The sequence below is a fragment of the Alexandromys fortis genome, unplaced genomic scaffold, assembly GCF_014885135.2.
Source record: "Alexandromys fortis isolate MF-2015 unplaced genomic scaffold, M_Fortis_MF-2015_v1.1 scaffold_0, whole genome shotgun sequence".
NCBI lineage: Eukaryota > Metazoa > Chordata > Mammalia > Rodentia > Cricetidae > Alexandromys > Alexandromys fortis.
Genome location: NW_026067949.1, coordinates 27,339,023 through 27,411,111, shown reverse-complemented (window position 1 = coordinate 27,411,111; position 72,089 = coordinate 27,339,023). Strand labels below are relative to the sequence as shown.

The following is a 72,089-nucleotide window of genomic DNA, read 5'->3' as shown; positions in this document are numbered from 1 at the left end:
CTCTCAGTTTTAGGGTCCTTAATTGGCCATTTCCTGTTACATAAGGCCTCTTTCTCTGTGTGGTAAAGGAGATATAAAAGTGTTTTTAGTCTGCTTTTCCTGTTGTTTATTTCAAATTACCCTCACAGTGCTTGGCTTTACTCAGTCATGGCCCTTAACCATTGCATCAGATATTGTGTGAGCTCTTGTTTAGGATCCTTATTCCCTGCAAGAATGTGAATGTCATGAAGGCGAGGTTCTATGTTTTGTTCTTTTAAGCTTTTAAGTCTGTGCCTGGAACATATATAGCTATTTCTTTAATATTATTAAATGAGTGAGTGTGTGAGTGAGTGAATGAATGTAGTCATTCCCTTCTCTTTGGGTTTTTAGCCTTTTGGTTAAATCCTGGAATCTTAAGTGCCTGTAGAAGTATAATTTATTCAAATGTCTTCATATTTCTTAAATCTTGGTTTGTGTCCCTGTCATCAGCTGAAATGTAAGCTCCAGTTACTAGTTAACCCCTGACTCTCCATTTTAGTCCAAATGGGACTGACTACTTTCTTTTTTTCCTTCAACTAACTCCAGACCTGCTTCTAAGATTGGCCACAGAGAACCCCAGGATCACTGCTTTGCTTTTGCTTTTCATGGAAACGCACATCTTTTCTCTGTCAGATTATATTCTAGGTGTTGCTGTTTTTCAAGCAAGGCTGCCTGTACTTTGTTGAATCTCTCAAGACTTCTTTATCCTCAAACCTTGAAGGACATAAAGTAATGTCAGTTTCCCAATTCCCCAGCCAATACTTTTCCTACAGAGTTCTCATCTCTGTGGCCTGTCTCCCACTTGTCCTCTGTTCTTTTTACTCTTTTTGTCTCTGTGCATGCTCCAAACCATGTTAATGTCTGCCTGTGGGATAAGACTTCCTATAATTCATTTATACTTAAGTCTAAAATACTAAATAGATGTATACATTTTCTTCATGTAATTGTATTCTGAGGTGTCAGTTTACCAGTGAATTGGTTTTACGGACAAACAGTAAGAAAGACTCTCCCTGTTTCCTAAATTCACAATGCTATAGCAGGTGTACCTTAGCCAGAATTCTTCATGCCTGCCTGACTGCAGATGGATGTCTGATGTGGGATTCCCCTCTGTATGCTGTGAATACCATTGGTTAATAAAGAAACTGTCTTAAGCCTATACAGAGCAGAATATAGGTAGGTGGGGAAAACTAAACTGAATGCTGGGAGAAAAGGAGGTGGAGTCAGGGAGAAGCCATGTAGCCTCACTGGAGATAGATGCTGGAACTTTACCCAGTATGCCATATCTATGTGGAGATATAAAGATTGTTAGAAATGGGTTAAATTAAGACATAAAAGTTACCAAGTAAGAAGCTAGAGCTACTTGGGCCAAACAGTGATTTAAATAATATAGTTTCTGTGTGATTATTTTGGGAGTCTCGACATCTGAGAAACCAACAAGTGGCCTCATACAACAGATGTCACTCCTGGAGGTTGCTTATACATAAGATAGTGTACTCAGCTAGGCTTGAGCAAAGCCTACAAGCCCATTTCCTTGAACTATAGACAGACAGGTATGACTTCATCTTTATTTTCATTTCAAGTTTGAGTCCTTCCATAGAATATATTTTAATTAGGTGCCCGCTGTATGCAAACATTTGCTTCTGATGGAAGAGTATCATCTTTCCTCATTTTCTGTTTTTCTGAAAACTCACGTTGATTTTTCTACTATGCTTGTAGGAAGCTGAGTCAGATCTTTGGAGAGTCAGATCTTTGGAGGAGAGCATCTGCAGTTGAGAGTCTCTGCAGGTAATGAGAAAATGAGTGGAGTGGGTTACAATGTCCAAGATTAGAACACTGTTACAGTTTTCCATTTTGAATAACTTTAGAATCATGATTCTGCCATGTCTGGCAGTGGTTGTAACCCCTATGTGGCAAGTATTGGGTAGGAAGATGACAAATTCAGAGACTACTGTATAAATTTTGTGTCAGCCTTGCTACAGTGTGAATTCAAGTCTGCTGGAGCTGCTTGCACAGAGCTTTCCTTAGAATAAAAAGTAAAAAATTGGCTGAGGGTAAAGCACAGTTGTACAGTGTTTTCTTAGCAGTAATGTGCATGCACCTGCACGTGCACACACAGACACACACTGAAACACACACACGTCTCAGTCATTCACACTCACACACCAAATCAAACTTCCTTTTTTTTTTTTTTTTTTGAGGTTGGGGTTGGAAGTAATTAACCCCTCTGATAGAGATTTTGATTAACAATAAAACTCACTGGTATCATATTTTAAATGTGTGTGCTTATCAATGTTTATGTTAATGGGAATCAGTCCAGCTACAGGAAGAATAAGAAGCAGATGTGAGTTAAATTGACAAAATGTTTCCAAAATGTAACGTTTCAGGAAAAAATGTTTTCCCTGATAGACTAACCTCATAGCATTAAGCATACAAACAGTAGAATGCTGAAGAAGATGTGTGTGTTGTCAGCGAACACATACAAGAATATCAGCATTTGTTGTCAGTAGTACATACTTAGAAAACTACATTTTTCTTTTGGCTAGCTGAGACCACCTAGCGTTTTAGAATATGTCATCCATCATTTTAGTGTCAAGAGCGCCCCCTGGTGTGACTGTATAATCATATGTTTATGTGAAATCATGTTTTTTTAGTTCTCCTTTTACTATTAGATAGTGATGGACCTTTTTTTTATGCTAGGTTGATCAGCATATATATGGTGGGTAACTTTCCACAAACAGGCAGAGGAGTTTTTCTGATTCTTATCCCTGCTCATATTTGCATTAGTTTGGAAGCAGAATATGACAATATATTATTGCTAAAATTCGTTATATCATATTAATATGTCATTTAATAATTGTGCAATTATACAATTATTCATACAGATATTAATCATTGCAGAGGTATCTATGGTTTTCAGTGGTAATAACCTTGTTATAGTAAATTGCTGTAAATAAATCCTTCATAGTAAAGTCCTGAACACTTTAATAATGAAACAAAAAAACTCAGTTATATTTTATATTTCTTAAAAAATAGTCCATCATGTGAAAAAACACACAAATCTTGTGATTTTATTAGAATCCTGATATTCCCCTACAACTACTGCACTTGAAATATAAATATTCTTCGTTTCTGTGGCATGTCCAGGGGTCTTAGCTTTTCCCTGCCACCTAGGAAGAATGTGTTCCCAAATACTTCCAGTCATCACCAGCAGAGGACTTATTTTTCTTTTTTTTTTTTTTTATCTTTTAAAGTAATTAAATTAGCAGGGCTGTGGTGGCACAGCCTTTAATCCCAACACTCGGGAGGTAGAGGCAGTTGGATCTCTGTGAGTTCAAGGCCAGCCTGGTCTACAAGAGCTAGTTCCAGGACAACTAGGACTATTACACAGAGAGACCCTGTCTCAGAAACAAACAAACGGACAAAAGCAATTAAATCATCCACGTGAGGTTAAATTGCACATAATATTCCAAAAATACATGTCTGTAAATTTGACAGTGATAATTGCTTTCTCCTATTTTCTCTTTGCTAGACTAAGTGCTATTGATTATTTAAATAATTTTGTAGAGATTTTGTGTCCTTACTGTGATGATTGTGGGGACACTTTATGAAGTTGTCACTGTTTTATCTTCTTTTGCAGATTCCTGTCTCCTAGTTTTGAAGCCATCAGCCTGGTACAGTAGTTGCATTAATCCCTGCTTTGTTGAATAACTGTGTTTGAATCCTAGTCACGAAGTTTTGGCAGACCAGCGACTCTCAGACTCTATCTCATCCTTCAGGAAAAAACGCAGACCACTTCTCCCTGGACATTTTTAGCCTACACTTTATAATTCAGCCTCACTCTATGTCAGGTTTAGGTGGAGTGGGCATTTCTTTCCACAACACTTCTCTAAAGTAGGTTTTATTAGAGAACTCGTGGGTGGGGAAGTTCAGATCCTATTCAGCTCCTCCTAATAGGTAACGGACATACAACCATGAAGCTCCTATCATATTTCTTAAGGGGTATTTCCTGATTTTTAATCAGCATATTTTACCCTTTTATTGTTAGAGTAGCCAGTATGATGACTTTATTATTTCATTTATAATAGTATTGAAGGTTACCAAGTAACTCACCATGGAGACTGGATGTAAACAAGCCTGTTCTTTGTTCACCAGAATCTAGTGCTGTCTGTTTTTCCCTTTGTCCTTTAGATGCTCTGGCAGTTCAAAAACATATTGCTGATTGTTTTCTGTACTGTTGACAGTCCTTGTAGTTTATTATAATTACATTTTTTTCTGTTTGCTTTTGTTTATTGTGTATAGATGTTCCCTTTTTTTTTTTTAAAAATCATTGTCCATACCACTGTGATTCCTATCTCATTTGAGGGCATATATCCAAAGGACTAAAATTTGGCAACAAAATGATTCCTACAAGTTTAGTGTGACATTCTTCACATTAGGCAAGTTGTAGATCCGTGTAAGTGTACATCAGATAATCACTAAAGAGTAGTGTATGCAGGTCCTTGGCTTCTCTTTGGTAGGATGATTGTTTTGTTTGAGGTGTTTCAGGACCTGAATAAATGAAGAGTAAAAGCCATCGTACAAGTAGCTATGCATGTTATGTAGCATTGGGGTAAGACATTACATTACCCAATATGCACTATGTTGAATAAAGGAGTGAATGAAAAAACTAGGAGCTATGATAAATGTTTCTTCTCATTTCTGCCCCACAGCTGTGTGCAGGCTCCCTTTGTTTCCTGCTCAAGACACTTGGTTAATAAGCTTTTTAATTTTGAACTTGTTTAATATCTTTGAGATCAGCCTTTGCGTTTCCAAATCCTCTGGTACTGTTTTAGTTTATACCTTTATGTTAGACAAGTATAATAGAGTTTCTTCGTTGAATTCCCTGTCTTGAGATTTACCCTTTCTCAATACATTGTACCCACTGGAACTAGGCTAATTTCCCTGCGGTATGTAATTAATAACATTTAAAATGAGCCAGTGTCTTTTGCCTTTGTTCTTGCTTATTTTGCTCCTAGCTTATCTCGTTACCGTTGCCTTCACTCTTAAACTTAGTGTTGTCTTTCACTGAAACTTTTACAAATACCAGAATTTTTTCCTCTCACTTTCTCTATGCCTTCATATATAAATACCATTTTATATAGCTTCTTTTGGTGAGTCCTTTTCATCTTCACCTTCACCTTCTATGACATTCTTCTCCAGACATGCCCGGGCTTAGTACCTCTTCAGTGGCCACTTAAGAACTTTTATTTTATTTTGTAATTTAGTTTACAGAGTGTTCTAGCTAATATTAGGTCAACTTGACACAAGTCACAGTCACTAGACAGAAGGGAACCTTAGTTGAAAAAATATCTTTATAAGACTGGGATGTTGACAAACTTGTAGTGTATTTTCTTATTTATTGATTGATATGGTACCGTCCTACCCATTGTGGATGGGGCCACCCTGGGCAGGTGGTCCTGGGTTCTATAAGAAAGCAGGCTGAGCAAGCCATGAGGAACAAGCCAGTAAGCAGGTACTCTTCCATGGCTTTTGCAGCAGCTCCTTCCTCTAGGTTTTGCCCTTCTCCTTCCCTGACTTCCTTTCATGATGAGCAGTGATACAGCAGTAAGCCAAGTCAACCCTTTCCTCCCCAACTTGCTTTTGGTCTCAGTGTTTTATCACAGCAGTAGTAACTCTTAACTAGGACACAAAGTGTAACTCGAAAGACAAGTGTTATGTTACCAATTGAATCTCAGTGCCAGGGATAATATAGAAAGTGTTCAGGAAAAGCAGTATTTGTAAGTCTCCCCTCCCCCACCCAAATAATAAAAATTAGAGAGGTGTTATGCTAGGAATCCTCAAGAAACCCACACCTTCAGTCAGGATTGAAGCTGGTAGATGAAAGGCCTGCTTACACTAACTGCTACAGCTGGAGGCCTAAGCAGCCTTATGTACTCTGGCCCATTTATATCTGCTCTTCCAGTTATAGTTAGCTTGTAGTACTGTAGGCTACAAACAAACAAACCCACAAACCCTCAAACTCTCATCCTCTTTATTGTTGTGAGAGACATTTTATCATTTTTGTCCCGTGAGACATAATCTGAGAATCGCAATAGATTCTAAGAAAATCCTAGTTTGTTTGTATAACATTTCCCCTCATCTTTCTCCTGCCCTCTTATTCCTTCTTCATTCCTAGGAAGTACAGGCGATGAGAAACTAGAGCAGCTATGTGGCCTTGAGGGAAGAAAGGCCAGGGTTTGTTCAGACTTGAACACTGACGTTCTTGAACTTCTCGGCTAAAACCAGTAAATGCTTTTCCTTGTAAAATTGTTGTGTTGGGTTTAAACCCTTGTTTACAGGGTTTTCTGTTCTGTAGTCCCCTAATTGATAACATAAGAGTATATGTGTTTTAATTGCTCTCCTTATATAAATATTTTTAAATTCACAAGTCATATGTTAGGTCCTATTGCTGTGGTAACCTTGTTTTAGACAGTAAGGTTTAAATATCACTGCTATGCAGATGTCTTTTGATCTTATGAGGGCACAAAACGATAAAATGAATCACAATATGCGATGTCATGCGCGATAGCCTCACACACGACATGCACATGGAGGGAGTCTACAGACAAACAGACAAGGATGTATTCATTTGGCCTGGGAGTCTCTAAAAAAGAACATATGTTATAAAACCGGAAAACGAGCCTATCCTGTGTCTTAGGGGCAGAACCTCTTTGTTGAGCTTTTATGTGTCACCCACCATGAAGGTAGTCACTTATCTGTAAGTGTCAGTCTTTCTGCCTCTTAAAAGTCATGAACATGAGCACAGACTAGGAAACTAAAGATAAAATTCCCAGTTGGAGCCACTGACACGTTCTCTTTGGAAAGCCCAGTTGGCGAGAGCAATCTGCAGAAGGTGCAAAAGCTGACAAAGGAAGTTGCCAGGCATTCTATTTTTTTTAATTAATTTATTTATTTATTAAAGATTTCTGTCTCTTCCCCACCGCCGCCTCCCCTTTCCCTCCCCCTCCCCCAATCAAGTCCCCCTCCCTCGTCAGCCCAAAAAGCAATCAGGGTTCTCTGCCCTGTGGGAAGTCCAAGGACCACCCACCTCCATCCAGGTCTACATTGGAGCACCGGACTGAAATCTCAAGGTCCAAATCAGGAGCAGAAGGAGAGAGAGCACAAGCAAGGAACTTAGGACCGGGAGGGGTGCACCCATACACTGAGACAATGGGGATTGGGAACTCACCAAGGCCAGCTGGCCTGGGTCTGAAAAAGCCTGGGTCAAAACTGGTCTCGCTGAACATAGCGGACAAGGAGGACTACTGAGACCTCAAGAACAATGGCAACGGGTTTTTGATTTTACTGGACCTATTGGTTTCGTGGGAGCCTAGGCAGTTTCGTGGATGCCAGGCATTCTATTGACACACAGATTGAAGCAGTAAGCCAGAGCTGAAAGGAGGGAGGCAGTAAACAAGACACTGAAGCTCAGTTGTTGAAAGGCAAGAGTTAGTTAATGGACAGAGGCATCAAAACATCAGGCAGCCAACAGCCCGGAACAAACTACAGAGAGAGAGAGAACTAGGGAACAAGACTCCTCAAGAGACCACGAAAATAGGCCGCTCTACTCCAGGGCTTTTGGAAAAGTCTCTTTGAGGGAAGCCAGATGCAGACCATAATAAGGACCCTATTTATAAAACGAAAGAGGTTCAAAGGAGCGAAAATGAACTGACGATCTCAAGACATACAAATTATAATGTGTCAGTGTGCTGAAAACAACATTCAGTGCTCAAAGAACCCAATTCAAAAGAAGGTCCAGGGACATTGGCATTGATTTCAGCTCTTGATCTTGAGATGATTGTTTGTTGGTTGTTTGCTTTAGTGCAGACTTTGTACTGCAAAAGAATCACAGGAAAGGCAAAATCAATATCAAGAGGACATTCTGGAGTTGGGCTACCTGCTGTTTAGGATTTTGGGGACTTGTGGTTAACTGCAGAAAAAAATTTAAGCACATTATCATTTCTTCTGACATCCTGGGTATAACCAGAAGATGAATAAGAGGAAAGTTGCTAGTGGTTTAGGCTTGAATAAGTCCTTGGTATACAACAAAACTTTGCATTGGAAGAAGCTGTGAATACCAATAAAACATGTAGATATGCATTAATCACAACATAGTCTGTACTTCGATGCCACCTAGGATTAATGGACTAAATTATGCTTTAGTACATGGGTGCAAAGGTCTGATAGTTTTTGTGGTACAAAACCAATCTTGCTGAAAATTCAGAGAGATAGAGGATAATAGGTATTTTGGTTTTATGAACATATTTGAATGATAATATTATAAATAAAGGATGATAGTTTCTTCATTTGATGAAATTAACTGGGTTTTTCTGGAATAGCTTCATATAAATTATATTGTATTACATATATTAATGGAAATGTATTAGATTACATTATGTTTTAAATGAACTAAAGATATTCTGAATCATTATAATACTGTGTGTGTGTTTATGAGTGTGTGTGTGACACTTCAGTTGCTTTTTCTTAAGATTTGTCTTGTTTGTTTGTGGTGTGTGTGTGTGAGAAAGAGAGAGAGAGAGAGATGTTTAGTTCCCTAGAGGCCAGAGGAGATCATCAAATACCCTACAGATGGACTAATAGGTAGTCAAGCTCATGTCCTCTGCAAGAACAGTAACTGCATTTAGTGCTGAGCCACCTCTCAGCTTCTGTTCCTACTTTTTTTTTGCTGAACTAAATCTCACAGCTATTATAATTTTTGTTGTTGGTTTTAGAAGGAATTATTATCATAGGCAAAAATACAAACTACAAAATATTGAATTTACTAATTTTTAAACAAAATTATAAATTTAACTTTCTGCATGCAACAGTATGCATCAATGTTAGCATACTGGCAGTAAAAGCTCTATGTATCTGTAATATTGGTAGAGTTTTCAAGTTATACCTTATTTTGGTTATAGTAGTGTGTTTCTACCAACAGTGAAGAATATTGCCCATTTCTTAATGCTATCTTTATCACTACAGTGCATTATCAAATCTGTTTGGAAAATGGAGGACATCCTGAGTATACTCATGACTTATTTTATTACCACTGTGAATCTTTTCATGTTAGAATAATTTATATTTCCATTTTCCTAAACTATGTTTCACACATATTGCCCATTTTTATAATGAAAAACAAAAACACACAAAGGGACATATGCCATCCTATCTGCTGTATGAGTTAACAAGTGTGCTAGCCCTGCCATGCCAGAAGACAGCATTTCACAACTCTTTTTCCCATCTGCTAGCTCCTACATTCTTTCTTCCCTCATTTCTATGATGCTGTCTTCCCGAGTCTTGGTGGGGACAGGTTTGATATAGGTGTCCTGTATAGGTTTGAACATTCAGTTTTCCATTCTCAGCAATTAGACCAATCCATCTGCCCATTGAGTGCTGCCTACAGCAAAAAAGTTCCCTGGCCCAAGGTTGAGAGTATAAACATCTGCAGAAGACAGTTTGATAGCTTAGCCATTTAGCAAGTTAATAAGAGCAGGTTCTACACTAGGGCCTGTGTCATATATTTCTAAGCAGTCTCTCTATTTAATTCCATTTCTTCACTCAACTCATGCTACTGATTAATATTCCAAGCTTGCTTGTCATATACGATTACTTCTACTCAGATGTTATATAATGATATTAAACTTCTTAGTCTACAATCTGTCCTTCAATTTCATTTCATCATTATTTATAAGACTCCTCAGCTGTAATATTACACACACAGAAATATTTGCCACTCTTCATCGTCTATCTTCCCCTCTTTTTTGTTTGTTTAGTTTTTTTTTTTAATATTCATCTCTATATTTCAGAATGTCCAAATTCGCTAAATTTAGTTAATTTAGTTCTGGTGTTACTTCTACTCTTCCTCCATTCTTAATTCTTTTTAAATTGTTTTACTTAATTCGACTTTATGAGACAGGACCTTGCTCTGTGTCCCTGGCTGTCCAAGAATTCCTGCTATGTAGACCAGACCGATCTCAAACTGAAGGCAGACTTCCTGCCTACCTCTCAAATGCTAGAATTACAGCCACTGTGTTTAGTTTAATGTCAGCTTAACACAAGCTGAGCCTTTACAAGAGGGAACCTCAGTTGAGAAAATTCCACCACCAGATTGACTTGTAAACAAGCACTGAAACCTTTTCTTAATTCCCATCTGGGAATACCTAGATATTTGTGAGCAGTGCTCCCTCTAGGTAGTCGTTTTAAATTCTGTAAGAAACCTTTCTCCTCCATGGTGTCTGCCTCAGTTCCTGTCTTGAGTTCTGCCCTAACTTCCCAGGATGATGGTCTGTAAGCCATAAGAAGAAATAAGTCCTTTCCTTTCCAAATTGCGTTGGTAATTTTTATCACGACAGTAGAAATACAAAATAAGACATGTGCCACCATATCTGACTTTCTCTTCTTTAATGATAGTTTTTCCATTCTCTGAAGAAATGTCATTTATAATATATTGCTTTTCTTGGGGCTTCTAAGAATTACTTAAAAAAAAACAATTACTTCTTTCACTTCTTGAAATTGCAATATAATAATATTTTCATTTTCCCTTTCTTCCCTCTCAGACTTTATATTTTACACACACCACATCCACACACACACACACACACACACACACACACACACACACACACACACCTATACCTAAATACGTAGGTGTAATATGCTTACTCTATATAATGTTATTCATATGATTTTTAATGGGATGGTCATTTGATATTAGAGAAACAATTGATGTGCTCTTTCAGCATACCTTACTCTTAGATGTAGGAGTTGTTTTACATGTATTCATTGGTATTGGGTCCACAACACTGCATTTGCTATTGATATTTGGTAATAGTCTCTGCCATTTGAAAAAAAGAAGTTTCATTGATGATGGATGGGAATGACACTTAGCTGTGGAAATAAGAACAAATGCTTAGAATGTCGTTAGGTATTATGGTGGTTTAGTAAGGTGGCAATTGTAACTTTTCCAAGACTTTACTATCGTTGGGTAGATTTCTAGGTTTCTAGTGCCACACACATTCTTCCTTTTGTTGAGCAGGTCTTAAGTCCAAGTAGAGAGCTGTTGGTTCCCACTGATATGTTTGTGCCACCACTGCGCTCTCCCAGTTACTATGTCCTGTGGTCATCTCTGTGCTTTCTAGGCATGATACCTGGGTAGGACTGTTGCTCCTTCTGCTACCCTGAAATCTAGGAGGAGACTTTCAGGTCAGTTCCAGCTCAGGGGCCCTGGGCTCTGTATTTAAAGTGTATGATGCCTTCAGCAATAGATACTTAACCTTTTACCTCTGGGATCAGCTAAGGGCAATAGCAGTAGCCTGCAGTGTTTTGGGAATCTTATGGACAACTTTGAGCAACAATTTAAAACAAAGCTTCTCATGCCCAGTGTGGTTTTGTTTTTGTTACATTGTCTTTAGTTATTGGAGGCATCATTGTCAGCCCAAATGGGAAAATTTCATTTGAACTATATTTATTTATTTTTACACTGTCTTAGTTAGGGTTTCTATTGTTGTGAAGAGACACCATGACCATGGCAACTCTTATAAAGGAAAACATTTAATTAGATCTGACTTACAATTTAGAGGTTTAGTCCTTTATCTCATGTGTGAAGCAGACAGAAAAGGTGCTGGAGAAGGAGCTGAGAGTTCTACATCTGGATTGACAGGCACAAGGAGGACTGAGTGAGCCACTGGAACTGGCTTGAGCCACTGAAACCTCAAAACCCAGCTCTGGTGACATTAAAAAGATCATATCTACTCCAACAAGACCATGCCTCCTAATAGTGCCACTCACTATGGATCTATGGGGTTCATTTTCTTTCAAGCTACAACTGACTTATGGGTATTATAGGTAACTACAGATAAATAGTTAATAATTTGATTCCTCATCACTTTTTAAGATGTCTTTATGGTTACTTTACCCCTTCTATCTCTTCACTTCCTTATTAGAATCCCTAACCCATTTATACCATGTCCCCCATCATATCTCTTGTATCCTGCTATTCCACTGTCTTTTGTGCCCCATACCTCCTAGCAATGATCTCTTTTTACTTCCCTAGTTTGTGCAGTTATTTCATAATATACACAGTGTATCCACATCTCAATATTTGAAGCTACAAGCCTCTAATGAGAGAGAACCCGTGATGTTTTTCTTTCTGGGTTACCTGACTCATTATGATCTTGTCTTGTTCCACTATAGAACCATTAATGTATTATTTTTTGTCTCAGTCAAAGAGGTTCATGATGACATAATTATTACTATCACTATTTTATTGGAAAGATTGAACATGGGAAGAAATTTATCAGTTTGTTTTGTCAAAGTGGGTGAAAACTGAAGTAGAAATTAAATCTTCAGAAGTTTTTAAGTAGATTGTTCTGAGTCAGCAAGTGATGTAATTACATCACGGTCAACAACTGATGGTTATGAAATAAGAAAGATTATCTTTTCATTATATTCAACTGAACTGAACCATGATTCTTGACATACTTTTCTATTTAAAACAAGATGGATCTTGACAGTATGACACTTACCATGAAAAGGAAATTCTCTTTGGAGGGGAAAAAGTAATGATGCAATGAGGCTTTTAAGTTCCACAGGGAATACTGAACCCAATTTGATAGGCAAGAGATGCAGTCTGAAGCATATGCTGAGAGTGCTGCTGTGCTGGCCTCGGTTTGAATGAATGCTACATGGATAGGATATGGACAAGCTTATCAACGTGTTAAACAGGAGTCTACGTACTTGTAAATTTTATGTGCTGATCTCATCATATTTCTCATCACAACACTACTCCCCCTTTAATCTTTCTGCATTTTTTCAAATTAATTTCTCATCTCTATTGATAGTCTTCTCTACCAGTACTCAGAGATGAGACCTTCAGTTAAATATTTCTTGGAAAACTACTTAGTATTACTTTGTATATGCTCAAACATTTGTAATTTATAAAAAGCATGTTTATTTGTTATTCTTAATCAGTTTCTGTTTCAAGATTTTTGTGGCTTATTAGTTTTGCTTTACATGGACTTAATTCTTTTCTTTTGATTCCTGCATGTTGGAGAAGGGTTGCTTGTTGGTTCCCAGCTACTCAGCCATGAAATAATCAGACAGAAACTGTATAAATTTAATCACTGCTTGTCCCATTAACTCTAACTTCTTATTGGCTATTACATATGAATTTAACTCATTTCTATTAATCTGGTATCGCCACATGGCTGTGGCTTATTGGCTAATGTTCTGGCATCTGACTCCGGCAGGGCTACATATAGTCTCTCTGACTCTGCCCTCCTTCTCCCAGCATACAGCCTAGCTTTCCGTACCTAGTTCTGTTCTTCCCTGCCATAGGCTCAAAGCAGTTCTTTATTCATTAACCAATAGAAGCAACACATAGATGGAAGGACCTTCCACACCACCCAAATTGAATTCTATGTTCTGTATCTATTGCATCCTGTTATCTCCTATGATTGACACCTAGTATTATAATATTTTGTAGGCCTTATGCACATACAATTTTACCAAATACTTTTTGTGCATTTTTTGCTGGATTGTTGAGTCCATATTTTAGAAGTTTCACAGCTTAATTTTGCCATTATATATTCTAGTATAAGTTTTATCTAACTTTCTTAATTTCAGTTTTAAAAATAGTAAATTTGAAGTCTTATTCGTTAATAGTGAGAGTGAGACTTCTTTTTGCATGTGCGGCTTTTGTTCAGTCTTTCTGTTGAGTTTCCTATCTTTTGATGTTTTAAGGAATTTTTTGTTTAGTCTAGATTAGTATCTTCTTTGTTGGTTTAGAACATTGCAGATCTACCTTCTTGTTTTTAATCTCTCTGAACTTAGAGTTCTCTTCTTTGACCATAAATTCTTCTTTATAATTTAAGTTTATAATTTTTTGCTTGTTTTCTGAGGTAAATTTAATAAGATAAATTTCATTACATATAAGCATGGTAAGTATTTTTGATGAGTTTTAGCAGATACATATATCTATGTACTCACACATGCAATCAAAAGAGAAATTTTTTGATCTGCTAAAGTTTTCTTCCTAACCTTTTACAGTTCACAGTTCCTTTGTTCTCTATCCCCAGGTGACAAGTGTTTGTTTTGTGTCACAAACGATTATTTATGCTGCTTCTTGAATATCAGATAAATCGAGTCATCACTTTGTTTGCTTCATGCTTGGCTTCATTAACCTAGTAAATGAAATAAAGGAGTAAGCACATACATGTACAGCACACTAGGATGTACATTAAATATGTTGTACCTTCAACTTCCGGTACTCTTCCTTCATGTGATATCTAGGTTACTATTTGGTATCAATTTTCATTAGTACCCCAGTACCCCAGTTTTCTCTTAGCATTCCATTTAGTGTGGATGAACTACAAATCACTATTTTATAAAACAAACCGTAATTTTTGTGTGTGCAGGGGGGAGGGGCGGTAAGTGTTTTGCATGTATATGTGCGAATGCACTTACGTGTTTGTACCCTTGTGGAGGGAGGAGGCATTTTTATAGTGTTTTTCTCTGTCACCATATCTTGTATTTTTAAAACATGGTCTTTTGCTGAACATGGAGTTTTAACTATATTGGATGGGCAATAAGCCCTGGCCCAGTCTGCTTCCATAGCACTAGGATTATGGATAGACACATGCTTCTGTCACACTTGGATAATTTCTTATTACATGGATTCTAGGGACCTGAACTTAGGTCCTCAAGATCCTATAGTAAGTATCCTACCCTCCCAATAAGGGACCTCTCTAGTGCCACCAACTTTCCCTCAGAAGGAGTTATTTCACTTTGTGAAGCTTTCTTCCCTGAAAATGATTTCCTCCCCTACTTTGGACTTGACAATCTGATATCTTCCAACCTCTAATCATTCTTTTTTGATTCATACTTAGGATTTCCATGTTATACTGAAGTATCCATCTTATCTTATATTTTGTAGTTACAACCTTTTACATGACACTGTTCTTTTATCATTCTTATTTGATAATATTGATATCTATTTCTTATCTGAATCTGGTTCTGATTTGGTTTTTCTTATTTTTGTTTTATTACATGTCATGAGTTTGTACTGTTGAAAACCTGACCATTTTGTTTTTTAAATGCTTGGAGATCAATACAGTTTTGTTCTGCTGGGCTTGTGATATGGACTTGTGCTGCAGTCTATGTCTTCTTTATCCTGTTAACATTATGGTTATGGATGGTCAGGAGAACTGGTGATCTTTCTGATGTTTTGGTTAAGCCTGTCTTAGAACTTAGTTCTTCCTGCTGTGGCCTTTGTAATTTTCTTGCTCCTTTATCTAGGCAGTTACCAAATACTCTTGTCTCACTTGAAATAATGAAGTTATTTTCTTTTTGTTGTTTGCTTTTTTCTTCTCTTCTTTTATCTTAGCTTCCTTGTCTGTTTTTCAATTCCCGAACCTTTGATTTTTGTCAGCTTTAGCTTTTTAATGTAGACTTACTTAGAGAGTACATGATATAATTTTTTTGAGATGAGTATTTAATTGGTTTAAATTTCGTTACTCTGACTGTGGTGGCTTCTTCCAGTCCACTCACTCTACAATTTATTTGTTGCTGTCTTTCTGCTTAGCATTTTTCTGCAGGTCAGGAGTCCTGCTTTATAGGAGGAACTAGGAGAACGGTGGTGATGGGACCCATAAGCATTTTCTACCTTGCTGTTTTTTTATTCAACCAGCAACAGGGAGGAAGCCTTTCAGAATTTTTCTTGTCTTTATCAGAGACTTGGTAGCTTGCATGTAATCAAAACTTATGCAAGTGTAGATCCAGCTGTGTCTATTGCAAGGCCCTCAGAGACATCACACTTCCACACTTGCCAATAGCCATTAGTGTTGAAATAGGAGTGGCGGGGCTGTGTCCCCAGCACCCTGGCCGCCTGCTAGCTCATGCCCGAAATAACAACACACAAACTGTATTCATTTAAACACTGCTTGACCCACTTCTATCTAGCCTCTTCTCGGCTAACTCTCGCACCTGGACTAGCCCATTTCTAGTAATGTGTGTAAACACCCCAAGGTGCGCTTACCGGGAAGATTCTAGCCTCTGTCCATCCTGGGTCGGAGCTGCCTGGGAGAGCGGAGCTTGGCATCTTTGCTCCAAAGAGCAGGGCTGTCGAGTCTCCGGGAACAGAGCAGAGTCTGACCTCACTTCCTCTTCCTCCCAGAATTCTATTCTGTTTACTCCTCCCACCTATGCTTTAACTTATCAGGGCCAGCCAAGCAGTTTCTTTATTGCTCAATGACCTTCCTCCATCACATTAGGAATTTATTAAATATTTCTGATTATGTCCTATTCTAGATTATATGGCATATGGTACTTTATGTACAGTATAAAGACATTTGGGCCTGTTTTTTTCTGCAGACATCCTTTTATCTGTAGATTTAGACTTCTGTCTGTATTCAGACCTTAATTCTCTTTTGAATTTAAATAAATTGTTAATTTTCTTTTTATCTGTGTTTTTGGTTTTGTTATGTATGTAAGGTAAGTCTTCTTAAACTTATTCCACTTACAAACTGTTTTTGCCTGAAAAGTTTTTTTTTCAACCCTAGCTGTTTATAGAAAAACAAGTATTTAGAGAGTGGACATCCTTGTCTTGTTCCTGATTTTAGTGGGATGGCTTTGAGTTTTTCTCTGTTTAATTTAATGTTAGCTGTCGGCTTGCTGTAAATAGCTTTTATTATATTTAGGTATGACCCTTGTATCCCTAGTCTCTCCAAGACCTTTATCATAAAGGGGTGTTGAATTTTGTCGAATGCTTTTTCAGCATCTAATGAATGTTGGGGGAGAGAAATGGGAGGCGGCGGTGGGGAAGAGACAGAAATCTTTAAAAAATAAATAAATTAATTAAAAAATAAAAATAAAATAAGAAAAAAAAAAGAAAAAAAGAAAAGAAAAACAAGTATTTATTGATAGCAAATGTTACTTTCTTGTTTCAATGACAAAATACCTGGTTTTTAAAAAGCAACTAAAGGACAAAAGGATTTATTTTAGTTCATAATTTGAGTCTGTTGTTTATATTGGCTGGGACCTCATGGTGGCAGGCGCGTGAAGGAGCAGGTAACAGTGTATGGCTTGGATGCAGAGTGAGGAGATGATAGTACTCCAAAAGCTCTCTTCTTTTTCTTGAGTCTGGAATGGAATGGTGTTACCCACATTTAAGTTAAACCTTGCTGGAAACATCCTTATGTAAATCCAGTCTAGTTAATACTAAAGAATCATAAAGAAATTTATTTTCAGACAGTTCATTTGGCGTGCATATTATTTTACCATTTTCTAAAGATAAAAACAAATGGGCGATAACGTATTTTGCTTTTTTTTTTTCACAGAAAGAATTGAATATTTGGCCAGGGAGGTTGGTCAGTGTGTAAAGTGTGTGTTGTGTGAGCATGCGGATCTGAGTTCAGATCTTTGGCAGCCATATAAAAACTGGGAGATACATACCTGTACCTCAGTCTCCTGGGGTAGAGACAGTTGATCCCAAGGACTTCCTTGACAGTTTCACTGAAACAGCAGCTCAGGGCTCAGTAAATGACTCTCTGAGAAGGGCTCAGTAGGTTACTGTCTGAACAAATAAGTTCAGGAGTAGTAAGAAGGACACCCCAGCGTTGACCACTGCCCCCTCTTCATGCTCACACATAAGCAAACGCCCTCGTATAAGCATTTGCACACATAAATGTATATCTTTGATAGATATTTAATATCACAAGATGCAGAGCATCTTCAAATTTTTTTCAAGGTTGATTTCTGTCTTATTTTCTAATTGCTAGGAATGGCATCTCTCATTAATACCAACCATAAAATGGGAAGGCCAAATGTTGAAAATTAATTCTTAATTGCAAGGAAAAATTGATTGAACATTTTTATGAGACTTAAGCCTTATACTCCAATAGTAATTTTTAAAACATGCCAAGATAATCCAATCTAAAATTACACTTTTAAATTTTAATATGTGTATATATTTTTTTTATCCACATACATGTTCCCAGCACTGCCCGAAATACCTGACTCAGGTCTTTGATTTGAATTAATTTTTGCTCACTGTGTGTCTGGAAACACTCAGTGTTTTCAGACCTCTGCATTTGTTTAGATGGAGAATAGATAGAAGGAATGATTCTTTCTAGGCCTTTCCATCTCTGAACTTTTTGTTTTAACATATTACCGTATTCAGTTATAGTAATAATGTATGTCTGCATCCATGAATATTTTCCTTATTTTGTGTTAAAGTAGTGGAACAACTGTACCTCCAAATAAGTGGGGTAGTATCAGTTATTTTTCTGAGATAAACACCTGTCTTTGTAAACTTTCACATTTGTGAAACATATACATCTTTTAAACCCCAAGAGGGATTTTTTTTTGGGGGGGGCGGTTTGGAGCCTGTCCTAGAAACTAGGTTTTATAGACCAGGCTGGCCTCAAACTCAGAGATTTGCCTGCCTCTGCCTCCTGAGTGCTGGGATTAAAGGCATGCGCCACCACTGCCTGGCTGAGAGGTGATTTTTAAAACTAAGTTTTAATTAAGGTGCCATGAGCTTTTAAAAAGCCCGTCAATTCTCCCCTTTGTCTGTCCCTTTGACTATCATTTTTGTTTCAGTGATAGGCAAATATTCAGCAAGATAGAGAAAGGAGGAAAAACACAAATGGAAATTTCTCTTTTGCCTTGTGTTTTATTGTTTTCCCCCAATTTAACTCTCTGTATTGTCTTGTTTTCTCTCTTCCTTTTTCTTTTCTTATTTTTTTGTCCTGAGATTTTCTTGTAGTTTTATGCTCTATTCTAGTTTCTTTCCATTTGTTCTCCCACTTTGACTATGTAAAATATAATTAAACTTGGCCGTTCTTTTGGAAATGTAAGAGATATTTGACATGGCATGGCCTCCTAGAATTTCTTTCATGATATAGTTAATAGTCTGTTATAATGTTTAGTCCTTGACGTTGACAATGTGTGATTATGATTTGGCTTGTACATTTAACTAACACTTTAGAATCATATTGCTAATACTCTGTTCTATTTGAGGTTTCTTCCCACAGTCACAGTACTGAATATTAGGAAATGTGATACCCAGAGCCATAAAATGATTTTTTTAACATAAAAGAGATACTGGTACATTCTACCCTATTCGAAACTTTGTTTTTAAGTCTCTGTTGTGTATTAAATTGTGTACTAGTACTGTTACTTTAAGAATAGACTGTAAACACTCAATATAGGTAATGTTTTCTTTTGGGAGGGAGGATTTACCTGAAAGCTTGAAAGACTACTTTGCCAAGTTCAGTTCCTTGTGGAGTAGTGAATTCAGTTTAAGGGAAGGGTTTGTGCTATCCAACTGTGTGTGTGTGTGTGTGTGTGTGTGTGTGTGCGCGCGCATGTGTGTGTGTTTATCTAACTATTTCCTATGGAATTTATGACTCCGTGGAAAAGAAGAGACACCTAAAGAGTTGCTAAAACAAAGAGCACCGGTTTCCAACACTTCCATGCCTGAAGTGGTTATCTGTGTTGGAAACCAAAGTGTGATGGGCTTTCTGTTGTACATTTTATACAGTCGATTAATTATGTTTATGTCCATATCAGTGGACATTAATCAGAAGAGAGCACATTTCTATGTACTTAATTATTATTCTGTTACATTTAAATATATTTTAGGTCTAGGAGAAGAGCTGTCATGTTCATGTGTTCCTCACAGAGTTCACAGCCAAACCCTAGTAGTCCCCTCCTATAAAAGACCTTGGGAGAATGACCCATTCCATCTTCTACTAAATGTGTAAAGACAAGTAAGACAGCAGATTGGATAAAGGTCACTGAATGCATAGAGGAACATTGAATAATCAAAAAAAATTGGCACATAGTGTTTCTCTTTGCTCATTTGACTTGTTCAGCAGTTTTCAGTCCCTGTATTGTGCACATGCAGTGACTTGACCTTTGTCATCTGCATCCTAGAACTCACTAGAGGCCTCAACATGGTATTTTGAGAATAAATTTCTTTTGCAAGGTTGCATATTTCTGAAATTTAAATTGCTAATCAAATCAGTTTCTTTTTTGTATTATTCAGAGAAAAGTCAAGGACCAAAAATATATTCAAGTAATATATAGCATGTTCTGAAGCTGGGGGACACTTGTGCTTGAAGAGGGTCTGAGTTGAGTAACCCCTCATTGTTTTCAGTGTCAGACTTTGCTCTATGGAAAGATGTGAGAATTTGTCCTTCTTCCACCATCCCCAAATTGAGTTTTAAGCCCCATCTCCAGCCTTTTTCAGATTTCTTTGTCTATCTCCACAGTCAAAGTAAACGTCCTTGACCTGTATTTATTGTTACTTTATCATTTTTCTTCGAGAGGATAAAGTTTTCTTTTATAGAAAGTAGATTCCTCTCCCTCACATCCTGACTAGAGTTTCCCCTCCTCCCCTCCCATCCAGATTTACCCCATTTCTCTTCATATGCTAAAATTAAAGTGCATGATGGGGGAGGCATCTTAATGTACCTCTGCTTCAGAAAAAGATCTTAGTTGTATGTTTCGGGTAAGAAAGCTGGAAGGAATTGGAGATGTGATGTTTTGACATCAGACACGGAGATGCAGAGTTTGGGGTTTTCCAAGTTGGTTTTTAGTTTTGCTTTGGTCCAGTATTTCCTCATTTTTCTTTCTTCACTATGTTTTGGAACAATAATGTAAATCCTGTGCCATTATATATTGGAAGTATGTGATCTGTTTTTTTTTATTTTGATTTTAGAAGAGATTATAGTATAGAAATGATATGAATATCTAAAGAAACTTTGAACTTTAAAACATTGTTGAGACTGTGACAGACTACGTCGACTTTTGACATTAGACTAAATGCACATTGTGTTATGATATTGATATAAGTTTATGTGGGCCATGGAGTGGAATGTGGTGGTTTTAATATAATAGGCCCCATAAACTCATAGGGTGTGGCACTATTAGGAGTCATGGCTTTCTTAGAGGAAGAGTGTCACTGTGGAGGTGGGCTTTGAGGTTTCATATGGCTCAAGCCACTCCAGTGACCCAGTTCACTTTTTGTTGTCTGCTGATCAAGATAAAGGACTTTCAGCTCCTTCTCTAGCACCTTGTCTTCTATCATGCTCCATGTTCCACCATGATGATAATGGACTGAATCTCTGAAATTGTAATGAAAATTAAATTTTCTCTTTTTTAAGAGTTGCCATAATCATGGTGTCTCTTCACAGCAATAGGTACCCTAATTAAGATAGTAGGATATTAAGTTGCTGTGGGGTGGTCTTTACATTTGCTGTGAATGTGTTGCTTTATTGGTTGATAAATAAAGTTGCTTGGCCTAAGGCAAGGCAGGATTGAGCAAGGCAGGAAATCTGAGCAGAGATTCAGGAGAAGAAGGGTGGAGTCTAGAGGATATCAGCCAGTCTATATAAAAAAAGAAGTAACAAATCACAAACCATATGACAAAGCATAGATCGAAAAATATGGGTTAATTTAAAAATAGCTAGGTAATAATAAGCCTGAGCCATTGGCCAAACATTTATAAGTAATATTAAGCCTCCAAGTGGTTATTCAGGACCTGGCAGGTGGAAGAGAAACCTCCAGTTATAGTTGTACACCCACAAATAATTTTCTTTGCTGAAAATAGAATTTCAGGTAGTCATCATGGCCCTGCAGACCCTACCTAGAATCTTGTTGTCTTTTTTTATATATAGGACTAGTTCCAGTTAAAGCATGACCCAGGTTACAATCAGTAACATAAGTAATTTTATCATGAGACATTTAATGGGGAGATCTCCACATTCCTGTTCAATAAAGAAAGGACACTGAAGATAGATCAAAGTAATAGTCCACTAAAGTTCAACTTGGTGATTCAGTAGGGTTTATGTAGTTATAGAATAGACACTGGATGTCATGATGTATTTTGTTTAATTCTTGTGTATCCGGGATTATAACAAATAGTCATGATATCTTAACTGTATTATATAATTAAACCAAACACTTTGTTCATATTTATTTCATTGTCTTATGGATTGGAAGAAGCTGCTTGAGTGATGGATATAGGCAAAAGCACTTCACCCATTGCCATCAGATTGTTTTCAATAAGGTAAACTCAGAGTCTGAATTCACATAGAAAGTCTAAACATCAACAAATTCCACTTTGTGTTCATGAATAAAAGAGAAAAGAAATACCCTCTTATGGTTTGATACCTTTCCAAAAGAGAAGTATAAATATAATTAATGTTTTCACTAGTCAAACAATGTGTTACCTGCTAAAATAACTACTCTCTTAGAGACTCTTTAGGCATTAAATAAAGAAACTGGATGTTTACAGAGCATTGTAGCATTCTCTGCAGCCTTGATAAGAATCCTCTGCTCAAACAATACCATCAAAGATGCTTGTAATCTGAGATAACGAAAGGATTATGCGTTCCTCCATCCTGGGCAGGGAAGTAGGACTGATGGTGTCTCATAAACTTCTGATGTGCCATTTGAGTGATACCGAATCTGCATTTCTGCATCTCTATGGCAAAACAGGAATATTCTCTCTTATAATTTGTTCAGAGTTCTTTTATTAGCAGTTAAGCTAAACTCTGAAATTTTATTGGTCAAAACAGTGAAGAGGTATGGGCAAGCTAAACACAAGGTACACAAAATATAAACTATTGAGAAGGAGGGTAGGTGCTGCAGAGATGACTGAAGGGTTTAACAGCACTGTTTGATGCCCATGTCCACATGGCGGCTCCAATCATCTGTAACTTCAGTTCCATAGGGTCCATCACCGTTTCAGCCTTTGCTGGTCACAGGCTTGCATGTAGTGCTCAGACATATAAGAGGGCAAAACACTTTCACACATAAAGTATATTAAAATTTTAAAATAGAAAAGGAGTGTAATTATTAACAAGCAGAATTGTTAATTGTTACGTTACAGGTCATAAGAGCAGATATGACTCAAGAGTTCTGTCATTGATTCAGTGTGAATGTATGTTTCTTAGTTGACGATTATGACATTAAAGATACACTTAAAGAGATATGGGACATTTTTCCTTTACTTGCTGGTTATTGTGAATTAAACTTAGATAAGAAAGCAGGTTATTGCCTGAAGAAAATTATGCAGTGTGTAGCATGGCAACTGTAACATAGTGATGGGGCTAGTGAAAAGAAGCCAGAATTTCAGTAAAGATGAAAACAATTTTAATATAAATATAACTTTTTGCTGAAGACCATGCTCCAGAATGTAACATGATTTCATTTCCTGTGTTTTATAAGGTGTAATTATGATTTTTTGTTGTTGTTGTTTGCTTTGTACTGGGGTACTCTAAGGGATAGAGAATGAAGAAAGCTTCAGATTATTAATATATTAGTTTGGTAGCTTTGTTAAGATTGTTAGACTATCATAATCCATTGAATTACAAGATTCTATGTGACTATTGGAAAATTCCCTTAAGAGTAAAATGAGGATGTATCTTTTTTTAGAGCAAGACAAAGTTGTTTACCATAGATACTGGTTGTTAAGGAACTTTGTGGAATATCTTAAAGATCATATGCATTTAATTCATCCTATGCCTGTGGGATGAGAATGTGGGGCTTAGTCGGGTTCCTTTTAATTAAAAAACAGCCTATTCTAAAGCTTCCTGGGGACCCTCTGCCAGTGCACTCTCCTCACAGGTTCATAGCAGGAGCTCCTCAGCTCACCCATCCCTGGCCTGCCAGTAGCATCACTGTGGGGGGCAGTTATGAGGATGATTTAAGCAAGTCTTATAGCCTTCCATTGTCTCTTCCTCAGACTTCTCTTACTAAATAAACCCGAGCACGAAGCATGTGTGAACCTTGTTTTGTGCTTTATTCAGGAGCTTAGGAAAGCTGACTCATAAGAGGAATTCCTCCAGTAGACTGCAGCGGTGCCTGCCTCTTTTCCTCTGTCAAGTGAAACATGCATACACTGATGGATAATTATCTGATTCTGTTTAGAACCGTGTGCCAGAAGAAAAGCAGTGTTAATACCGTGGAATTCTTTGATATACACAATTTATCCAACATTCAGTTGATATTACAGGAAAGGCGCCATAGAACCTGCCTTCCTAAAAGTTCCTGCCATGCTGAGAGAGACTTCCAAAAGTGCTGAAAGAGATGGTACAAGAACCTACCTGACCTGAATTCCTTGTTTTGTCTTGCAAGTTCCCTCCCTCCAATGCATTCATCCTAAACCACAACATAGCTCCCAAGAGAGTCTTTTAGCTATACCTACTGGGTAAACATGTGCTTAGAATGCAAACCACCTATTTAAATGCATTTTAGAGGCACTGTTAGGTTGGATGGCACCTGTCAATTGAGGGATGGTCTTTGGCCTATTAACACCCTACGTGGAACTTACTGCTTGTTATTTGTGCCTTAAAAATGAAATGAAGTCTTAGGTAGTTGAAGCTAGCCTTGAAATCCTAATTGAACATCCACCTCAAAATTGTTAAAATTACAGGTTCGTGTCACCATGCTTAGTACACGTTCAGAACATGTTAAAGTTTGTACCAGTCCCTTGGTCATTGTCAAAATCTTCAATTCTTTGTTAAAAAGATGCATGGGAAACCAGTGGCAATAATAAAAGGCACTAAATTTGGACCCTTTTTAAGTACTCCTAGGCCTAAACTTTGATGACATCAAATCTCTCATGAAACCAGTTTCCTGCAGGCCAGGAGAGAGATGGCAGTGGATTAGATGAGGCCGTGGTTATTTGGACCACTACTTCATGTAGTTTACTTTTGCCTTTTAAGTCTACTTTAGCCATGACCACATACATACCACTTTGATTATGGAGTGTTCTTATGACTGCCAGTTTTATGGCTTGATAGGTTAGCAAATCCCCAGTTGATAACAGACAGTGGAGTTTGTATAGGAACACAGTTATTTGTGCATTGTAAAATATGCTATCTCTACTAAATTCTAACCGATGGTCCTTAAAGGAATATTTTGGCTTTGCCCCCAAATCTCAAAGTCCCATATTATGATTGACTTACATGCTGTTTGCATGGCCTCCCAAAAGCATTCTTATCAACCATTGCTATTTCAGACCTGGTGAATGTGCTTAGATACGTTTGAGACTTAGTGGTATCATCTGTAGCAGCTCAGAGCTGTTAGGTATGTGTCTCCTATTTAGATCGTCACTCTGAAATAGTAGTTTGGGGGAATCAATAAATAATTGAGTGAGATTATTATACCTATTTTGATGAAAATATTTCCCAGTATCTTAATTAAGCATCCTTTGAAATTTTCTTTAATGTTTATAGAACCAGCCACATTCAAAAATGTATTTTTAACCTTCGAAGGGAGTGATTATATAGATATAGAAGGCCACTAAATTTTAGTAGCATATATTTCTCAATAGCTGATATTCAAATATTAAGATATTCAAATAGGTAACTGGAATATTAACTGTCTAGAATCCTCTTTGTGTGTGTGTGTGTGTGTGTGTGTGTGAGAGAGAGAGAGAGAGAGAGAGAGAGAGAGAGAGAGAGAGAGAGAGAGAGAGCGAGCACTGGTTGCTTTTCCAGGAAACCTAGGTTTGATTTCTAACACCCACATGATAGCTCACAACCATTTGTTACTCCACTTTCATAGGATCTGTTACTCTCCTAAGACCTCTGAAGGCACCAGGAATATATGTGGAGCGTACACATAAATGTGATCAAATCTCTCATCAACATAAAGTAAAACATCCTCTTTGGCTCTAACTGTATCTGAGCTGTATCTTCTTTCAGTAGTATATGTCAAACCAAGATTAAAAATTTACTGAAAGAAGGCTGGTGAGTTGGGTCAGCAGGGAAAAATTGTTAGCCACAGGATAGAAGGAGATAACCATGTCCTTGTAATTGTCCTCTGACCTTCACACACCGTGATGGAGGATCAGTGCATGCACGTGCAATCACATAAATATCAGAAAAAAAAAAGAGAAAAAATCCATCTTTCCCTGTAGCATGTAGTGCCGACTTGAGAAACTGCAAGAGGCACTGAATCCAAACCAGAACACTTAGGGAAGAGGGTTAGCAGTGATAGACTCTGCTGCCTTTGGATTGATGGCAGGAAATGCTTGAATGGGAGTGCAGCTATTGGCTGTACGAGTTTGTTCTCCCAGAGAGAGTCCTAAGCAGATACTGCTCCCTTCATTGAGGAAACGTGAGAGGGGTGTTGCCCAGGAAGAAGACAGAAGTCTGGGCTTAGCTTCTCGCTATATTGAACTGAGTGTCAGAAAACTTACTCTCAACCCTTGATCATGGGATCCTCTAGTCCCTCTGCAACGGAGCCTTGGATCACAGCTCAGTAAATGAAAAGTACATCCAAGAAAATTCTAAAATTATTTATCAGAAAGTTGTTTGTAACGCAATGTTAATGAGATAAGTAAAAAAAAGTTAATACTAGTAAAATTCCCCTAAAAACTTAATGTAAAATCAATCACTTTTCTTCAAAATAGCATTACTTATATTAGAATTATAGGAAGTCATGTGCCTTTCCTGATATTGCTTCTAGTTAAAAATCTGGCTGAATGGTACAAAGAATTACAATTTCAGGAATAAGGCATAAAAACTTTTATGAGATGAATTGAAGTACACAATGGAATTTCTTATTTACTGGGTAAAGAGGAAGTGGAAAATGTGCCAATAGCCCTAGGATTTAACTCTTCATAAGAAAATTTTTGTTAAAAGTAATATTATTTACATTAGCTCATGATCATATTTTAAAATTTTGAGTTTGGCACCTACGTTGAAATGTCTGAATGCTACCAGAATAAACTTAATTTTATCTGTAAAGTCAATCGTCCCTTAAAGTATAACTCGGATTACTTTATAGCAACAGGCTCAGGGTTTCTGGAGGTGAAAGATCTAAAATATTTTTATTTTTAAAGTCCCTATCCTGAGCATTCTTCTTTTCTTGAAATCCAACATTTAAAGACTTAAGAATGAAACTTCCGTAGGGGATCCTTGTATGTCTGTCTCTCTCAGCTTCTTCCTTGAGTCCAGTTGTGGAAAGGGAGGAGTGATATTATGAGCACAGGGGTTAAGGCCATGATGTGGAAACCCACAGAAACAGCTGACCCCAGCTAGTGGAAGCTCGTTGACTCTGGACTAACAGCAGGGGAACCTGCATTACTGAACTAGGCCCTCTGAATGTGGATGACAGTTGTGTGGCCTAGGCAGTATGTGGCGCAACTAGCAATAGAACCAGTATTTATCCCTAGTGCATGACTTGCTTTTTGGAACCCATTCCCTATGGAAGGATACCTTATCAGCAACTGGATAAGCAAAATCTGTGAAATGTTACATCGACTAAAGGAAATAGACATAAACATGGAAAGGATGATGTAGTGGGGAGTCCATCTCCATTCAGCCTAGACTTCCTAAGGTCAGGCAGCAGGTGATGAGATGTATGTATATCAAGATCCTGTCAGACTACCTTTTGATTTCTCATCTCAAGTATTTTCTCCTTAGTAAAGTTCTGCATCCCACAGCCTACACACAGTGTTTAGGTAAGTTTTTGTTTTCAGTACTTATATTGTACTTTTACCTTCAAATTAAATTCAGCCAATACTCAGTGCTTACCACAAGCCACGAATTTTTGCTGAGGCTAGAAAGATACTTATAGATAAGGCATATAATAGATGTCCTTAGGTAGCATTGAGCTATAGTTAATGTCTTCAACTGTACTAATGAATCTGAAGCACTATTTCTCATAATCTCTAAATGAATGCAGCTAGTGCTATTGAACAACATTCTACAGTGATGCCAAGACTCATCATTCCTTCCGCTCCTTCCTTAGCAGAATGAGACATTGAAGTGCTGTGAAGCTGTAACAATAGCCCTCTCACCCCATCTTGTGATAACTGAACTGCCCCCTGCTCATTACTTCTGTGCATTTGAGTGTATTTACATTTCATACCTCTTTTCTTTTGAAATTTCTATTATCATAAGGAAGAGTGTTGATGGAAATATGGAGAAAGGGAACTCTGGTATATCGATGGCAAACTGTAGTTGGGTACAACAGTTGTAGAAAATAGCATGGAGTTACCTAGAGAATTTAAAAATAGAGTTTCCATATGATCCTGCAATTTCTTTTCTGCCCATTTACTCATGGGAAACGAAATCACCACCTTACTAAAAATATCCCCCCCCCCCCGCCTTGATTCATCACAGCATTCTCTGCAGTATCCAGGATAAGGAGATCATTTAAGTATCTGGTTGAAAGGATAAAGAAATTGTTCTGTCATGGAATTCTGAAAGCTTCCTTATTGTATCTGAATAGTGCTTACAGTATAGAAGGCTATCTTTTGACAAGAGAATTCCACTGAATTCCTAAGGTGAAGATTTTGCCTCGTTGGTTATTCTATTAGCTGCAATAACAGATGCTAAAAATACTAGCAGATACTTTAATGCTGATAGCACTAATTGATATATCAAATTATTCAGTAGATCATCAGCCGATGTGATTAAATATGCAAGGCATAAGCTATATTTAAAAATGTCTACTGCTTCTATATGCTTCATCTGGTACATTAGCATTAAATACTTATTTTTTAATTTGAGTAACATGGAGAAACTATTTAAGTAGGTCATTCATAATTGAATTTATGTACAGTGTTTATTTTACTTGGTCTATGAACATCTTGGTTGGATGGTTATAAAAATAATGAAACAGAAAATGTGCATAAATTTATGTATAGTTGCAGCATTTCTGGGAGAAAATACTGATAACATAAAGATTTGGAAGATAAACTGGTTTTTACAATGCATATTATTACTATATTTTGATTAAGGCAAACCAGTGGCTGTAATGAGATATTTGTGTAGCATTTCTCCATCTAGGAGAGATGTGAGCAGAGATGATGTTGTGAGATGCTACTGTTGTGGTCATATAGTCTTCAGGAAAGAATTCTGTCATTTCTGAAGTAACTGTTGCAAAATTTAACTTCAGTATTGATTGTTTTCTATACCCCTCCCTTTGCTACCAATCCTTGTTACAGAGAAATCCCCTTTGTCTTTGTCAAGAAAGAGAATATTTTATGCCAAAATGAAAGATGTGTTAAAATTAACTGGTGTTTGTAAGTAAAAGGTCACAATTAATAATTTATTTGTTTTTATTTTTATTATTTTTATTTTATATGTATATGTGTTTTGCCTGCCCAAGTGTCTGTTGCAGCACATGTGTACCTGGACCTTGCAGGATTCCTCTGGAATTAGAGTTTCAGATGATTGTGAATCTCTAGGTTAGGAGTAGGTACCAACCTGGATCCGAAGAGCAGCTAGTTCTCTCTGACTAAGCCATCTCTCTGACTCCACATTTGCTGAATTTTTATTATATGGCAGATAAAGCATAAGTACAGGAAAAAGAAAAAAAAAGTGGAAATAGAACTCACATATCTGGGGGCAAAAGTAGATACATCATTTAATATTCCTTTTTAACCTTTACTTGTAAATTCCTGTGACATGTCCATCTGTTAAGGAAGAAATGATGACACCAAGAAATTTGATAGTTGCCTGAAGTCACATGGCTATTTACACCTTGTCATGTATGGCTCTACCATAGTGCTCTTCTTTTCATTTCTTAGAAAAATTGGGTCTAGTCCCTTTTCCTCTAGGAGACTAGTGCTTCCATTTGATCCCAAGATTTCTCTATCTTTTGTGACGTTAGTGACCTCATACTGGTAATTTTCTGGTTTTCTTTTTCCTATTGGATAATTCCAAAATCAGAAAGGATATACATGGTATTATTTTTCTTTACGGACCAGTTCATATTCATTCTCCCTACTTCCCATCATTTTCCCTCTTCCTTCTTATCTTTTTTTCTCCCCCTACCCTCCCTTTCTTCCCTCCTGGGTAGTACCATTTCTTTTTTAAAAGTGTTCAAACATTTGTACTCCTTTTATTTTGGTCAAATGTCCCTTGTCCAGCTCTAAAGGTTTGTGTATTACTGTTAGTAAACCTAAAGCACATTCTTTAGCCAACTTAATTAGTCATTGTTTATAACTTTTCCTTGCAATTCCTTCTCTGTCTCCTAGTTGACTTTTCTAGTGCTTTTCTCTTTTACTGGTAGCCTCTTTTTTGATGCCTCCGGCAGGTTCTTATTTATTCATCATTTTTGTAATTGAGTGATATAGTATTTTTTTTTTTCATTTTTCTTTTTGTACTCACTTGTTTGATGAACTCCTCTGGTCCTGGGAATTTAAATGCAAATAAACAAATTGTATTATTTTTCTCATTCATTCCCTACATTCCTAAAACAGAATTGTGAATTCTCATTCTTACAGTATGCCTAGCTTTTCCTGTAGGTGCAATGGCCTTTTGTGCTCTGTTTCTGATTTGATCATATTATTTACTAGTTTTGGCTAATAAAATGTCAAGCAAGTATATTTATCCTGCTTCCTTCTACCTTTGCATTTATCTTTTTTTGCACTGAGTAGTCAGTGTAGAGTTTAGGTTCTAATTACTGGCCATGCCTCTGCTTATTACTTTCCAGTGATTTCTTACTAGGTTCTGTAGTCTATTTTTGTGGTTGTAACACAATATGTCCTTGTTTAATGATAACTCTGCCCTATTTTTACATAGAAGAAGAACAAAAGTCTTTAGGATTCCTTTTGTTAGAGTAACAGTCTCATTTGTATAGTACTTCTTGATTGATAACTTTTTTTCCCCAGAAGCGTATTGGGTACTAAGGTTTCAACTAAGATTTTGCAACATTAACATTCCGAAATTTGCTGCGCCTTGAACAAAATCCTTTATTACTATTCATTCTCTTTTACACCTTGTCTGTCTTCTCTAAATTCTACCTACACACCTTGTTCACTGTTCTTCCAGCTGCACTGGACTTTGTTTATGGGAAACATAGAGCCTTCTCTGCTCTAAACATTTTGTACTCTGCTTGAAGCCTTTTCTCTAGACAGCCAAGTGGTACATGCCCTGTATATTTCTTTCCATGTTTTCAGAGAGGCTTTTCTTAAACACTGCATTCCAAGCTATATAGACTTTTTTTTGTTTTGTTTTGTTTTGTTTTCGAGACAGGGTTTCTCTGTGTAGCTTTGGTGGCTGACCTGGAACTAACTCTTGTAGACTAGGCTGGCCTCGAACTCACAGAGATCTGCCTGCCTCTGCCTCCTGAGCACTGGGATTAAAGGTGTATGCCACCACTGCCATTAAAAAATGGGCTGGGGATCTAAGCAGAATTCTTAATGGAAGGATTAAAAATTGCTGAGAAACACCTCAAAAGTTGTTCATCACTTTTAGCAATTAGGGAAATGCAAATTAAAATGATTTTGAGATTTCCTTTACTCTGATCATAACGGACAAGATCAGTAAATCAACTGTCAGCAGATGCTGGTAAGGTAATGCTGGAAGAAGGACCATCATTCACTGTTGGTTGAAATGTAAATTATTTTTACTCCTCTGGAAACTAGTATTGGAGAAAAATCAAAAACTAAAAATAAATCCTGCATATGACCCAGCTATACCACCAGGATATACCATTTGTCATATGTCCAAAGAGTATGCTATCCTAACCCATGAATAATTTCTATGTAATGTTTATAGGTGTTGTATTTACAATAGTTGGGAAATGGAAACAACCTAAGTGTCCTTCAGTGGATTGATAATGTAAATGTGACACATATAATGGGATACTATTCAGCCATAAGGAAAAATGAAATCATGAAAATTTTAGGTAAATCAGTGGTGGAAAGTGGGAGAACAGGAGGAAGGAAGGGAGAGGAAACTGTGATTGGTAAAATAGAATGAGAAAATGTTGATTTTAAAAATAAAACAAAACAAACAAAACCCACAGAAGTTTCATACCCTACAGCTATAATATCATGCTGGGGTTTGTTCATTGCAGCATGGCCCACTTATATTCAAGAATCTAAACAGCATATTTATCATTAATTGTAAAACACTATACTAATAAAAGTAGTACATAGAATACATCAGGGAGATGTAAAGTAATGAAATCTAGACATGCTCTTTTCCACTGGGAAAGTCTCAGAGTCATCCTGAGGCATAATGATGCTCTGCATTTTCACTGGAAGCTTAAACTGCAGAGAGATGATTTTGTTTGCAGTGTGTGACTACTTCTTCAGATATATGAATTTTATAATATACTAGAGGTGATATTCTTACTTTTATTTGAAATAGTATTAAAGATTGTGACTAGAAAAACATCTACACTTGCTATTTATGTTAAAGCATTATCCTGTAGTACCTACAATGTCTGCAACTGAAGTAATTAGGTGAATTTAATTATTTTCTGACATTTAAGACTGCATTATGTGTTCTAAACTTAAAACACAGCAGCAGCAACAATAACAATAACAACATTAAAAGCTCACTTAAACTCACTGTATTTAATCTATAATTTGATTTGCATATGTTTCCTACAGGACATGGATATTTCCAATACTAACTGGAAGAGAAGCTAGTAGTAGACTATTCTGTGACTTAACACTGAATTTGGAGAGGGTGGTTTGATCACCTAGAACTTAAACAACCCTGAAGAAACCTAGAGCAATCTTGAGCTCATTGTTCTGTTCGGTGACCCATCTAGTTTTTTATCCTTCTCACCTGTGTAAATAGAGACTGTGCTTTCATTTCCCAGCCACCCAGACCCAAGTAATTACAAAGAAACTATATTAATTACAACATGGGCCAGTGGCTCAGGCATATTTCTTGCTAGCTCTTACATCCAAAATTAACCCATTCCTTTCAATCTGTGTATTGTCACAAGGCTGTGGCCTATTGGCAATACTCTGGTATCTTTCTCCTTTGGCAACTACATGGTGTCTACCTGACTCTGCCTTCTTTCTCCCTGCATTCAGTTTAGTTTTCCCTCCTACCTATATTTTGCTTTGCTGATGTGGGATTACCCTCTGTATGCTATGAATATGTTTTACTACCATTGGAATAAAAAAGCTGCTTCAGGCTATAGCAGGGAAGAATATAGCCAGGCTGGAAGATATATAGAGAGTAGGTGGAGTCANTTTTTTTTTGAGAGAGAGAGAGAGAGAGGAGGCAGAGTCAGAGAGATGCCATGTAGCTGCCAAAGGAGAAAGATGCCTGCTGGATCTTTACCAGAAAGCCACAGCCTCATGCCGATACACAGATTAATAGAAATGGGTTAATTTAAGATGTAAGAGTTAGTTAATAAGAAGCCTGAGCTAATAGGCCAAGTAGTGTTGTAATTAATATAGTTTCTGTGTGATAATTCGGAGCGGACCAGTCAGGAAACAAACAAGCATTCTTCAGTTACACACTGCCATAGGCCAAAGCAGCTTCTTTATTAACCAATGGTAACAAAACATATTCATAGCATACAGGAAGGAATCCTGAATCACACCTGCATTGAAATATAATTACCAAATGTAAATTACTTATACATAAAGTCTGTAACATGTTTTGATATATACATATACATAGAGACATCATAAACTAATTGGCATCATCAAATAATTAGCATATTCTTAGAGCCTTTACTATTCTCATTTGTATGTGATGGCTAAATTTAAGGTCTGTAATTAGAAATTTTTGTATATAATATAGTCCTATTACTTGGTTCTTATGCTGTATATTTGCACTCTGGAACCTAGCCTTCTTGACTAAAAATAATAGTTTTTAAGCCATCATCCCTTTCCTTACATCAAGGCCCTGGGAAAATGCTGTTACACTCTCTCTGCTTCTAAAGCTTTCATAATTATGAATATTATATTTATGAAAGATTATAAAACTTCATAACATTTGTCCTGTGTTTGGCTTTTTGAGCTTACCAGAGTATCCTTTAGTTTTGTGTTACAAATTTTCTTTGTTTCATGACTGAAACATACATTATTTTGGTGGTAGTGTTAGTAGTATGTGTATGTGTGTGTATGCGGGCAAACTCTCTATTTTAATGCCTTAAGTATTAATTTGAAAACAGATAAGTTAATTACTCTCTGGACATTGTGAAAAATGCTGCAGATTGACTACATATATGTCTTCAAGTTACTCATTTTACTTTATACCCATGCTGAGGTGCAGTTGCTGTTTCATATGACTTTTTTGCTGTTTTTAATGATTTCAGAACCTCTCATGTTTCTTACACCAATTTACATTTCTACTAACAATATGCAAATGTGTCCTTTTGATAATAACCATCCTAATGGGAATGTGGTTATATCTCGCTGTGATTTTGACTTAATTTCCTCTGAAATTTGTTACTTTTGAGCATTTTCAAAATATATTTTTTGATGTGGTAGTCCCCTCTGTGTGCTGTCATTACTATTAATGAATAAAGAAACTGAAGTAGCCTGTTGATAGGGCAGAACTTAGGTAAGCAGGGAAAATTAAACAGAATGCTGTGAGGAAGAATGCAGAGTCAAAAAGATGCCATGGAGCCACCAGAATCAGACATGCTGAATCTTTGCCGGTAAGCCACTGCCATGTAGCGATAAACAGATTAATAGAAATGGTCAAATTAATAGAAGAGTTAGCCAATAAGAAGCTAGAGCTAATGTGCCAAACAGTGTTTTAATTAATATAGTTTCTGGGTGGCCAGGATGAACAAGCAGCATCCTCCTACAAATTTTTGACCTTTATTTTGTAGATCTGCAGATTATACAAAGGATATGCCATGTATGCTTGGCTGTCAGCCTGTAATGCTGTTTGGAGATATTAGAACATCTTTAAGGAGATGAGTTCTTCGAGAGAGCTAAGTTATTAGGGCACGACTTAAAGGGGAGTTAGCGAACCAAGCCCTTCCTTCTATTTTCTGTTCTTCCATGCACCGTAAATGATTCGCTTTGTTATATTACAGATTCCCCTTTATTTGTTTCATCTTACTCTAGGCCCAACATGAATGGAACCAGTTGGTCACGGCCTAAGCCCTGAAACAGGTTACTTCATACCAATAAGCCTTTCTTCCTTTGTAAAGTTGATTTTTCTCAAGTGTTTTGTCACAGTAAAAAAAAAAAAAAAACAAAAACAAAAACAAAAAACCCAAAAAACCAAAAAAAAACAAAAAACAAAAACCTTATTTAATATTATAGGGGGAGGCTGCTTGTATGTTTCCCAGCTGCCCTGACTCCCCAAATAATTATAGAAATATGTATTGATTGCAATAATGTTTGGCCAATAGCTCATTCTTATATTTTAAATTATCCCATTTCTGTTAATCTGTGTATCATCGCGTGACTATGGCTTACTGGCAAAATTCTGGTGCAACTCTTCTGCAGGCGGCTATATTGCTTCTCTCTGTCACTGCCTACTCGCTCTCTATATTTCTTTCAGCTTGGCTTTACTCTGTTAAGCCATTGGCCAAAAGCAGCTTCTATTAACCAATGGCAATAAAACATATTCACAGCATATATAACCTCCCACATCGTAATGTCGCTATTTATGTGATGTCTTTAGAAGACATGACTTTTCAGGTCTTTTCGCATCTTTAACTGGGTAGTTGGAATTGTTCACTATTACTATTATTAATTATTGTTTACATCATAGCAGATCCTTACACACACACACATACATCATACATAGTTCGAAGATATTTTCTCTTGTCATTAACTTGTCCATATAATTAATTTTCTTTTTGTTATAAGGTGGTTTCTTATTTTCTGCAGTCTCTTTTATCTATATTTTGTTTACTTTTGTTTTTCTTTTTCTTTGTGCATTTGAGGTAATGTACAAAATATCATTGTTCAGACTAATGTTAAAATTTTATCCTAGTTATTTTCTCTATTTTTATAGTTTCAAGTTTTATATTTAAATCTTTAATCCATTATAAGTTGATTTTGTATATCAATTAAGGAAAAGCCAAAATTTCATTAATCTGTGTAAGATAATCAATTTTCCCAACATAATTTATTGTAGATAATATTCTATTCTTCAAATTTTTGTTTTTTTTGCTTTGTGCTTTGGACATTTTATTGAAGACAAGCTCTCTGTGTGCTTCCCAGGAGGTATATAGATAGGCCAGTGGGTTCTCGAATGTGATAAGATCTTCCAGCCTTGGTCGATTAAAGTTTCATCCCCTTATACCCTCCGCATTTTTTTCATTTTTTTTGTTAAAGATAATTTTCTACAAATTTGTAGATTCTCTTTTGTGTTCTCCTAGCCTATAGGTCTGTTTTTATGTCAATACCATGCTGTTTCAATCCCTAAATTTTTATGGTTACTTCTCAGTCTACAGCATGTATCTTCATAAACACAAGATATTTCCATATTTCCCATATATGCTTGTTCTCACAGCTACCTTTTGCTGATGTCTTATTGATATTATGCAGATATTTCACCTGCTTGGATAAGTGTATTCCTATGTGGGTTTTTTTTTGATACTTTTAAAAATGATGCTCTATTTAATTTTCTTGCAAGTTCATTCTTATAATAGACAGAAACAACTGATTGTTCTTTATATATGTATTTTTTTATATCTTGTCACTATGCTGAGTTTTTTATTTTCACGAATTTTTGGATATAGTCTACAGGGCTTTCTAAATATAAAATTGTGTCATCCTCAAACCAAAAGGTTTATCTCTTCCTTTTGATTAGTATATGTTTAAATTTTTTTTATCATGCCTAATTGTTCTGGCCACAACTTTCAAAATTCAGTGTGTGATCAGAATTGTTTTCCACTTTTCTTCTTTCTGTTCACAGTAAAGGCTTATAACTCTTTATCATTGAGTGCTTACCCATGGATTTACTCTTACGTGATCTTTATTTTCTTGACCAGCAACAATCTTCACATGCTTGATTTCATCAAAAAGTATTATTGCAACAGGACATTGAATTTTGTCAAATAGTTTTTCTGTATTTGTTAAGATCACTGCAGGATTCTAAACCTTCACTTTTAGTGTGATGCATCATAGAAAATTGATTTGCATATGTTAAGTCATATTTGCATTTAAGTGGCAAGCTAATCATGGTGTATAAACCTTTTAACATGCTGGTGAATTTAGTTGCTAGTATTTTGATGATACTTCCATCTATGTTCATCAGAGTTATTAGCTTATATTTTTTGCTATTATTTTTTTCTGTGACAACTTCATATCTGTCCATAATACATTATGCTTACTATTCTGACTTCTGCTATTTTTACCAGGCCTTGCTGGTCTCTCTTCTTTTGTAAAGATCTCTTTCCTATATTCATGACTATTGTTTTATGTTGACTTTTGTTTTGTACTAGGGCTACCAGAGTTGAATTTGGGCTTCCTGTGTGACTTTGAATTTTGAACCATTCATTGGAACCTTTATTTATTTTCTCACATTAAGTTTATAGTCACTGGCATAGTCTTCGAATAATTTTTCATATAATTTTCATAGTCCCAAATAATTTTCACCAAATTACAGTCCATCTGACTTCGACTATGTTTGACTTAACTGTATCATTTATTCTCTCAACACATATGCATTGACAACTTGACAATTCATTATGAGGAAAAGTCTTTATTCTCATTAAATTAGTTATTAGAAAGAAAATAGAATAAGCCTTATCAATTAGAGTATAGTTTATGATATGAGATAGATAAGAATCCCACTTCTCTCCACTGGGCACTACATCCTGTTATTACCTTTACCTGTTCTCATTAAGTCTTTCATGAGCCATTTGTTTTCAGATTAAAATAGGTAATAACTGATATTGCATGTATATGATGAAAATAAGGCAAGAAAAGATTCTACTCTGTTCTAGGTCAAGTAGTTACTTAAATTACACAACTTTGAATAGAATTTTCTAGGTCTTGCACTCAGGATGTTACTATCCATATGTTTATTTGTACTCTCACTACATGACTAAATTTAAAAAGACAGTCTGTTACAGAGGGGGACTGTGATAGAAATTAGTAAGGCAACTTAATGAGTAGTGGAGCTTTCATGTCTTTTTTTACTTCACTCAGTTCAACAACTTCTGACCTGTTGTTCGAATTTCTGATTTCTCCTGGGCTCTCTTGATTTTAATCTGCAGTACTTTGAAAGGTCTGAGAAGGGCATAACAAAAAGCAATTCATCATGTTGGCCAGCTGAGATCCATATTTCCCTAGAGCAAAGCAGTGAACCTTTGAGTTCCAGACAGCTTGGGGTATTGAGTCCAAACTTTCCCACTTTAGGCATAAAATAGTAAAAGGAACTAATAACCTGGAAAATGCATTTTCAGCCTAAAAAATCCATGTTGTATTTGCTATAACATGTACAGCAGCAGTTCATGCTTTCTAGTTCCCTTGGTCCCAGCTGAACACAGTAGGGATGACTGATCAATTAAAGCAGTATTATCTGTATGAAGGAAGAAGAGATAGTGTGTTTAGTAACGGCCATTTCTAATGTGCCCTAGGAAGCTGTGCCAGCTCTTTAAGGGATACCTTGGCTGCAAGAAACAGCAGGAGACTCTGCTGCAGTTGAGATGCTACGTTTATGTGGGCCCCTGCTATTGGTTTTGCTGACAAGGAGGTTGTACAGAGAGAACAGGGGTTATTTTTCAAGGAGGCTTGGCTTTTACAGGCATAGGAATGTTTTAAAAGGGTTTTTCACTCTTTTAAGAATGCTCTGATTAAGGAAGAGCTGAGGCACTGCTAAAGAGAGCATTTAGTTTACTGTTTAAGTAACTTAGCTGCCTTCCAAGTTTTCTTCGGTTTCATTTGCAGAGAGCTCAAGTGACCAAACAGTTAAAAATCCATAAGGTTTATATAGGCAAAGAGAGATGGGGAGGAGAAGGGAAGAAGTCCTCAAGAAACTAATTTGGAAATCATTACTTTTTTGTAATTTGCATTCATGTAAAGTCTCTAATGTATATGATTTCCCACCTAGGCATTTGTGTACATCAATGGCCCTTTAAATATTTTTCTTTGTTGAATTCTAATTTCCTCAAACTACTTTCTTATTCACTTATTTTTTCTTTAGCTTCAATTAATTGGCCATTAAACTATTCTTTGTCATTTTATCTCAGTTATAGTTTTTGAAATTGTTAGTTCCTCTTAAAGATTGTTTAAAGTTTCTCAACAGAGGCCATCACCACCAAGCACTACTTACTGGCTTTCCTTTCCATACCTCTCAGTAGAACATATGACGTAGATTTAGTTGCCATGGAAGCCTGGTTTAATAACTACTACTTCACTTTTGACAGAACAGTGTTCCTGGAAATGTTTATTGACTAAATGATTATAATAAAATCTTTTGCTATATGTGAAATGGAAATACCGCGTGAGGTCTGCAAATTTTTGTGTTGTTGAAATTTCCTGCTGTGTCTGACAGCAGCAACTCTCTAGCTCAGGATGGCCTACTCACACTGGGCTGTTGTTAAGTTTTTACCTTAGGACAAATATATTTTGAGCCTTCTGCTTAGAACTTGTATAATTAACTTGCAGTTGCAGCTATAATCAATCCTAATTCTGATACATAGATTTCTTCATCTGCCTGACACACTGTTTACATGAAAACTTGTGAACCACCAAACAGTGTAACTGGGAGTATTCTACGTTATGGTACAACTTTACGTCTGCTTTCAAGAGATCATTTTGCTACCAGTAGTTGAAGAGTAATATCGTGGGGTGATCAAGGAGAGTCAATGAAGAGGATTTGGTCTGTCATAGAAACAGATATAGGAAACTGAGCAGATCTGAGGTTTAGTAGAGATGCAGAATTAAAAGACTCTCATAGTGTAATTGACGATGTGAAGGAATTAAGGTGTCAAGAATAGTTTTTTTTTAACTTAAATTGTTCAAACTCTATGGACAGAAGTAATACTGAGATAAAGGGATATCATTGAAGATCAGTTTGATGGTAAATTTAAGTGTTGATTTTGTGGATACAATTGAGCTTTGTTGGAGTTTTATTACCCTTCCTCACCCCGCCATACAAGATGTGCTGGGGCAATGGTGACATGAAATTTGTGGGAGTGGCCAAACCAATGTTTGGTTTATCTTGAGGTCCACACCACAAGAGGGAGCCCATGACCTGTATTACCTGAATGGCCAGGAACTGGAGATGGAGTAGTTCAGAGATCACAAAATCAATGGCATGATTCCTAGTGATATTCTGCTTTACACATAAATCTGTGCCTTGCCCAGTCATCACCAGAGACTCTTCCTTCTGTAGCAGATGGGAGCTGGTGCAGAGACCCACAGCCAGACATTGTGCAGTCTAATTTTGAGGTCTTCATTGGGTCCCTCCCCTCTGAGATAGGAAACCTGGCAGAAGAGGAGCAGGAAAGATTATGGGAGTCAGAGGGGATGGAGGGCACTAGAAGAACATAGCTCACATAGATTCCCAGATAGTGAAGTGGCAAGCATGGGACCTGCATGGGTTTTCACCAGGTCCTCCATGTATATGTTATATATAGTTGTTGGCTTGGTGGTTTTGTTTAATTCCTAACAGTGGGAGTGTGGGTATCTCTGACTCTTGCCTGATCATGAGACCCCTTTCTTCCTATTGGGTTGCCTAATCCAGCCTCCATATGAGGGCTTTTGCCTTGTCTTATTGCATCTTGTTTTGTTTTGGTTAGCTGTTCTCTCTTGGAGGCCTAATCTTTTCTGAAGACAAAATGGAGGGGGAGTGAATCTGGGAGAGAGGAAACATTGGTCGGGGTGGGAGGAGAGGAAGAGGGGAAACTGTTGTCAGGATGTAGTGTATTAGAAAAGAATCTATTTTCAATAAAATGTCATGCACTATATCTTAATTCTGATTTCCCATTCCTCTACAGTTTCTCTCTACTTTCCCTCATATCCAGAATCCCCGTTTTTTTTCTCTTCTTAGAAAACAACAGGCATTTAAGAGACAATAATGAAATAAAATATAGTAAGATTGAACAAATAAGCCAGAAGGGAGAAAGACCAAGGAGTCAAAAGATAAAAGAAGCAGATTTAGATGCTAGACCCACTCATTTGCAAACTCAAGAATCCCATAAAAACAAAAAAAGCAGATGCTATATGCATATGTATGTGCAAACCTATAAGGCAAGAATAAAATAAATTTTAAATTTTTTCAAAATTAAATTTAAAAAGCTCTGACATGACATTATGATACAAGGACCTACCAAAGATACCATTGAATTTGTTTTCTGTTGGCTATCTTCTGCTGGACATGTGGCGTACTTTGAAGAAGAGTTATTTTTTCTATGAGACTCTTTTGGAGAAAATTAATTTTTCTTTTGTGAGTTATCAGTTGGAGATTGCTTATGGGTTAGGTGTGGGAAAATGTGTCTACTTCTTCTTTCACTTCTAAGGCCCAGTCTGGTGCAGTTCCATGCAAACCTTGTGACTGTTGTTTCCTTCTCTGTGCATTCTCCTGCTGTGTTTCTTGTTTCCTTTGTCCTTCATTCCCTCTGCCTCTTACACTCTTTTCATCTCGTCTGTGCCTTTCCCTGAGCCCTGGGATATGATGGAGACAATGCCATTTAGGGATGATTCACAGTCTCTAGCTCTCTGCATAGAGTGTCTGGCAGTGAGCTTCTCTATTTGTTTCTATTTGCTGCAGTAGGATGCTTCTTTGATGGCTGAGCAAGGCACTGATCTATGAGTGGAGCAGTCATTTCAAGTCATTTTATTGCTACATTCCTTGTGGAGAACTATTTGGTGTTCTCCTTGGTGCCTGAGCTATCTAGTCTCATGTTCTTGATCACTCAAGCAGGGTCAGATTTAGATTCATCTCATGGAGTGGGCTGTAAATAAATAAGGTATTAGTTAGTTGTATAAGCTTTGTGTCTTCATAGAAATACCATATCCTGCAGGCAGGATGCCATTTTAGATCAGTTAATTTGTAGCTGGGTTGGTGTTTACATTTATCCTTTGATATTGTTCAGAATACCTTCCAGTGCCAAGAAACTATCCAGTAGTAGTAAAAGCTCTAGGAAGGCATCAGCTCAATTTCTCCATTTTCAATGAGTTGTGTAGGTGTTATTTTCAGCAATAGGGCCTTCTATCAATTTGGACCACAGCCTGGGTTGTTTGGCAGTTTCTATGGGACCCCTTTGGCCAACAGCTTGATTAAATCCTGTTACTTAGGCTTCATTTGGTGATGAGAAATGGATAACTGTGCTCTGTCTTCTCCATTTTTTGGTGATTTAATTTTTATTGTCTTCATATATGTATATAATTTAGAAGATGCTACTATATTAGGTTTCCAAGTGACCCTTAATTTTAGTTGTCCCTTCCTGTATTCCCTCCCTCATTCCCCCTTCCCTCTCCTTACCTGTTTGATCCTCTCATTCCAGTCCTTGCCCAAGTTCATTGATGGCTATCTGTTCTATTTCTCCTTCCTAGAGAGAACTGCAGCTGACCCCTAGCCCCTTACTTTATACCTAACCTTTTAGTTCTAAGGATTGTAGCTTTCTTGTCTTTGACTTAAAACAGCTAACATCTACATACAAGAGAATATATACTGTATTTGTCTTTCTGGGTCTGGGTTTCCTCACCAAAGATGAATATTTTTAGTTCTGTCAATTTACCCTGAATTTAACTCCATTATGATTAAATTTCATTGTATGAATGCACCACAATTTCTTTATCAATTCATCCATTGCTGGGCCTCTAGGTCGTTTCTGGTTTTCAGATATTATGAGTAGAGCAGCCTTGAACATGGTTTAGTTAGTATCTCTTTAGTAGGATAAAGCATCCTTTAGGGATATGTCCCCAAGAGTGGTCCAGTTGCACCTTAGGTGGAATGATTTCCATCTTCCTGAGGAGCTACCACACTGATTCCCATAGTGACTATAGACGTTCATACTCTCTCCAACATGAATAAGTGTTCCCCTTATTCCCCATCCTCGCCAACATGAACTGTTATTTGTTTTATTTATCTCAGTCATCCTGACAGGTGTAAGATAAAATCTCAGACTAGTTTTGATTTGCATTTCCCTGTTGGCTAGGGATACTGAACATTTCTTTAAATGTTTTTAAGCCATGTGTGTTTCATATTTTCAGAATTCTCTGTCTATATTTGTAGCCCATTTTTTACTGGGTTATTTGATCTTTTGATATTGTTTCTTGAGTTCTCTCTAAATTTGTATATTAGTCCTTTATTGGATGTAGAGTAGCTAAAATCTTTTCTCATTCTGTAGGTCTTCACTTCATTTTAATAATGCTGTCCTTTGCTGTGTAGAAACTTCTCAGTTTAATGAGGACACGTTTGTTAAGTGTTGATCTTAGTGTCTGTTCTAAAGGCATTCTGTTCAGAGTTTTTTTCCTGTGCCAATGAGTTCGAGACTATTTCCCACTGTTTCTATCAGATTTAGTGTTTAGATATGATTTTATTTTGAGGTCTTTGATCCATTTGGATCACTTGATCCATTAGTCAGGGTGATATGTACGTACCTATTTTCATTCTTCTTCATGAAGTTGTCTAATTTGATTAGCACCGTATGCTAAAATAGTTGTATTTTTTTCCAATGAGTACTTTTGACCCTTAAAATAAAAAAAATAGGTGTAGATAGGTATGTGAATATGCATGTATTTTTAATTCATTTCCATTGATCATTGTGTCCACTTTTGTGCCGGCATCATGCTGTTTTTATTACTATAGCTCTATATTACAAAGTGAGTTTGAATATGGTGTTACCTCCAGCAGTTCGTTTATTATTAAAGATTATTTGAACTATAGTATTTTGTTTTTGTTTGTGTGTATGTTTCCATGTGAAGCTGGAAACTGTCCTTCCAACATCTGTGAAGAATTGTGTTGGAATTTTAATGGGAATTTCACTGAATCTGTAGATTATATTTGGTAGGATGGCCATTTGTACTTTGTTAATCTTAACCTATCCATGAGCATGTTATGATCTTTCCATCTTCTGATATATCTTCTCCAATTTTTTTCAGTTTCTTAACGTTTTTATTAAACAGGTATTACACTTTTTTGGTCAGAGTTACCCCTAGATATTTTATATTTTTGTTGCTATTTTATGAAATGTGGTGTTTCCATGATTTCTTTTTCAGTTCATTTGTCATTTGTATATAGAAAGACACTGTTTTGTGTGAGTTAAGTTTTTATTAAGCTTCTTTGCTGAAAGTGTTCATCAGCTGTAGGAGTTCCTTGGTGGAACTTTTTTAGGGTCACTTATGTATACTATTGTAACTGATGAAGATATTTTTACTTCTTCCTTTCCAAACTATATTCCCTTGTTATCCTCTGGTTGTTTGATTGCTTTATCTGTATTGAATAGGGGAGCAAGAATAGACAACCTTGTCTTGTTCCTGATTTTTGTGGAATTGCTTTGAGTTTCTCTCCATTTAAGTTCCTGTTTGCTATGGGGTTGCTGTAAACTGCCCTTATTATTTTGAGATATATCCTTTGTATTTCTAATCTCTCCAGGACTTTTATCATGATGGGGTATTGGATTTTGTCAAAACCTTTCTGGAAGGCATATATTGAGATGGTCATGTAGCTATTGCTTTACAGTTTGTTTATATAGTGGATTACATTTATTGATTTCTTTTTATTTTTGAACAATCCTTGAATCTCTTGGATGAAGACTACTTGATTATATTTAATAATCTCTCTGATGTGTTTTCAGATATTTATATATTTATAAATACAGTATGCATCTGTGTTTATATGGGAAATTGGTTGATAACTCCCTTTCTTTTCTGGTTTAGCTATGAGGATTACTGTGACCCCATTAAAAAAAACCTGGGTAATATTCCTTTTGTTTCTATTGTTTGAAATTTTCAGAGTGTTGGCATTAACTCTTTTTTGAAAGTCTAGTAGCATTTTACCATTTTACACTAAAATATCTAGCCTTGGGCTTTTTTTTTTTTTGGTAGACTTTAAGTCACTGCTTCTATTTCACTAAAGGTTATATAAGTTTGTTTAAATTGCTTATTAGATCTTGATTTAACTTTGGTATCTTTTGAGAGACTTACCCCTTTCTTTAGATTTTCGAATATTTTTGGAGTATAGCTTTTTAATGTATGTATTTCAAATTCTCAGAATTTTGTTGTCAGCTGTTATGCCCTCCCTTTCACCTTGAATTTGGCTAATTTGGATCTTCTCTTTCTACCTTTCAGTTAAGTCGGGTAAAGGTTTGCCAATCTTAATGATTTTCTCAAAGAACCAAGTCTTTGTTTTATAGATCACACGATTTTTTTTCTGCTTTTGTTCTTATTTGTTTGTATTTTATTGACTTTGATTATTTTTTTTTCCATCTACTCCTTCAATGTGATTTCTTCCTTATATAAAGCTTGAAGGTGTGTGGGCTTCATTGTTTTGCATAAGTTTGAGTATGTTGTGTATTTATTTTCATTGAATTCTAGAAAGCCTTTGATTTCTTTCATAATTTCTATCTTGACCCATTTTTGATTCAGTTGTGATTTCTTTAGTTTCCATGAATTTGCAAGCTTTCTATTGTTTTCTGTTATTGTTAATATTCAGCTTTAATCTGCTTTAATCGATGTTGGTCAGATAGGGTTGTAGGGTGTTATTTTATGTTGCTTACATCTGTTGAGACTTGATTTGTGTGCAATTATGTAGTTTTTTTTTTAAAGAAAATGTGTGTGGGGGTAAATATCTGTTATGTCCATTTAGTTTATGAAATCGGGTAGCCCTAGTATTTCTCTGTTTACTTTTCATCTGGATGATCTGTCTGTTTACAAGTATCCACTGATGAGGGTGTCCACAGCAGGGAGGAAAGTAGAATGTTCCTCTGGGAAGAATGTTTATCTGTGAACTGGGGCAGAGTAAGGAGAGGCCAAAGTGAAGAGAGGTCATCTCTTAGAGAGTTGGGGATAAGAATAGGGTATTGGAGTGGGGCTGCCCTGCAGTGTTGTTTGTACACCCAGAGACGTTCCGTTGGAGACAACCGCTGTTTCCTTTCACATATTCTCTGATGTTTAGGGGGGTGTTGTATGGATGCCCTTTGGCAAACAATTCAAGAAATTGTAGTCCATTTCTGGTAGAGGTCTTACTTGGTGGCATGAGATGTCTAGTTGGATCACTGTGTGCCCCATTATATGCTGACTCCATTTACATACTTTACATACATACATATGTGTGTGTGTGTATATCTGTGTCTCTGTGTGTAATTATTTTAGGGTATTTCTACAGTAGTAGGTTTCCATTCAGCTTTTTATTTTTATTTTTTTATCATTTTTTTTAAAATTTATNTCCAAGGACCACCCACCTCCATCCAGGTCTAGTAAGGTGAGCATCCAAACTGCCTAGGCTCCCACAAAGCCAGTACATGCAGTAAGACCCATTGCCATTGTTCTTGAGGTCTCAGTAGTCCTCATTGTCCACTATGTTCAGCGACTCCGGTTTTATCCCAGGCTTTTCCAGACCCAGGCCAGCTGGCCTTGGTGAGTTCCCGATAGAACATCCCCATTGTCTCAGTGTGTGGGTGCACCCCTCGCGGTCCTGAGTTCCTTGCTCGTGCTCTCTCTCCTTCTGCTCCTGATTTGGACCTTGAGATTTCAGTCCGGTGCTCCATTGTGGGTCTCTATCTCTGTCTCCTTTCATCACCTGATGAAGGTTTATATTCAGGAGGATGCCTATATGTTTTTCTTTGGCTTCCTTATTTAGCTTCTCTAGGATCACTAATTATAGGCTCAATGTCCTTTTATAGGCTAGAAATTGAATATGAGTGAGTACATTCAGCTTTTTTAAAAAAACCTTTTAATTAGTTTTCCCTCCCCATATTCCCACCATTACTGTATTATCCCAATCTCCCTCCCCATTTAATCCTGCTATTGTAGTTTACCCTTTATCTCTTCTTGATACTATATTCTATTCTACTCACCTTGACCTTAATAACTACCTAACTCTCTGTTCAGATTGAAACACCCATGTCTAAAGCATAAAAGCTAACATTTACCTATAAGAAAAAAAATGCATATTTGCCTTTTTTGTATGTGGGTTATCTCACTAAGGATAATTGTTTCTAACTATACATTTAACTATAACTTTCATAATTTCATTGTTCTTAACAACTAAATAGCATTCCGTTGTGTAAATCCATAATATTTTCATAAATTTATGACATCTAGGCCTTTCCCAGTTTCTGGGTATTATATAGAGCAATAAACATAGATAATTAAGTTTCTCTGTAGTAAGATACAGAGTCCTTTGAGAATATATACAAGAATGGAGTGCTGGGATTACAGGCGTGTGCCACCACTGCCTGACAATATCCTTAATTTTTAATAATTCTCTCATCTTCTACTCTGTGTTGTGTTGTTGTTTGAGAGCTGGTCCAAGTGCTTCACTTGTTCTCCATTTGCATATTTGTTTCTCTTTGTTCTTAGGTCTGCAAGATAAGATCTCTGATTCTCTTGTCAGTGAAAATGTCAAACCTGAGCCAAGCATGATGGCACAAATGGGAGCATCATGATTTAGAAACTAGATTAGCCCACATAGTGAGACCATATCTAAAAATAAACATACAAAAAGGAAGGAAAAGAAAGGAAAAGGAATAGGTCTGTCTAACATCGAGCCTCCATTATCTGCTTTGCTTCTCATCGAACTATGATTATTCAGTGATACTCTGTCCCCTCCAAAAAAAGAAAAATGCAACAAAAGGCAACTTAATCTTTAGATTTTTCAAATCTAACAATTGAATGACCTGAACACACTAAAATAGATTTTGTATACCAGAAGTCAGGACTGAGTGGTTTAAGCTATAATACATTTGTTTATGGAAAAATTATGGCATGTTTACATTGCAGCCTTTTTGTTTTAATAAAAATATGTTAATCTAATACCCTTTGAGCCTATGAAATTCTGACCTCTGTTGGATTAATGAAAGGGAAGCCAAAACTTCGAAATCTTTCTCAAACTAGAATTCTCATTTATTTTAAAATAAGAGTCTATGTTTTGTATTTGTGTTGCATACATTTTAGATTGGTGGACTCTTTATGGCTTGTTCTCTTCTTTAGAATCTCTCTCTTGGGAACTTAAAATACAAACGTAGACATTATCAGTTTACAAAAGTGAGCATTTTGCCTCAGGATTTCATCCTGTTGAACTGCTTTTCCTGAAGTGTGCACAAGGGGAAATTGGTTAACCCAAGTTGAACTGCTTTTCCTAAAGCATGCACAAGGGGAAATTGATTAACCCAAGTTGGACCCTCTGGCTAACTTCCCTCATTCTCAAATAATGAATCCAGAGTGGAAGAAGGAAAAGACATCTTACGAGTTTTGAAGACGTTCCCAAAATGTTAGGAAAATGGGAAGAGGGAGGGGAATTCCTATAAAGGACAACACGAGCCTGGTAAGCACCCTGCATAGCTCCCTTTCTCGCCGCTTCGGGCTTTGAACTGCTGTTTTGTCAAATGAAATTTCTGTGTAAATGCTCCCTCAGTTGTTCAGGTGATGTCAATAACAAAAGTGTAACACAAAGAGATGAAATTTATAGATAAATTTTGAGCAAATTTGGGAGAGCAAAAATACTGTAAACTGAAAATAATTCTGGAGATTTTAGAAAACAGTAAATAGTCATAATCTGAATTTGACATTTTATTAAAATCGATATCTAGATTGCACCCTTACTGCTCTGAATTCTAGTTAACAATTAAAATAATTATAATTCAAAATGTAGATTAGTAGGGGATTTTTATAAAATTAAAATGTCATTGTTACCTAATAGTTAAACGTCTTAATGCTAACTTTTAACTAAGTATATTACTGATAGATGATAAATGACTTCAAAAATTTCATTTCAATGAGCTTATTAATATAACTTCCCTAGCCTTGCAGTGTCGTACTTTTGTTCTATTCACAGGATATTTATTTTTAAAAAAGTGGGTATGGAAGCAAGAAAATCATGTACACAATTATTGAAACTTCATAATTCTCAACCATATAATGAAGAGCATATATATTATCTTCTATGGATGTTAATATGCTTACTTGGTTTACCACACTGCCTGTATTCCTTGAGTCATGTGTGGATTATGACGTGCCTTCTGGACCTAATAATCTTTGGAAAGGATACAGTGATATAACAGGATTGGGAAAGTAGAACCATCTTTTGGTATTTCCCTAAGCTATTCTAGAAAATCTATATCTATATCTATATCTATCTATCTATCTATCTATCTATCTATCTATCTATCTATCTATCTATCTATCTATCTATGCCATCCTTGTTAAGGAATCATTGCAGTACATTAACTATCATAGAAGTTTTTCAAGCTATCTTTTGCTTTTATATTTCCCTTAGTGTAGATGACCCCATAGTCATATTTTCAAGTAGCTCTTGCTCATATCTAATAGAACAAGTGAAATAGGTATATGCTATGGAAAAGTACTGAAATAAGTGTGCTTTCTGATTCTAATCAGTATCAAATTAGTAAAAGTAGAGTTAGGGTATGCATTTCAGTAACTGGAATGTAGTTAGAAGTTAGTGTAATCAACACTGCATCCCATCCAGTTAGAGTTCTGAGAGTTTCCTTGACATGAGGTGGATCCTGAGATAATTGAAATTTCCACATGTGTGCAAAAGAACTCTGGCCTTACTGTGCAAAGGTGAGGTCTGGTTGAAGAAAGAAGATGGCTGCACCAAGGGACTAACACATTTGAGACTCTTGCTGTTTCTTACTGCAAATTTTATGCTTTAGTTAGTTACAACAGGATTACCCATTTAGACTCTTTTAAACATATTACCAAACAAATATCAATTTTGAGGAAGTACTGGGACTTGATTGATATTTAGAATAACAAACAGACAAACAGCAAAAAACCAAAAAAACAAAAAACCAACCGATGAGGGGTGGGAGAGAAAACATACAAGAGTGCATATCTTGCAGCCCTCACCATCAGGCAAAATTTGCCTTAGAGAACATTAATTTAAAAGTTCTTTGTGCTCTCTGTTGTCCCTTCTTCCTAGAATATCAATTCATTGTGGTAATTTGCCTTTCTCTTTCTTCAGGTGGCATTCATTTATGTAGCATTTTAGACTTAATAAAGTGACATAAAATTTAGCCTTAAGAAAATGCATCAATTCAGTGAGTCCGGATATGATGCCATTACTTATAAAATATAGCCTTTTTTCAACATTTGCGCCAGTACCTTTCTTTCCTTGCAGGCTTCCCATATTTCTTGTTATGAAAAACGGGAAAACTTAAGTAGAAATGATGAGAGACACTTTGCACAGTGTACACTTAATCCCTCCTTGTGTTCTCTGACACATGCATAAATGGACTAAAGACACCACAGGTTATGTGCATTTTCATTTCAAGAAGATTGTCTTTTTATTGTTTGTTATTTTATATTGGTATTCTGAAGTCGTAAAAAAAAGAAGGCTAGAAATAAAAGCAGGTGGAAACGAAGGTGCCACAGTTGAATAATGTTGTCCAAGAGCTCAGCTTTGAAAATAATGCCATTTATTACATAGCAGGACATCAGCATTGGTAGTACTCTTAATGACTCTAAATGATGTCAAAAGTTTGTGTTGACTAACTTAATGCCAGGGTGTCTGTATAACCCCTCAGGGGACTCAGATACTCCTTTCTAGTTCACCACAGTGGTGATCTCAGTTGCAGCAGTATCTTTCTGAAAATGATTGTCTCCTTGGAAAGTTCAAGAGCACCTACAGCTGGATGCACACCGTAGTTGATGTTATTTTGTGCTCTGGAAGCATGTCTAATGGTAACAGCTCTCTAGAGAACTCAGAAATGCAGAGTCCTAGGCAGTTCCCCAGATACTCTCTTACACTTGTTATGGAACATAGGAATTTCCATTTTAAAACAAAGATTCCATAGACTCTTAGAAACTTGAAAGCGTGGGGGAAAACTGAATAAATTAAATATTATTTTATTTGTTAAGAGAAAACAGAAATTGGATAGATTTAAGTGAATCGTCAAGTTTATACTGAATTAGAATAGGATCAACTCCTAGTGAGTTTGCATCCCACAGTGGTATATGGAAGAATGCATTATCTTATAACTTAAGTTACCATTTGTGAAATAAAATGTTTGATTCTTGGTGACAGAAATGAAAAGGGCGACTGGAAATGTCCATGCAGCACAGTGATCGGGTGCTTACTAAGTATGCAGTGTTCTAGGCTCAATCGCTAACCCTATAAAAACAATACAGAAGCTAAAAAAACATCCATTTTCTTCCATATTCAACATTGGATAGCAATGGGATGGTTTTGTACATTTGGAATTGTCTAGAGATATTCATGCCATCCTTGCTGGAAGATGAAATTGCTGCTATTTAGTGGCTAAAGGCAGGGATGCTACAAAAATATTAAAATGTATAAGGTAGCTCCATGTCAGGCTGATGTCATTTGGAGTGAAGTGTCAGTTGAATATTATTAGGAAGACATGATATAACTTAATCCCATCACATGAAGCAACTCTGATGTCTTTGACAATGATAACTATAACATTTAAGAAACAAGATCCCATTTCCTGTCCTCTAAGAGAAATCTTTTTTTTTTTTTCAAATAATGCTGTCATTTGTTGGCCTGTATTAGGCTATCCAGATGACACATTCCCCTTGAGATTCTTTCAAGATCCTGTTCCCTTATAATCAAGTATCTAAACCCACACAATCATAGAGCTCCTCAGTCATATATAATCTTTTCTTTCTGTATTCTGTACCTATATCACCCAGACTCTGGTTCCACAGGTTCATCTAGAAGCTAGTATGGGTATCTGCTGAATTTAAACCAGGACGGACATTGTAGCTAAAACTTTTAACCTAGAAGCTAAGATATTAGAGTTTTCTCTTTAATTGCAACAATTGGTTAAATAAATTCATTGGATTTTATTTTCCTAGCATTCATTATTTATTTGTTCTTAGCTGTTGGTGATTCAAATCCTTATCACCTCTTTAAGAATCACTATTATAATTACTTCTCCAATGCTTAATGTGTTAATTTGTGTCTTTTGACTTTATAATTCTGGTAAGTGTGTGCTTGTCTCTGTATATGTTGCTGTCAATCATATATAAGGCCTCACATGTGCTAGGCAAGTTGCATCAGGTAACCTTCAATGAGTTACATTTCTAGATCCATTAAATCTGGTTTTGCCCCTAGATTTTATCTAGTGATCAATGATTTCTCCCCATGCACAGGACTGTTTCTCAATTATACATAAAATTATTTTAAAGGAGAATTGGGCATTTCTTGTTAGATATATCATCTTAAGTATTTTATTATAAAAATCATTTAGGTCACCATAAAAACCAAGCTATTCTCTTTATGTTTAAAGATTATTACAACTATAAACCAAACCGTATTTTCAGATTAGAATTAAAGACAGTACATCCAACAGAGAATGCTTAGACTTGCCATATTATTCAATAAAAAACTTAATCATTCTTCTGAAGCTAACATTGGTTACATTGATCATATTTTCCTTATTATAACATATATACAGTTATGACAGTAAGTTTTGTTGTAACTCAGTTCTCCTGATTAATTATTTTGCCTTTGGGGGAATAACATTTTATTCCTTATTTTTATTTCTTCTTCTTTCATAGAATACATACCGTTGACTTTATCCTCAGTTCCCTCTACTTCTCCCAGCCCTGCTCCCTTCCCCTCCTATCTCCAGATCCACTGCTCTTCCATTTCTCTTCCGAAAAGGGCAGGCCTCCCAGTGATACTAACTGAACACAGCATAACAAGATGCAGTGAGACTAGGCACAAGCCCCTCATATCAAGGCTGGATGAGGCAACCCAGTAAAGGAAAAGGGTCCCTAGGGCAGACAAAAGAATCAGAAGCACACCCACTCCCACTGTTCGGACTCCCACTCCAAGCTAAATAAGGACAGCACATATGCAGAGGTCCTAGTACAGACCCATGCAGGTTCTGTGATTGCTGCTCCTTCTCTCTGAGCCTCTATTAACCCTACTTAGTTTACTCTGTGGGCCGTGTTCTTCTGCAGTCCTCAACCCCTCTGGTTCCTAGAATCTTTCTTTTCTTCTTCTGCTGTGTCTTTTCTTCCTCTGCTTAATGTCTGGCTGTGGGTCTTTGCATCTGCTCTGAAGAAGCCTCTTTGAAAATGGGTGGGGTAGGCACTGATTTGACTGTTTTTTTTTTCTTTTTATTTGGTTAGTCATGTTTGGTTCTACCCTAGGTATTTGGACCAATAGACTTCCTGTTCCCTGTCATCCAGGCCGTGACTGACATGGGCTCCTACTCCTACTATGGGATTCAAATTAGACCAGTCACTGGTTGGTCACTCTCACAAACTCTGAGCCACCATCACCCCTGCACATCTTGTAGGCAGATCAAGTTGTAGGTTGAGGGTTTTATGCCTGAATTGGTGCTCTAGTTCCATGACTGGAAGCTTTGCCTGATTTCAGAAAATGGTTGGTTCAGGCTTCATGTTCTCCATTACTAAGAACCTTACAAGGGTCACCCTCAGGTTCCAGGAAGTTTCCACTGCACTAGGTTTCCACATCATGCCCTCGAATGTCCCCCAGTTCCAGTGGTCTCTCCCGATAATCTCTCTCCAGTGGGAGATTGGGGATAGTATTTTGGGGCACAGGGGAGAGGGAACACTGAGAGTTAGAGGAAGGCATGCAGGTGGGTAGCCGGTTGTGGTGCCATGTACTGGTAGGATTTGATGAAGGAGGCAGAGGCCGGAAAATCACGAGTTCAAGGTCAGCCTGGGCTACACATTTTTCGTGGGGCTGAAGAGATGGCTCAGTGTTTAAGAACACTGCCTGCTCTTCCAAAAGTCCTGAGTTCAATTCCCAACAACCACTTGGGAGCTCATAACCATCTGTAATGAGATCTAGCACCCCCTGAGGAAGAGACCTGGCCAGTTGCACTCATCACTTTAGCCCGTGAAACCCAAAATTGACTAGCTTTCTAGAACCACCATACACGGACTGCCCTTGCGTGCTTCAGCATTCCCAGGGCATACATTTATTCATTTCATTTTATTCATAATGCAGGTGGGCAGCCTGGTGTTCATGTGGCATCTGCTACTGCTGGGTGTCTCTACCCAAATTGAGGACTAGAATATGGTGTTTAGGAGGGAAGCAGCATTGTGTCATGGGGAGGGCACCAAGAGAGTGGGCGAGGTCCATGGGGGACATAGCCTATCTAGTCTTCTGGCAGGTGTGGCCTGTGTTTGCACAGATGGTGTCTTCTGGAATTGGAGGCTGAAGCACATCAACAAGGGGAGAAGGGACAACTATGAAATGTGTCTATTGAAAGCTAGAGAGGGGAACATGTTCCTGGGCAGCGGGTCTACCTGGTTTCTGACAGTTGTGGCCAATGCTTGGTCAGGGATTGGGGGTTGTCTGTCCAAGGAAACCAAGAGAGTAGGCTATTTTGCCTTATATATGAGCATATTTTTACAGTATAAACTCTATACATGTTCTTTTTAAATTTATTTATTTTTATTTTATGTGTGTGGGTGATTAGTCTCACTACATACTTGTCTGTACAACACATGCATGCATTGCCTGATGAGCCCAAAAGACGGTTACAGATGACCTGAAACTGAATAGACAATTGTCAGCTTCCCTGTGGGTGTTGGGAACCAAATTGGTTCTGCTGGAAGAGCAACAAGTGCTCTTAATCTCTGTAACCATCCCTTCAGCCCCTGAATACATTCTTTTTATCAACCCAAAACACATAGTTTTATATACTGGTACAGCTACAATATAAACAAAGACATAATATCTAGGTGTGATAGTATGTCATATTTTACATTATCACAAACATTAAAATGCAGAATGAAAGTACTCAGTATCAACGACCTAAAAATTCTTTTCTTAAAAGTAGGAACTACTGGAATATCAAATCCAAACTCCATAAGGGATATGAGTGGTTTTCATTGTGCTGATCCTCATCTCTGAGCTAAAGTGATTATGGAACAACTTCTGAAGTCACCACATTGACTTGTCTTCCTCTTATGTTAGACCCTGAGCTCGTACTTTTGCTGCTTCAGCTATGTTTCTCCCTTGTTTTTTTTTTTTTCTGTTTCTTAATGGTTATTAAAGATTGAATGTAAGTGTCATCTCATCTAGAACCATTCATAACCCCCACCCTAGATTGCACTGTTGCCTGAAATAACAATACCCTCTGCCACTCTCTTACTTCCACTTACTTCCTTAAATATGACTGTTCCTGCCTTCTGTGCACCATAAGCTTCTTGAAGATGTGTAGTGTTGCTTGCTCTGAGTTTGAGGGATAAACTCACAAGTCACTAAGTGAAAACAGTAAAATACACGGAACTATTTTTAATTAAAGTGTTATCTTTGGTAACCATAACTGCATGGTTTTGTTTGGTTGGTTTTATTTATTTGGTTAGGTATTTCAGTATTCAGTATTTAGTGTTGAATGGAGCCCATTCTCTATGGTGGGATGTCATGCTCACCCTTAATGCAGTGGGGAGGGGCTTGGTCCTGCCCGGACTTAATGTGCCAGACTTTGATAACTCTCCATGGGATCCCTTACTCATTTAGAGGGGTGGAGTGGGAGGGGGGAGTATTGTGGTTGGAATGTTAAATGATTTTTTTTTAAAAGAAGCCCTTTGGATTTAAAAGCAGAGAACTTGTGTTCATATTATGTCCTCTTACTTGTTTTTATTTAAAATGGACCACTCTTCCTATCTGTATTTACAGTTGTGAAAAACCTTGGCATGGTGTCTGGCTACAAGCATGATACTTTTCTTTCTTTATTGGTGCTTGGCTTACTTTTATGGCCCTTAGTGATGGTAAACTACTATTGGTACCACCGGAATTTCAAATCTATGTATCTTCCTCCTCGAATTAGATTTTAGTCTTGCAGTGGCTATTCTTCTCCCTGAACTTAATATAATCATTATTGTATAAAGTAGATTCCACAGTATTTCTGTTTTATCTTCAATAGAACACTGCATTTTATTTAGATAAAATTTATTCAGAACGTATTTATTTTATTGCTTCAAAGGTAGGAGGACCTTTCCTTTTTTCTTATTGCCAGAGAATTCCATCCTTTTGGTCCCTTTTCATCAGATGTATGCTGTGAGACGTGTTTCCTTTACTTTTGAGTATTATCCAATTTTGCATTATGTACTTCCATATGACTGTTGGAACCAGTACCTTTAGTTCTTTGGATAATGTTCCAAGAGGACATGATCACATACAATTTATTTTAGAATTGCCAAGTGGAATTTAGCAATGTGGAAAATGCTTTTAATTAGTGGGTTCTTTGTTTTCACATGTGCTTTATGAATCAAAGTACATACAAGGTAGATACTAGTGATAGCAGCAGGCAAGAGGAATGAGAAGATTACGGGGGTATTAGTTGCATTTCCTATCACTAGCAGAATACCTAACAGAACCAAGAATTTATCCTGGACTACAGTTCAGGGGATGTGATCCATCATCCTGAGGAAGGCATGGTTGCAGGACTGCATTCTAGCTATAGATGTGGAGAAAAAGCTAATAACTGGGTAGATGAGGACACAGAAGAGACAGGAAGATAAGGCAAGAACATGAAATAGAAAGCCTGAATCTTGCTATAAATCCCAAAGTCTATATTCTTGACATTTACTTCTTCTAACTAGGCTCCACTTCTTAAAGGTTCCAGAGCTTTCCAAACTATCCCCCACATACTAGGGTTCATGGGACCAAATATATAAAATCGTGAGGGATGTCTTATATTCAAATGTTCTAACATTAGATTTTATAGAATGTCCTAAAGAGGAATTTCTTTTTTCTTAAAAGAATTACTTTTTTAAAATTTATTTTACTTATTTATTAAAGATTTCTGCCTCCTCCCTTCTACCGCCTCCCATATCCCTCCCTCTCCCTCAATCAAGTCCCCCTCCCTCATCAGCCCGAAGAGCAGTCCGGGTTCCCTGCCTTGTGGGAAGTCCAAGGACCTCCCACTTCCTTCCAGGTTTAGTAAGGTGAGCATCCAAACTGCCTAGGTTCCTACAAAGCCAGTACGTGCAGTAGGATCAAAACCCAGTGTCCTTGTTCTTGACTTCTCAGCAGTCCTCATTGTCCGCTATATTCAGCAAGACCGGTTTTATCCCATGCTTTTTCAGACCCAGTCCAGCTGGCCTTGTTGAGCTCCCTATAGGTCATCCCCAATGTCTCAGTATGTGACAGTATCTGCTCCTGATTTGGACCTTGGGATTTCAGTCCAGTGTTCCAATTTGAGTCCCTGTCTCTGTCTGCTTTCATCGCCCGATGAAAGTTAATCTCCAGGAGGATGACTATATGTCTTTCTTTGGGTTCACCTTCTTCTTTAGCTTCTCTAGGATCACGAATTATAGGCTCACTGTCCTTTATTTATGGCTAGAAACCAAATATGAGTGAGTACATCCCATGTTCCTCTTTTTGGGTCTGGCTTACCTCACTCAGGATAGTGTTTTCTATTTCCATCCATTTGCATGCAAAATTCAAGAAGTCATTGTTTTTTACTGCTGAGTAGTACTCTAATATGTATATATTCCATACTTTCTTCATCCATTCTTCATTTGAAGGGCATCTAGGTTGTTTCCAGGTTCTGGCTATTACAAACAATGCTGCTATAAACATAGTTGAGCATATACTTTTGTTGTATGATAGGGCATCTCTTGGGTATATTCCCAAGAGTGGTACTGCTGGGTCCATGGGTAGGTTGATCCCGAATTTCCTGAAAAACCACCACACTGCTTTCCAAAGTGGTTGCACAAGTTTGCATTCCCACCAGCAATAGATGAGTGTACCCCTTACTCCACAACCTCTCCAGCAAAGGCTATCATTGGTGTTTTTGATTTTTGCCATTCTGACAGGTGTAAGATGGTATCTTAAAGTTGTCTTGATTTGCATTTCCCTGATCGCTAAGGAAGTTGAGCATGACCTTAGGTGTCTTTTGGCCATTTGAACTTCTTCTGTTGAGAGATCTCTGTTCAACTCAGTGCCCCATTTTATAATTGGGTTGATTAGCCTTTTACGGTCTAGTTTCTTGAGTTCTTTATATATTTTGGAGATCAGACCTTTGTCAGTTGCGGGGTTGGTGAAGATCTTCTCCCAGTCAGTGGGTTGCCTTTTTGTCTTAGTGACAGTGTCCTTTGCTTTACAGTAGCTTCTCAGTTTCAGGAGGTCCCATTTATTCAATGTTGCCCTTAGTGTCTGTGCTGCTGGGGTTCTACCTAGGAAGTGGTCTCCTGTGCCCATGTGTTGTAGAGTACTTCCCACTTTCTCTTCTATTTGGTTCAGTGTGTTCGGACTGATATTGAGGTCTTTAATCCATTTGTACTTGAGTTTTGTGCATGGTGATAGATATGGATCTATTTTCATTCTTCTACAGATTGACATCCAGTTATGCCAGCACACTTTGTTGAAGATGATCTCTTTTTTCCATTGTATATTTTTAACTCCTTTATTGAAAATCAGGTGTTTATAGGTTTTATCAACCCCAGTTCCTCCCCACTCCCCTTCTATTTCCCCCTGTATCTCACCATCTCCAGATCCCCATCCACTCCTCAGATAAAGTAAGGCCTTCCGTGGGGAGTCAACAGTGTCTAGCATACCAACTTGAGGCAGGACAAAGCCCCTCCCCTGCCCCGTATTAAGGCAGAACAAGGTATCACACCATAGGGATTGGGCTTCAAAAAGCCAGTTCCTGCATCTGGGATAGGTCCTTGTGTCACTGCCAGTGCTTCCCAACAGATAAAGCCACATAATTGTCACCCACATTTAGAAGTTCTAGTTGGGGCCCATGCATGTTCCCCAGCTCTCAGTCCATAGTCTGTGAGCTCCCACTAGCTTACTACAGCTGTCTCTGTGGTTTACTCCATCATATTCTTGACTCCCCTTGCTTTGTGGTTCTTCCTCCCTCTCTTCAGCTGCACAGCAGGAGCTGAGCCCAATTCTTGGCTATAGATCACTTCATCTGTTCCATCAATAAGTGGATGTAGGTTCTGTGATGACAATTAATGTCCTCTGTAATCTGATTAAAGGGGAAAGCTCTTTCATCAGTCCTCTCCACTATTGCTAGGAGTCTTAGGTGGATTCATCCTTGTGGGTTCCTGGAAATTTCCCTAGCACCAGGTTTCTTCCTAACCCCTTAATGGCTCCCTCTATCAAGATATCTCTTTTCTTGATTTTCCTCTTAGTCTCTCCCCCAACTCTGTCTTTATCCATGAAGAAGAATTTTTAAAGGGAAATTCTTAATCATAAAAAACAATTTAATTTTAAGAAAACTTAAGATAGATGAAAGAGCTTCATAGATAAAGGGATAGCTAAAGGACAAAATACATTATGAATGGTATGCAGCTAATGTCAGTGGAGGTAAAGTGTGGGTTGCAACTTTTCGATGTGGGGAGTAATGAAGTCAGTTTGTTATAAAGCTGAAGGTGTGAGACAGGGACATAGTTATCATGTTATTTTTTGATCCTGCTCTTTCCTAATGGCCATAGAGAAAAATAAAAGAACAGAAGAGAGAGATGATGCTGTTTCTGATGGAAACCTAGGATGTATAGTATATTTTAGAAAAGATATTCAACTAGTGTAATGTGCAGGGAATGGTCCTGTTAGCTGGCTTGGGCATGCTGGCTAAGTCTAGACTCTGCCCATAGAGAAACCTTTGCATGTTTTTGATGAGGAACAAAAATCTAAGCTGTCTACTTTGTTGTTCTTTGTGTTATTACATGCAGTCCTTACAGACTTCTATCTCAACTTGACATTGGAGGTGAAATAAAGGGACTTTCAGTAACGCTCCAATTTATGCAGGCTTAGCTGAAATTAGGGTCCAGACATCATGATCTGAAAGTCACGTTCCTGGGTTTGGAGAGACAGCTTATGGGGTAGAAGAATACTTACTGCGTGAGCACAAGGACCTGAGTCCAGATCCCTAGCAGTCATGGAAATATTGTAAGTGGCCATGTACATGTCTGATCTCAGCTGTGGGAGACAGACGGGAGATCCTGGACTCTCAGCCAGACAGTATAGATGGAACCACCAGGAGGTGCAATGAGAAACTTTTGCCTCACAAAATAAACTGGAAAAAGGTTGAAGTCTGTACTGGAAATTTGGAACCCCCATGGTACTTATTATTGTTCTTGGGACTCTAGGGGCATAGATGAAACATTCAGGAGGAACTGAAATCAGATCAAATGTCATTGCGTGTTATGTTTTGTCTTCTAGGTCACTAGAAATAGACCATTGCTGCAATCAATAGTAATCATATCACACGTCATGATGTTTCCCTTGGCCAGATATGCACTACCCCATCTCAAGATTCAAAGTATTCGGCAAGTTGTGGCAAGACAGGGCCACACAAAGCCCTCATCGGATTTTCATGACAAATACGGCAATATGATGCTAGTTAGTGGATCCACTTTCTGTCTTGTTGGATTTGTGTTTTACATAACACAGATGGGTGTAGAATGGAACCTGTCTCCTGTTGGTAGAGTTACCCCAAAAGAATGGAAGAATAAGTAATTATCTCACATACCATAACGCAGAGTTGTCTCAAAACAAACATGCCATGGAAATGCTTTGTTAATTAAATAGAGCATAACAAAAGAAATAAAATTCATTTGAAAGTTCTAACAAGTCATCAAAGCTGTCATTTATTTCCTGGAAGAATGCTAGCCTCTAGAGTGCACTAGCCGTGATGTAGACACCAGGGAGTGTGACTACTATGTATTTAAAAAGTAGAATTTTAAAACGTCAAGTTCTTCTGATTTAATGACTTATTCTAGGCTGCCCTTTCTCGTTCCCACTCTGGTCTGTACCACCACCATACTTTCATTCACATTGACACCTAAAATTCTTCATTTCTTTTCTGCTTTTCTGCGCATCGTCTCATCCCTTGACCTGATCCCTCTCTCCCTCATCATGATGCAGTTTTACAACAGTCAAGATAATCGTAAAGCTGTTATGATGTCACTCCCATCTTTTAAATCCAGAAACTCATTTGTCTCTGGAGTCCAAGGAAAATGGCTCTGGATGCTGCAATGGCATTTTACCTCCTGCATCTAGATGCTTTTGTTTCTTTCTTGTACAAGGGATGCACTTTTAATATTTGAATCACTTCTTCATAACGTCTTGATTTCGCTCACATGTCATGTTTTCAGAGTGTACTGCTTTCTCGACAGCAGCGGCACACACCTTTAATCCCTCAGGAGGCAGAGGCAGGCAAATCTCTGAATTCAAGCCAAGCACGCTCTACAGATTGAGTTCCAGGACAGACAGAACTACATAGAGAACCTTGTCTCAAAAAACAAACAAACAAAAAAAAACATCTTCTTCTGTTTTGGCCTTGCTTTCTGTCTCTCTCTTACTCCCCTAGCCTGTTTTCTGAATAGCTCTTTTCACTATCTGACTTTCAGGACAGTTTTTACCCTTCTTTATTATTTGTTTGCAAAACTCTGTAAGATCATAGGCTTCAAATGCTTTCTGTGATTTTTGTATTCAGAACAGGATCTGGTGGTAGATGAGGCTTTCAATTACATTGAAATGATGAATAAATGGGTGACTATAGGTAATCATAGCCCACATTCATTAAAAAATTAAAAATAGGAATTTGATTTCCACTGAGGGTTGTAATTAGATTATTGGAGACTATTTTAATTATGTTTCATTTTACAAATTACTCTGAAACTTTTTCCCATAAAGCATTTGCAAACTCACATTTTTTTGTCAATCAAGAATCAGAGGATGATGGGGATGGGGCTTTCTGGTGCAGGAGCTCATAGTTCTACAAAGCATTCAGAAAGAGCTGAATTCATCTCAGGGCAGGAGTAAGCACCCATTACAGATCCACTCACCTTACTGTTGACTACTCTCAAGACTTTGTAGGATATGGCTGGGTAGATCACATCTTAGTCATGTAGGAATCACCAAAGGTAAAATCATAATAAAATAGTAACATTCCTTGCTTTTTCTCTTGAATCTTTATTGCAGCCCATGATTATCACCCCTGTCATATATTCTGTTCAAAAGAAAGTCATTAAATCAAGCCAGTAGCTCAGTAGAAGGCATTAGACTAGTGCGAGGGTGTGATTATACCTTACAAATGAGATCTTTTGCATTCCTAGGGAGTCTGTGCCTTCTTGGATCTTTGATGGATGCAGAATTGGAATATTGTAGAGACTGTTTCTATTGTGTTCTGGGAATATTTCTAATTCTTCCTGTACGATGGTGAAAGTTGTCTAAAATTTTAATATCTGATCCATTGAAGATCTGAACAGTAGCTCATGCTTCAATCTGTTTTCCCCACCACCCCATTTTTTCTCTATTGTGTAAACTATCTGAGTTTTGTTTTTTCTTTTTATATGTTTGCCTTACTTATTGATAGAATTTGGGTAGTCTGTATACTGATTGGATCAGGTGGGCTTTACTCTGTTGAGCAGAAAAGGATTATGAATAATGTAGAATACAGAATTAATTATGGGAGTGAGGATGAATACAAATGTGGTAAGTGGTGGAGAAATCGCTACAAGAATTCTGTGTCTGTAGGTCTGACCGCTTTCTCAGTGAAGGAGAAATGATGCATGTGAAGTGGGAGAGAGCTAGGCCCAACTGGATTTGGTACACTTGTGCTGAAACCATGAATTTAAATTGGAATGTGCTCTTCTTAGTTACTAAGATATGTTGATGACCTATGGTGATAACTCACAATGGGCCTGCATACACCTGGCCCTAAACTTACCTTAACTCTTTTGACAGAAGCTGCTTGTTTGATTCCTGGCTCCTCAGATCGAAATAAAACACAGAAACCATGTTAATTTCAACACTGCTTGGCCAGTAGCTTGGGCTTCTTATTAACTAACTCTTACATCGTAAATTAACCCATTTCTATTGCTTTATATTTTACCACGAGGCTTGTGGTTTACCAGCAAGGTTCTGGGGTGTCTGTCTCCTATTCTGGAGCTATATGGAGTCTCTTTGACTCCGCTACTTTCTCTTTATGTCTCTGTTCAGATTTCCTGCCTGGCTTTATTCTGACCTGCCATAGGCCCAAAACAGTTTCTTTATTAACCAGTCATAATGAAACATATTCATAGCATACAGAGGGGAATCCCACATCACCTCCCCTTTTCTGTCTAAATTAAAAGGAAGATTTTAACTTTAACATAGTAAAATTACATATAACAGAATAGGAATCAAACAAGAATTGTAGTTAAAATATTCCATTTACATTAGACAAATTAAGGAAAATATTCTATCATCTGTCCTATCTTTATTAGTCTAAAGTTTTATATCTAATTTATCATAACTAAGGAAACTATAACTGTCTTTCTCCAACTCTTCAAAGACCCCATTAGGATAATTTACTTCATAACTGGAAGTGCATTGTGAGAGACTTCCACAACTCTAGAATTAACAGAGACATCTTGCTGCCTGGACAGTCTCCTAATATTCTCCTGTAACATTAGGGCATCCAACTTTAGCCTACAGACCCGTAATATCTAGCAGACTTCCATGAAGCAGGAAATTTCAAAGACAGTTCCACCTATATTGGCAGTTTGTCTGTCACTTTCTTCTCTGACCTATAGAATGTCTGGCAGACTCTCTCATGAAGCAGAAACCCTGAAGGACCATCTCACCTTCTTTAGGCAACTTCAGCAGTCTATTTTTCTGTGGGCCCTGCATGTTCAGTTTACATAGTATACATCAAACAGTCCAGGCAAGAGCACTTTCTTGCCCAGATGGTTAGTCTTGACACTTTGAAGACAAATTCCATAACGAGCTTCTTCAATGCCCCTCAATCTCGCTGAAGTAATTGATGCAGCCAGAAGCAGCCATGTCTCACTGTTGAGGAAATTCTGAGTTCTTAAAACATTTTAAATGCCATATTCTGTACATCTTTGAAAGATATGAAGAATACCTATCCACCTGAAATATATCTCTGTACCTCTAGGAAACATAACATGGCTACAAATTTGGCTATTATAAATGACTATCTATTAATCTATATTTCCTAACTATACATCATATTTTTAAATGAGCTGCATAAACACAATACCTTAATTGAACAGAAATTTACATATAACAAAATTGACCTGAAATTTGTATCAATAAACCAAGATCTATACCAATGCAAAGTATTAATCTCTATAGCATAACTCAAAGGAGAAAACCTAGTGGGAGTCTAGGTTTAGCTCTTTTTTTCTTGTCAGTGAAGCAAGCTGAAAGTTTAGGGGCAAGGAACACAGGTTACTACAGTACTCTACCCAATCTTTGAAGTTTAAAGTCGTTGGTTTTCCATGTTTTCTTCCCTTTTCTCTCAGGAATTTTTCCTTATTTAACTAGCCATTCCCTGAAGTTAAAGAAAAGGAAAGGTGCTGTGGCTTATATGTTGAATGTCACAACAAGGTCCATACATTAAAGGCTTTGTCCTTGAAACTGCTGGAAAGTGTACATGAGGCAGTCTTTTTCTTGTTTTATTCATGATATTTAGAAGGTCTTTTTTTCTCATAAAATTGTAGCCAAATACCTAGAGCAAAATAGCCATTCTTTTTCTCCAACTTCCTGTAAGGCTACATATACTTATATAAATACTCATGTGAACGAGTTCTGTACACCATATTACCACATACAATGAATATACACACTGGAAACTATTAATACATAAAATCCACATGTATTATCTATGGAATATTTCAGATAGTTCCTCTTCCTGTTAGGCTGAACCCAGAAGCATGCACCCTTTCAAGGACCCATAAGAAAACATCTCTCATTAACATAGAGCACCTTTTTCCCATTCACTGCTACCACCATGTTTGCAGAAAGGAAAATGTGACAGCACGGAAGTCTTTTCATTGTGAGACAGTGTGGGTTGTCAGTCTCTCTTGACTTCTGGTTTATTGATATGGTCTTTCCTCACACACTCTCTTCTACCATGACGTCTGAAATTTACTACATGTCTCTGAGAGATACCAGCCTTATGTGTGCACCCGACCATGTGTTGTAGGGAGAGAGGGCCAGCTTGTTTTCCTGGCTGCCCAGATAGCTTATACCCTAAATAACCACACAGAAACTAAATTCATTAAAACACTGCTTGGCCAATTAGCTCTAGTTTCTTTTTTTTTTTTTTTTTTTTTTTTTTTTTTTTTTTTTTTTTTTTTTTTTTTTTTNTGGTTTTCGAGACAGGGTTTCTCTGTGGCTTTGGAGCCTGTCCCAGAACTAGCTCTGTAGACCAGGCTGGTCTCGAACTCCCAGAGATCCGCCTGCCTCTGCCTCCCGAGTGCTGGGATTAAAGGCGTGCGCCACCATCACCTGGCTAGCTCTAGTTTCTTATTGGCTAATTCTTACAACTTCATTTAACCCATTTCTATTAATCTGTGTATCACCATGTGACTGTGACTTACCGGCAAGTTCCTAACCAGCGTCCATCTCAGGCAGAAGATCCATGCTTTCTCACTCTCTGCCCTTCTTCCCACCATTCAGTTCTGTCTTCTCCACCTACCTATGAGGCCCAAAGCAGTTTCTTTATTCATTAACCAATGAAAATGATACATCAACAGAAGAACCTTCTACACCAACCATGAATGCCCTTTCAAGTTCCCAAACTATGAGATGAAGAAAACATTTTATAGTTTTTAAGTAGTTTGTGACAGCAAAGTAAACTAAAAGCAGACTAAAATAACCAGAACAGTTAGTTACGTTATTAGTAAGGTCAACATCACATCTCTACACAGTTTTCCTAAACAAGTCAATATTGCAATAGCCAAGCACATTTCAACCTCCAAAGATTCAGCTTATCTTTACAAAACTAAAAACATATTCATTGTTCTCCCCAAAGAAGATGCTAAGTTCTGTAACATGAACGGTCAGGCTTGCTTGTTTTTTTTTGGGTTTTTGTCCCGCCCAGTACCCCAGTTGTTTAGTCCCAGAGAAAAATCACACATAGATCTCTATAAGTTATAAAGCTGAATGGCCTTATAGCTCTAGCCTCTCACTGGCTAACTCTCACATCTCGATTAACCCATTTTTCTGATCTATGTTAGCCATGTGGCTCAGTACCTTTTTTCAGTGGGGCAGGTCACATCCTGTTGCTTCGGTGGTCTGGGTAGGAGTGGGAAGAATCAACTTCCTCCTTCCCAGAATTCTTCTGTTCTCATTACATCATTTCTATTTCCTGTCTGGTATTCCCACCTATATTTCCTACCTGGCCACTCAGGTTATTTATAACATGATTGACAGAATATAGACAATTCTCCCACACCATTTCCTCCTTTTTTAAAAAAAAGGAAAATACCCATAGTCCATTTTTGGGGAATGTGGGTGTAGTATCCAGGCTACTTCCAGCTGGTTGGGGGCACTGATAATCTTATGGGGACCTAAAGAAAATTTAGAGTTATGATCAAGTCCTGACTGAAGTATCCTGTGAGTCTTGATCATCTCAGGCAGCAGTCTTGAATCTGTTCTGGATGAAGAACTCAGACATCTGAGCCATCTATTCCTGCTAGAGATTTCTCAGGTTGTCTTCCTTGATCAAATTGGATTTTTCTTAACTCTGAATAAATATACAGCCTCTCATTTTATGTGGAAACAAAAGCAAAATCTTTTCTCCAAACTAATATACCTTTTGACTTTAATTTAAAGCTGAGGGATTTTCAAAATACCTATCTTGGACTGTGATGTGGTAGCATATGCCTGGTAAATGCTTTCATCTTTAAGTTGCTTTTTTAGTAGCCTAGAACCATTTGCCCAGGGAATGGTGCCACTCATAGTGGGCTGTGGTCTTCTGCATCAGTTAACAGTCAAGATGGTATTATTTCAGGTTTCTACTCTAGTGATAAAATACCATAAACAAAAGCAACTGCAAAAATCACTACAAACTGGACAGTGGTGGTACACACGTTTAATCCCAGCACTTGGGAAGCAGCAGCAGACGGACCTCTGTGAGTTTGAGGCCAGCCTGGTATAAAGAGCTATTTCCAGAACTGCAAGGGCTGTTACACAGAGAAACCCTATCTCAAAAAAAAAAAAAAAAAAAAAAAAAAAAAAAAAAAAAAAAAAAAAAAAAAAAAAAAAAAAACAAAAAAACCAAAAACCAAAGCAAAACAAACACAAACCCAAAAACAAACACTACAATAGTAACCTGAAATAAGACCATCTTGATTGGTAATTAATGTAGAAGGGCTCAGCCCTCTATGGGTGGCACCATTCCCTGGGCAAATGGTTCTAGGCTACTAAAAAAGCAACTTAAAGATGAAAGCATTTACCAGGCATATGCTACCACATCACAGTCTATCATTAGATGGAAGTCAGTGCAGGAACTCAAGGCAGGATCCTGAAGGCAGGAGCTGAAGCGGAAGCTACAGAGAAAAGTTGCTTTCTGGCTTACTTTCCATGGCTTGCTCTGTCTGCAAGATAGGGTTATACCACCCAGGAGCCTGTGGTGCCATCCACCCCCCCCCCCAGGGGACTGGTATTTCAACAGCTATTGGCTGAAGGAGTGGAAGGCACTCCTACAGCTCACTGGGCTCGTACTTCAGCGACTATTGGCTGAAGGAGCGGAAGGTCCTCCCTCCTGCAACAAAGTTCTCTCAGGGTAACTTTCTTAACTTCCACCTTAATGATACCATTGCTATAATTTTTAGTAAAAGCCTGACTTTTACACCAATAAATCAGGCCTTAAAGACAGAAAAAAAATCTCACTAATGGATCCCTAAGGATAATGTGAAAGAAACCATTCCTATATTAACTTCTTGATTTGGAAGCCTCTAAATCCCAGCTCTACTAAAACAGGCTTATGAACTTGTTTCTTATTTACAATATACCCATTTGCCAGGAAAACATTTCTTTAGCCTTGTGTGGTATTCAACTTAGAACTAACACTTCACATGACAATTATGCAACTCCTATCAGTTAAAAAGCAATAAGGAAAAAGCCAGTGACTCTATAATATTTCTTGATTGAATTTTGGGATGAGTGCTATATGATAATGCTAAGTAATGTGCTTTCAATGCCGTGAAGAATTGGAGAAGGGAAATCCACACATCAGTATATATTCAAATAATAGCAAAGTATTTTGACTTTCCCATGATGTAGGTGATTCAGTGAAATCAATAGAGCACTGATGGCTGGAGGGATATTTTCTTTTTTCCTGTATATGGTACAACATGAAAGTACTTTTGGTTTTTCTGCTTGATAGTTTGGGTTGTCACCAATAATGTGTAGATAATTAGCAGACAAGGTTTGGTGAACTGAATTTTGTATTATATAGTCTACACAATCTCCATTCTTCTTGATTGGTCACTGTATTTCAGAGCCAATGTGGAAGCAGAAGATTGAGAAGAAGAAATAGATAACTATCAGACTGAAACATTTTATATCCCTTATTTTTAGAACATTCCTCTGCCAAGTCTCCAGCCAGAGTGCATTTAGGTAGGACACAAATGCCTCCCATTCTGCATTCATTTATAGAAATCTGTTCATGTAATCCTCCATCAGACATCCTGTTACCAATTTTCTAACAGTCCTCTAATTCCCTGACTATCCCGCCAAGGTATCAGCTATAACCATTGATCAGTATAGAGATAAGCCTCTGACCATATCTCCTTAGAAGAAAACAAGCAGTTGTGTACACTGTTGGATTACTTCACAACAACAACAAAATTGCCTATTTTTACATAGGTTACAGAAAATCAGCCTGTACTGCTGAAAATGTCCACTGTCACACACTGCAAAACAAATCTTGCAAAAGCTAATGTAATACTACTAGCTTGCAGACTGGCTATATGAAATGGACCAGAAGAACCTAGACTCAACTAACTCTACCCGTAGTTTTTAAGGGCCATGAAGCATCGTCAAACACAGCTGGTGACAATTAATCAGGATTGACTCTTAAGCTTCAGGGTTTCTTTCCTCCCAAGGCCAGTCATTCTAGAGCCTTCCTTTGGATGTGTGTCCAGAGATCTAGAGGAGAGCTGAAACCTGAGGAGAATCCTAGATTTTCTGTGAAAACAATGGGAACAAATAAACTAGAGTACTAGAAGGCAGGCATACAAAATAAATGTAGCATCACGTCAATATTTTAAAATGACACTCTTCTTACCTTTGCCCTGGAGGTTTTTTGTTTTAATTTGGAAGTAGCAATTTAGTCTATCTTTTGAGAGAAAGGGAGAGAGAGGGGGGGAGGGAGAGAGGAAAGGAGAGAGAAGGGGGAGAGAGAGAGAGAGAGAGAATGCACTTACATGTGTATGTACACAGAGGACAACATGTGAGAGACGTAATTCTCTCCTTTCGTCATGTGGGTACCAGGGATGTAACTCTGGTCTTCAGGCTTTAGGCAAATGCTTTTAGCTATGGAGCCATCTGTCTATTCTGGCACTGCTGATCTTTCCCTTTCTGGTGATGAAGGTAATGTGATCAATAAATGCTGTAGCTGACAGTTTGCTGTAGAATTTTTTTCTAAAGGCTCAAGTGGAGAACAAGACTAAATGGGTGATATACAGTTGGTTGGTCTGACTTACGTACAAACACATTCACAGGATTTGAATTTGAGGTCTCAAATTACCTTGCTATGTGACATAACTTTATCATTAGTAACAGTGAGACCTTATCCTTGAAATGTTATTGTTGACCTCAGATGGTAACAATCCATAAAGACTCGTCTCCACAATCTTCACTAATTTGACACATGTACTGTGTGGCATCTTACAAGTTGTGATGTAAGAAATGTTGTGATTATGAGCCAGTTATTAGTAAACATTATCAAAACATTTCACTGATAAAATGCCTCTGTTTGAAGAAGTGTGTCTTCTAATTTTATAATATTAAGTATTACAGCTCCTCATAATGACAAGTACAGAAAAATCATATGCATTTATATGTCATAAAATTATGCTTATAGCCGGGCTGTAGTGGCGCATGCCTTTAATCCCAGAACTCGGGAGGCAGAGGCAGGCGGATCTCTGGTAGTTCGAGGCCAGCCTGGTTTACAAGAGCTAGTTCTGGGAAGGGCACCAAAGCTACGGAGAAACCCTGTCTTGAAAAAAAAATTATGCTTATATAAAAATATGATTATATTGTCATAAAATCTTCTGTGCTTTGCAGTAGCAGCAGTTATTTTCCTGGGGGAGATGACATTAATTTGAACAGTATCTCTTATTTTCCAATAACCTTTTGCATTACAAAAAAATCTGCAACTTCATTTTCTTTCCCTATTTGGAAACCATAGAAACCAGTGTGAAATTATAGCTAAGAAGTTCGTCACTGGGCTATCTCAAGCTGATCTCCATGGAAACACCACATTTTCTTGAAATGAAAGATCTTACAATCAGACGTACACCCGTAACTGAGGAGTGTCTGACAAAAAGAACATGGAGAAAGAGGCAGATAGCTATTCGTTAGGTAATATATAAAAGAGGGCTTTAATACTACTTTATAAATAAGAACATTTAATTGATAAATATCGCTAGTCTAGAAATGAAAGCAAAGCTTATTTTCGAAAACAGCTTTCTGTCCTTTTATTCATTGTTCTTGTTAGCTTTTGACATTAAAAACAATTTCTTTCAATATCGTTGATTTTCGATCTGTGTTCAGACTTTATTCATTCCCGCAACCAACCGTCTCATCTTGTATTGGATTGTAATAAAGCAGAGGAGAATAGTAGTTGTTTTACAGAAGTTTCTTGGAGACTGGATGACTTAAGGTAAACTTAATAAGAAATCGCAATCATTTTATCTGTTTAAGATGAGGAGTGATGACAGTATTGGTGGAGACACGAGACTGGTACTGAATGGTTGTAGAAGGCTGGCACTGTAGGACATGGAGTAGAAGAACCAATTATCCAATATTGACAACTCTGAACCTGCTCTATGTTGATGATGTGAAGCCTTTCACATCCCTCAGAACAATCACGTTTAAGATTGTTTGGAGTTTGGGTCACATGAATTGAGGTAAGGAAATGTCATATTCTATGTGTTTTAAGTAACTTACCACACTTTGAAAGTTAATTTACATAAAAGATTATTTGTTTTAATATAACCCTCTGTTATACAAAATAACAGTATAGTCATTTGCCAAGACATCCATGTCAAATACATTTGCATAATAGATGTGTTGCATAGACTTGAGGGCATACTCTTCGTGAGAGCAGAGTGAAACTGAAAACATCCTCCATCAGTCAGTCACCCATATCTGTCTCTGCTTTTATACCCAATCCTACTTAATCTGATTAAATATGTGTATGCCATGCCACTACCATATTATCATAGAAATATTATTAACATTTAGTAGATTTTCAACATTTGTCTTCTGCAGTACCAAATAGATGTATGACAAAGTTACACTGATTTATGCAGAAATTAATTTTAAAAATAGGTAAGAAAATCTCAGATATGCTAATAGAATGGTTTTTAAAATGCTTATCTCAGGTTAAGTAAAGTAGACTTACAGTCATGACTTGATTTTAGACATTCTGTTTGGCATCTTACCTTCCAGCCTTAATGAAATGGTCAGCTACTGTTTGGAAAAAAGTCCTATACCAAGAACATCCTTAAATTCATTCCAAATTCCAGCTTTCTACATGCCTATCTATCAATCATTTCTGAACTTGAACTCCCAAGTGTTACTACTGTGAACACATACCATTATACAGAGCATCTGATGTTACAAAATGGTGGTGAGACTCACAAAGCCTCCTGCCAAATCTATATCATTTGTTCTCTAAACTGGTACCAGGAGAATTTCTGCAGTTCTAGTAACTATAAATTGCTCAAGGATACTGATTAAGCAGTGAAAGCCAAGCCCTTTATGCTCACTTACTGAGATGTCTTCTGACATCATGCCCATTTCAAAAACATTATTCACAGGTTAATCAGTTTTAAAAAAAACCTGCTCATTTCCATGTATAATTAAAAATTCAAAAATTGTTAAGATGTTTCCTAAGTAATAATACATTTGAAATACAAATAAAATTTAACTGTTTCAATTTTTTAAATATTGTGATAACATGGAACAACATTTAATAATCATAAGAGTTTGAAGCATGCATTCAGAGACTATTATGCTAAGGAGCATTGATTCCATCTTTGGACCACATGGTATACAAAAGCAGGATAAATGACTGACATCTCTGTCTCCATCTTGTGTTGGTCTCCTTTACATTCAGTCACCAGAATACTTCTGCAGGTCTGCATTGTTGTCACTCAAGAACTATCTTACCTCCTTCCAAGGCTAAGAAACGGGTCATTTATTGTCCTATTTCTGCAGTTACCATGAATTTCAAGACGAACACAACCTCAC

The 72,089-nt window shown here is 37.2% G+C and overlaps 1 protein-coding gene across 1 annotated transcript; it reads left to right on the top strand.

Moving 5' to 3' along the window:
- Nucleotides 1-60,077: 60,077 nt before the first annotated feature.
- Nucleotides 60,078-60,323, top strand: Cox7b2 (cytochrome c oxidase subunit 7B2). The gene has a single exon (XM_050149570.1). It carries the CDS (start codon nt 60,078-60,080, stop codon nt 60,321-60,323), a length of 246 nt encoding a protein of 81 aa, XP_050005527.1.
- Nucleotides 60,324-72,089: the final 11,766 nt, after the last annotated feature.

Coding starts and splice junctions, on each gene's coding strand:
- Cox7b2 (XM_050149570.1), top strand. CDS start 60,078: ATGATGTTTCCCTTGGCCAGATATGCACTACCCCATCTCAAGATTCAA.